Raw genomic sequence first — 72089 nt, 5'->3', positions numbered from 1 at the left:
ACTAAGGGACATTTTAACTGAACCCAATTAACAGTATAGGTACTGTCTTTTTTTGTTTGTTTATCATTCAGTAGATCCATATATTCAATTAATGTCTACTGAGAGTTGATTCTAGAGGTACAAAGATGAACATGACATATACCCTTAGCTAAAGGGCTTAAAAATAAATAGGAAGCAAATATCAGAGGTTATCAGTTCTGCCTATGGACAAATTGCAGGGTACTATGACAGCCCATAGGAGGGACTCCTAAGATGTTCTTAACATTCATGTGGAGGGAGAAAAACATGAATTAATTTTTTTAAGATTTATTTATTTCTTTCAGAGATAGAGAATGGGGGAAGGGCAGAGGAAGAGAGAAAATCTCAAGCAGACTCTGTGCTAAACGTGAGGACTGATGTGGGGCTCGATCCCAGGACCCTGAGATCATGACCTGAGCTGAAACCAAGAGTTGGACTCTTAACTGACTAAGCCACCCAGGCAGCCCCACAAACATGCATTAATTTTAAAAACGATTATGTGTTATGCAGGAAACTAAAGTAGAGAAGGAGCATAGGGAGGCTCTAGGTGGGTAACGGTAGGACAGTTTTAAACAGGAAGACCGAAAGTGAAAAAAATCCTTGAAAAGAAAAATAGTTAAATAAAGACCAAACACTGATGTTCAATATTAGTGTTCATATATCTGGAGAAATGCGAGTCTCATCAGAGAGAAAAGAGAGAACAAATGCAAAGGCCCTGGGGCAGAGTAATTCCTGATATGTTGGTGAAACATCAAGGAGGCTAGTGTGGTTGGAGGGATGTGAGTGAGAAAAAGAGTAATAGGAGATTAGATCAGAAAAACAATGGAAGTACAAGATCCTTTAAGGATTTGAAAGCTGTTGTACATTATTTGTTTACTTTTTCTCTGAAGTGAGATGAGGAATCATTAGAAGGCTGTGAGTGCAGGAGTAAAATAATTTGTGTTCCATTTTTAAAGTAAATTTTTTTCTACTGCATTGAATACAGATTATAGAGAGGTAAAGAAGGAAGATATGATACCAGTTAGACCAAAAGTTTGACTGATGAGACATGAAGTGCTGGGGTGGGGGTAGGGGTAGCAGAGATTAAGGGTTAATGATTTTGAGAGTGATAAAATGAAAATAAAACTCAAGAATCATTCTAATTTATACATTAGTGAAAAATTATTAAATACAACTGCAAATGATATAATGTAAAACATACCTTATCTTGCTTTATGTTTGGGCATTTCTATGGTCAATAAACTCAGTTAATATCAATGAAGATAAGGTCATTCATTTCCTTGCCTCTTGTACTCAATAAATTTAGTTACTACCATTGGCACAAACTGTAAGCTATTGAAAGTAACTGTCTCTCAAAAATTTGTTAATGATTAGATATTCATGTGAAAAAATGAGCTTTGACTCTTACCCCATGCCATACACTAATATTAACTTGACATGGATCATAGATACAAAAAGTCAAGTTAAAACAGTAAGACTTTAAGAAGAAAACATAAAAGAAAAGTCTTCACAACCTAGGGGTAAGTGAAAATTTCTTCAGTAAGACTCAAAAAGCAAAACCATTTAAAAATTGATAAATTGGAATTTTTCAAAATGAAAATGACTTGCTTTGCAAAAAAATATGAAAGCAACGTTAACTTCAGCAAAGAAGATATATAAATGACTAATAAGCACATAGAAAGATGTGTAATAACAATAATTGCCTGAAAAATGCAAACTAAAACCATAATGAGATATGATAGCTCGTGCAACTAATAGAATGGTTAAAAGACAAAAAATCCAGACAACCCAGCAATTATTGGCAATGATGTGGACCAACTGGGACTCTCCCTACACTGCTAGTAGGCATGTAAAATAAGATATCCACTTTGGGAAAACAGTTTTGAAGCTTCTTATGAATTTAAACATAAACTTGGCATAGAAAAATGAAATTATGTGTCCACTCAAAGAGTTGGTACATGAATTTTCACTTCACTTTATTCATTACACCTAAAACTTGGAAATAATCCAAGAATTCATCAACAGCTGAATAGATCAATTATGGTATATTCATACAAAGAAATACAATTCAGCCATAAATAGATAAGAACTACTAATACACAGAACAACATGGATGAATTCCCAAAACATTATGCTGAGTGAAAGAAGCCAAACACAAAGGACAGTATGCTGTAAGATTCCATGAACATGACTCTCTAAAACAGACAAATACAAGTTATACTGGCAGGGCAGGCTACACTTTACCTGGATTTGTGGTGTTGGGGAAGGGATTAGTTAGGAAGGACGCAGTAGTGTTACAAAATTAAGCAATCCATTAATCAATCAATTAAAAATAGAGGACTCTCAGTTAAATTTAAATTCAGATAAAACATAGATGTTTTTCACTATGTCTCAAATATTTCATGAAACATACTTATTTTTTGAAATTTAAATTTAACTTGGCATCCTGGCATCTGGCTGTGGTGATGGAAATGTTCTTATCCTGGCTGTTGTAGTGCTTATGTAGATGTATGCTTTGTCTGAATACATCTAAAATTACACTTTACTGTTTTTATTTTTTTTTTTAATTTTAAAGATTTTATTTATTTATTTGAGAGAGAGGGACAGTGATAGCGAGAGAGAGCATGAGCAGGGGCAGAAGGAGAAGCAGGCTCCCTGCTGAGCAGAGAGGCCCTATGTGGGGCTTAATCGCAGCACTCTGAGATCATGGCCTGATCCAAAGGTAGACGCTTAACCGACTGAGGCACCCAGGCACCCCCACTTTATTGTTTTTCAATTACACCTCACTAAATTAAAAAAAAAAAAACAACACTGTGCTGTTGCTAACAAGATTACTAGATAAAGGTAGATGAAATCATTCACCATAACCAAAAAACATTCTTCAAAATAAGATTATTACCATAGTATTAAATTTTGTGTCAGAAGTGGAAAATTCATAAGGCTTGAAGATTACTGAGGTTCAATCCTAGAATTTCTCTGTATAAAATTGACTGCAGAGCATAATTGCTTATTAAAGTTCAAATATTCTAATATTTCCACTTACCTGGTGAACTAGCTGTCCGGAGAATTCGTCCTATAATGCTGATATGTGTTTACATTTTAATGTATGGGTGCATCAGCAGAAAGAAAGGTGAATCTCCACAGAGTAGACTGCTGGCCTTGAATTTGGTTTATAAATTTATGAAGGGGAAAGAGATAACCTGGGGCCTGAGAAGGTTGGAAGCCTGGATAAGAAAGCCCCATATAAATTGAGGGGAGGAAGAAGGGATTCCAACAAGTAACATTCATAGTGAATCTACTAAGCAAAACTCTGATATACTAGGAATGTGTTTTGTTCTCATCCTTTGCTCTGGGAGGAGGAAAACAAAGAATCTGTCCCAGAATGTACCTAACTTCTAGTCTCCCGGCACAGGGAGGGTTGAGACCAGAATTCTACTCTCTTATTAGCCTTGAAAATCCAAAGCATCAGTTTAAAATGGTTCTGGAATGGTGCCTGGTAGAAGCAAAAGTGTAGGCTCTTTGGAAAAACACACCTAGACCTCAATTCAGACCTCGAAGATTCCCAGGATAAAAGTTTCAGGGGGTGCCTGGGTGGCTCAGTTGCTTAACTCTTGATTTCAGCTCAGGTCATGATCTCAGGGTTGTGAGATACAGCCGCGCTGTGGCTCTGTGCTCAGGATAGAGTCAGCTTGAGATTCTTTCTCTCCCTCCCCCGCCCCTCCCCCCACTCGTGCATACGCACCCACGGGTGCGCTCTCTCAAATAAATAAATAAATAAATAAATAAATAAATAAAATCTTTAAAAGTTTCAGAAAACACTATTCCTATTCAAAAATGTCAAAATTTATGAGCAAACAAATCACCTTGAGTAAAACTTCACAGAAAACAAACAGCCAGACTAACAAAGCCTATAGATACTGAGTTAACATATGTTGATATAAAAATAGCATGCTTCATATTTTAATCCAGAATCTACTGAAAGTTTGATTAAACAAGAAGAAAATATTTAATCAAAGAAAATAAAAAACATGGATAAATTTGTCCAGATAATATCCACTTTTATAAAATTAGGGTAATCAAGGCAATATTGATTCACGGATAGATAATAGAGAAATGGAAAAAAAGAAAAGGAACAAAGAACCAGACACATACGTTCTTGAAAAGCCAGTATGTTATGGAGATGGTTCTGTATATCAAAAGTGATCAATAAAATATTTGATAAATTGTGTTGGAAAAAATGTTTACATATAGAAAAAAAGTACTTGGCTTCACTCTTTGCACCATCAAAAAATTACTTCCTCAGAGATTAAAGTGTTAATCTGAAAGGTAGAAATACGAAGCCATTCAAAGGCAATATAAGAAAAGATCTTTATGATCTCAGAGTAGGTATAGATTTCTAAAGATGCTAAATAAAAAAAATTTTAACAAGAAAGACTTAAAAGTTTGAAAAAAGCCTAAATTAGGATATGCAAGCATTAATGAGAGGAAGATGCTTGTACCACAAAAAACTGGCAAAGGATTAGTATTTAGAATACACAAAATTCATAGCAACCAATAAAAAAATAAAAATAACCCAACAGAAAAAAAAATTCAGGAACAGAAACCACACAGAACAGAAAAACTATTACGTAAATCAATATATGAATCTCATTAATAATTGGGGACATAGAAATTAAAGAGGAAAAAAATTATGCCCGCCTGCTTGGTGAAAATTAAAATATCTAACTCAAGCACTGGTTAGAATGTTGAAAGCTTTAGGACTACTTATACATTATTAATGGGAGTATATAACTATGCTCTACTTGGGATATCATGTTAGAAAACAATTTAGAATTGTCTCGTAAAGCTGAAGGTAAGTATCTTTTATGGCCCAGAAATATTCTTATTTTTTCATCTCCTGGAGAAGCTCTAACACATGTGGCTCTGTGACAAATACATACAGTGTTAAAAGCAGAGCAGTTTTGAACAGCAAACAAGTGAATCAACCCAAATATTTTTAATAGCAAAATGTTTAAATGAGTGGTGACATAGTCATATAACGAAACACTGTAAAACAGTTAAGCTGAATGAATTCATGTCACTTATCAATCTAGATGAATGTCAAAAAACATAGGGTAAAATGAAATATACATTCATAAGACAACACGTATTTTTGCCATTTATAGTAAGTCAACACTACGTAAAAATGGATATTATATGCTTCGGAGTTTCATAAATGTAAGACAAACGTATAAAGACAAGTAAAGGCGCAGCGTATGTTGAGGCCCTTAAAGGTACTAATTAGGCTAGTTTTTGGAAGCTAGATGTTGGATAGAAGGATGTTTGGAAATTATTCTTTAGCTTGCATATAAATATTATATACACACACATATCCATATGCATGTAAATTATTATTTTATATACATATTTCTATAAATACCTGTTTTTAAAAGATTAAGGAAAATATTATAATGTCATTCTTTTTCACAAGAAGAGCCATTAAATAACATTCTTTACCAAGTACTCCCATCTGGTATAAATATGGAAATTTTTAGTTCTCTTTGTTTCTCTGCCACTGAGGCTCAACGTAACCTAGGCAAACTTTAAAATTTCTCTGTACTTGTGATTTACTTCTGCAAAATGTAACGTATATTTTGCATTCGCCTTGGAGGAATGCCATAGGGCCCAAAATGTAACTGCTTTAAAAACAAAGCTTACAGATTTTTATCTATTCACTTTAGGACTCCAACTACCCCAGGGAAAATCCTTAGATTGCTCATAACCCTTTACCAATGATTTTTCAAGGAAATAAATTTTTCCTTTTTCTGAGCATTCACTACCATCATTTAATAACAACATCTGGTATGCACTTTAGTTTTTCAAAGCTATTCCATATTTGTGATTTCATTTTATCCTCATAACACCCTTGTGAAACAGTGAGGAATTATTCATACCATTTTACTAAAAGTGAAGGTCACAGTGCTAGCAACATCCAAGGTTAGTGAGTTAATCATTTAGCTTCCACTCATTATTCTTTATATCATAACATACCCTGTAATTCAGTTTCTCAATGTTTTGAAAATATTTAACCAAAGTATTCTCATTTATTTAGTATATTTTTTAAAAGAGCAACTAGTTTCTAATTACTGACATTGTCAATTATATCGTTTTTAAAGGTTTTTAGAAAATACTCAAACTCATTCAGTAAGAGAAGTAATATCTCATTTGTGAAACCGACGGAGATCTACAAAGATTGAAATTTGCTTACAGCCACAAAATAATGTGAGACCCTAAAGGAAGTCATTGCATTTCTGTTATTCTATTTGTTTTTAGAAAAAGCTAGTTTTCTAGAGATAGAATTAAGTAATTGAGTATTTTAGGGAGCTGGAAATAGTATAAAAACCTAATGTGTGGGGCCCCTGGGTGGCTCAGTNACACAGGCATGCAGTCGCTTTCTCTCTAAAACAAATAAATAAATAAATAAATAAATAAATAAATAAATAAATCTATCTTAGAAAGAACTTACTGTGCAACTTCATTTATTGAATCCCCTTAATTACCAGCTTAAAGAGATAAGTGCTGCTTATATATTCCCTGAATATGTAGTCTCTAAGCAAGAGGAATTCTAGACTCATGCTTTTTTTTGACCTCCATTTACTTCCGGAAAAAATTAATTACCAAGACTTTTTTTCTCCTCATAAAATTGTCTAAAATCTGTCTTCCATCTCCTGTTTGACTTTTCAAGATCTTGTTATATATTCATAGTCGTCAGGGCTTTCCAGAGAAAGAGAGCCAACAGGATATGTGTAGGTGTGTGTGCATATATATATATGTATATATATATGCTCGAGAGAATTATTTTAAGGCATTACCTCAGGTGAATGTGGAAGTGTGGCAAACCCAAAATCTGATGGATTAGGCAGGCTGACTAGAAACTCAAGGAAGAGCTGCAGTCTGCTGGCAGAAGTCCTTGCTTGAGGAAGGTCACCCTTTGTTCATTTAAGGCCTTCAACTGATTGGATGAGGTCCTGCCATATTACAGACAGTAATCTGCTTTACTCAAAGTCCTCCTATTTAAATGTTAATCTCATCCAGAAAACAACTTCACATAAATATCCAGAATAATTATATCTGAGCACCATGCCCAGCGAGGTAGTCAGAGAAAATTAACCATCACAATTTTGAATACCCTAGATTCCAAATTGCCCTCTACATGTTCTCCATGCTTACAGTATAAACTCATTTTGTTGCAGGATTTCTTTTCCTTCTTGGTCACACCACTTAGAATTGAGAGATAGACCAGATGGAGAGTGGTGGGCAGCAAAACAGTTTATTGAGTGATAGTACTGAGTGATAGTTAAGTTTATTGAGCCACAGTACAAAGCTCCCAAAAACGGAGGGGACCCAAGAGGGTACCACGGGAATTTCTAAGTCTAGGGATTCTTATGGGCTTATTGGCGACTGTTTTAAGCCAATTAACTCTCCCTGTGCTTGCCACCCAATCAGGTTTTTGCCCATGTACTCATCTACCTATCAGGTAGGAAAGGGTGCAGGGCTCCTTCCAGGGTGGTGTGAAATCCTTTGAAGGGTGGTTTCCTCTTAAAGGGGGGCGGGGGGGTTGTCCCTCTCTGCCTTTCTTTCGACTATCCTACACTGATTTCAAATGCATACTTTACATTTTGATTAATCCATCTAAAATCCATTTGATGTCCATTTTTGGTAATTACTGTAGACTAAATGTGTCCCCCCAAATTCACATGTTAAAATTCTAACCCCCAAAGTGAGTGTATTAGAAAGCAGGACCTTGGGGGGGCAGATGCTTATGAGACTAGGTAGAGCCCTATGAGTAGGATTGGTGTTCTTTTTAAAGAGACCACAGAGAGCTCTCCTGCCCCTTCCACCATGTGAAGACAGTGAGAAGACAGCTGTGCATGAACCAGGAAGGGGGCTTCCATTACATACCTACTCTGCTGGTGTCTTGATCTTGGAATTCCCAGTCTCCAGAATTGTGAGAAATAAATTTATGTGGTTTATTACCCACCTTGTCTATTATATCAGTCCCAAAGGACTAAGGCAATAATATCCCATTAAGACAATTAAAAAAGCTCAAAACTTTGTTTTTTAAAATATTTGAAGACACTGAAGTGGTAAAATAGGTTGGTAATCTTAGGAAGATTTTGAAAAGGATGGAACTCTGCCTAAGGTGTTAAGAATGGCATTTGGGACAGTTTTTTGGAGGGGGCCAAACTCAGAGATAGATACTAAGAGGCAGTGAGGCTGAGTAGTCTTTGGTTAACACGGGTGAAGAAGAAAAGCAATACCATCCAGATTATACCCAGAATTAGAAGCACACAAGCAAATCTTTCACTTTGAGTTTGGACCTTTGAAAGGTTATGCACTGGAAATACTGGTGAATTGGACGTAGGTCCTCCCAGGGACTACGGCTGACCGATATCAACTCAAACCCTCCAAGTGTATTTAGCTTGTCGAAATGTTGTGGGGAGAGGGGCTTGGGTTATTTGTTGGAGTGGTTTTGTTAGCAACAACAGGCCAAGGTTACGGCTCCAGTCTCTGTCAACTGGCTGTTTGTACCATGGATTTCAGCTCAGTGAAATCCTCCTTTGGTGAGGCTCTTCTTGTACTTTTAAAAGTAAACACTGAGAGACAGGAGTCTCTCACTTTATAACATGTGTGCAAGTACTGCTAGACTCATTTTGTAGCTCATGCATATTTTAGCTTCATTCTTTATGTGTGTACTTTTTTGTTACTTGTGAAAAGATAGACATCTCTAAACATATTTATTTTTCTGCCACTTTTCCTATTCTTTATTTAAAGGCAAACGATATTTTCTTGATCACAAATATTTTGTAATGAAATATTTTCTCTTTCCTAGGGCTGTGTATGCTCTTGCATAATTATATTAATGGCAATATAAAATAAATATGTTTTAGGAAAATAGAAATTTTTTTGGTTCAAAAAGTTTTGGATATTGGTGATTTTCTTTTGGTGATTGGTGGAAAGCCATTGGAGAATCTTTAGTTTCTCTCTCTCTCTTTTTTTTTTTTTTTGTTATTTTGGTTTTTGTTTTGTTTTGTTTGAACTTCTGGCAAAAAGGTGAGATTTTTGTATACAGGATAATGAGTGAATGAAAATGTGTCCATAGAAATTAACAGTAAGTGGGGCCTTTGTGGGTTGAGAAGTTTTAATATAGAAGCGTAGCATTACAAATAAATCTGTTTAGTTTCAAAGGAGTTTGGGAGAAAACACACACACACACACACACACACACACACACACACACGGGATTGTGTCTAAAAAACTGCCTTCCAAAAGCAATCATAATTCTATAATTCTCTATAGAGGAAGATAACATCATTTTAGACCCCCAATTATTTTTACAAAAATGTCTGCACATTTAATAGTAAGAACACTATCATAAACAATGAAATACAAAGGGAAAATATAACAGAGACCAACCAGCATAAATTGTAAGCTACTGATCCAGAACCACAGAGCATCTGAGTTTTCTTGAAATAGACTATAAAATTGCTGTATTTACTTTGTTCCAGAAGATAAAATACATGATTAAAAACATTAACAGATAACTGAGGAATGTCAAAAATAATGCAATGGAAATTTTAGAACTGGCAAACACAATAACCAAATTTGAAAATATAACCGATGGGCTCAGAAGTAATTAGTTTTTAACTGATGAGGAGAGAATTAGTATTGTAAGACCAGTCAGAAAAAAAAAACAGCAGAATTTAGCACAGAGAGGCAAAAGAATAAAAATCAGAAGAGAAGTTAAGGAAACAAAGATGATGAGACACAGTGAAACAATCTAACAGAATTTAATCAATATAGCAGAGAATGGGGCAGAAGTTATATTTAAAGAAATGATTTACAATTTTACAATGCTATTGAAATACACCAATCTGTAGATTTGACAAACCCTAAAAACCTAAGCAGAATAAATGAAATTAAATCCACACCCAGGTCAATCACAGTAAAAGTGCTGAAAAGCAAATACAAAGAGAAAAACCTTAAAAATATACAAAGTGACTATCTTTTAAAAAAACAAACAAAAACAGGCAACAAATAGCCTAACAGCTGACTCCTCAGAAGAAACAATGGAAGTAAATAGAAATCCCTGATTAGTTTTATGATTTGTAAATATTCCTTCCCATTCAGTGGTTGTGTTTTCACTGTCTTGATGATGTGTTTTGAAGCTCAAAATGTTTTGATTATAATTAAGTCCAATTTACCTGTTTTTTCCTTTATTGCTTATGTTTAAGTGTTATATCTAATAAGGCTATGCATACATCTATGCATATATATGAAGATAAAGATCGGAAATTATTTTAAAAGTCACTAGCATTGGGGCACCTGGGTGGCTCAGCTGGTTAAGTGGTGTCTGCCTTCAGTTCAGGTCATGATCTCTCTCGCAAATAAATAAAATCTTTAAAAGAAGTCAATAGGATTACCTACACTTCTTAACCTTATTGCTAAATAACCTGTTTTTCTCAACATGTTAATTTTTCTATTTAATCATATATAGGTTGTTCTTGTTCTGATTTCCAATTCTGTCGACCTTTCTTAAGTCACCCAAGCAGCTGAAAAGTTGGCTTGCCACTTTAAAGATAAGTATGAAAATGTTTGCCAAAAGCAGAATTGACATCTCCTTATGACTTAAATCCAGACCTTGACTTTTAGTTATCAGCCTCATGCAAGATATTGAACAGTGGTGATCAAATGCGTTTGTCAGATCATTTTTTGATGAAGTATATCCCTTGACATCTTATTTTTTACTTAGGTAATTGAAACATTATGGTGCAATAAAGTCCTCAAGTCAGAATCACAAGTTGATGAAGACTGGGATAAGGGTGGAAATACAAGGAGACCGGGGAAGCCCAGGATTCCCAGCACAGAACAAGGAGAAATATGGCCTCGAATGGTTGTTATTGCCAGGAAATGAGAAACGTGTCCTCTGCTATGCCCGGCCCCTTCTGTTCCCACAGATATGTGTGTTCCTGCTCTTATTCAGAGAGAGAGGGGGTCATAGTAAGAGAATTCAAAATATTTGCCCAGTTAGCAATGATGACAGTCATTCTCTAAGCTTGTTACAGTGCTTTCAGTCCTGCTCAATATTTTTATTCTGTGGATCATGCATTACTTACTGAGAGGCCGTAAGATCTTTTTATTTTTTAGAATAGAAGTAATTACTCAGAAGAGTATTTACTTTGTAACTTAACAACACTCAGAACAAATCAGCACATTCATATTCCCTAGTAAGAAACAATAGAATACACCCCTTATATTTTTTTCTTTTTTTCTGCCTCTTAACTTACTGGATGGAAACAAAGTCCTATAGGCTATGGCTTGCTAGAAATACTGTGAAGAACATTCTTTATACTACTGACTTCGGCTTTTTGCTTTGGGGTAAATAGTCTTATAGACTATCAAATAAGTAGTATTTTAAAAGTGTCCATGTTTCATGCATTTTGGGATTACAGTCCAAATGGATCATTTATTAAAACATTTATAATAAGAGAATCTGGTAATGATTATGAAAAGCATTAAATCTGATAAAATTGCTCAAATAATTTTTAAACTGAAATTTTTGTTCAGCTCATTTTTGTTTATTTACTTGAGCCAAGATAATATGAGAAAACTTTAGAAAAGTAATCAATCTCAGGCGCCTGGTGGTTCAGTTGGTTGAGTATCCGACTCTTGATTTCCACTCAGGTCATGATCTTAAAGTCATAAGATCAAGCCCCTGGCGGGTTCTCCATTGGGCATGGAGCCTGCTTAAGATTCTCTCTCTTCCTCTCCCTCTCCCCCTCCCTCTTTTTCCTTCTTTCCCTCTCAAATAAATAAATAATAAATAAATAAAAAGAAAAGTAATCAATCTGTTTATATAGTCAAAAATAAAGGACAGGTTAAAATCTGTACATGAAGAATAAACAGACAAGATTTGCAACCTTTCTACATTATGTTTATGTGCAATTAAGTTGCCTAGCCTAAAGCAGCACTTAGAAATAGGAAATCTCGTACAAGAAACTGACAAATGTGGAGGAGGAAGGCTTTTTGTTGTTGCAATTGTTGGCAAAATCAGTTTTAGTTTCAAAAAAAAACAAAAAAACAAAAAACAGGGGCGCCTGGGTGGCACAGCGGTTAAGCGTCTGCCTTCAGCTCAGGGTGTGATCCCGGCGTTATGGGATCGAGCCCCATGTCAGGCTCCTCTGCTATGAGCCTGCTTCTTCCTCTCCCTCTCCCCCTGCTTGTGTTCCCTCTCTCGCTGGCTGTCTCTATCTCTGTCGAATAAATAATAAAATATTTAAAAAAAACAAAAACAAAAAAGAAAGAACCTAAGCAATCAATGTAGGAATCCACTGCCTTCACTGATTAGAAAAGGAATAGGACAAAAAGTCAATGACTAGGGTAATAAGCACTTTAATGTAACATTTTCATCACAATACTCAAAATTAATAATCCTGTGATATTATACTACCCATTTTCTAGACAGATATAATGAAAGACAACTCATTTTCCCAAGTTAATTCTGGGAATAAGCAATGGATTCTGATTGTATTCTCTTTAAAAATTATTACCTTACTGATCACTCTTGGAGATTTCTCTGGAGTGGAAGGTTATTTCCCTGTAGCTTCCTTAGTCCTCTAGAATCTTCAATTTGTCTGGATTTTGAAAATAATTCTTTTTAACCCTATGATAATTTTCAGACAGCAAGGTTTTTGCTACCAAAATACTTTAACAAATGATCCATTTGGGGAATGGGTTTGGGGAATGGACGAGTTACAGTCCAAATGGATCATTTGTTAAAGTATTTATACATATGGGAATGTCAGACCAAAATTTATCCCACCAATTTTATTTAAACTTCTCACCAATCATCTACTTTTCCAAATATTTAAGGAGGCTGTGGGATTTAAAACGTTTATCTTAATACACATTGTGAAAATTTTCAAGTGTTAAAAAATGAAATTTTCATGCCACAGTTATAGTGTATATCTGTTTACATACTATATGTATATCTGTGCTTTACCTATAAGACAGTAAATTCCGGGGACTCCAAAAAACCAATTTTTGCCCCTGTAAGGGTGTCATGGCTCCCACCGAGACAGCATGACCTTTATGATGGCCACTGTATTCCTAATATTGTTTATTTGTGTCTTCTTTCATTTTCATTTGAAAATCTTTCCTGAGGTTTTTCTGTTCTTTAATCTTTTTCAATTTCAGGCTCTTTTGATCCTAGTTTACCTTTCTATATTCTATTTCACTAATTTCTGCCTGTATTTATTAGTTTTTTTCCTTGTACTTTCTTTGATTTTATACTTGTGTTCTTTTTTTCTAAAGTAAGTGATTAAATACTTGGCTTTTTGAGAGTTTTTTTCTCCAATATAAGTATTTAAGTTCAGTTATATCCTGCAATCTTTTAGGTAATTTTTCAATTATAGCTAATAGTTAACTGAGCATTTACTATTTTTAATGATCTGTGGGAAGATTTTACATATTGTAGCTCATTTAATCCTCACACCAACACCTTTAAGTCAGTAGTGTTATTTTCTTCCTTTTTTTCACAGAAAGTAAATGACTAGGTTAAAGTCACGCAGTTAGCAAGTCCTGGAGGTAAAGATTCAACTCAGGCAGTCTGACTCCTGAATTCTTTAAAATAAATCTCTATCTCTAGAACATTCATTCTATTGGTTCTGTTTCTCTGGGAACTCTAACACAGATTCTTTTCTTGATCTAAATATATATTCATGTTTATAATTACATATACCATATATTTTACTTTTTCATTTATTCATTTTTACCTTTCATTTATTTATTAACTTAAACATACTCATTTTATAACCTGTATCTGATGATTTCATTATTGCAATTCCTAAGGGTCTAATTCTGTTGTTTGTTTGTGGGTTTTGTTGGTTTATTTACTCTCTCTTATTATGCCTTGTTTCCTAGTGAATCTTAGAGTTTAGACTGAGCTTCTGAGTTATCATAGACTTACGGGGTTCTGGTGAAGGGAAGTTCCTTTAAAAATTATTTGAATTGGCCCAGGGACCCACAAGAAATACCATTATGAGAACACTTTGAATTTTTTCCTTGATTTGAGGTTTCCTGTACCAGCAGGTGGAATAAATTGAACCTCAAATCCACATAAGACAAGTCTGATGTTACAACACTTATAGGAGGCTCTATTTTCCACCCAAGCTCAAGCCAAGGCAGACATGCTTATTTTACGATCTTTTCCCCAGAAGAAGTATTTTTCCCTATCTCACACTTCCACTAAAGGTACACCATTTTGATGGTCCATTTTATTTAAGGGATTCAATTCTAAATTCCCCAACTTGAGGTTAAAGCCCACTCTGTGGTCAAAGTGATGCCTTTAAAATACACTCCTAGTTTCTGAGGCGGCCAATTCCCTCTGGACTGCTATACCTTCAAATTCCCTCTCTTTTTAGCTTGTTCTTCATTTATTACCTCTGTGGGATTTTGCTTATATTTAAAAAATCCTAGCTATACTGAGACTCCTACATATCTTATTCAGTATTTCTACCTGGTTTGTATTTTGCAGAATATGTAGCCCTGAGATGATGATTTTCTTAGACTATTTAAAATTAATGTCCTTGGCAGAACAAAAAAAGTTATAGTCTTAATTGTTAACCTTATTGTCTTGAATCCTAAAATTAATTTTAAAATTTGTAAATCCTTTTTTATGCAATTATCTTAAACATAAAAATGAAATAAACATGGTTCTTTCACTTCACTTCTACATAACTTACATACTCTTTTAATTCATTAATAGAAGAAACACCTCCTTATGTTTCTGTAATTATTATTTTTATTAACTTAATTTTAATTCCAGCATAATCAACATACAGTGTTATATTTAGTTGCAGGTGTACAATGTAGTGATTCAACAATTCTATACATTACTCAGTGCTCATCATGGTGAGTGTGCTCTTCATCACCTCCACCTAGTTCACCCATCCCCCCACCCTCCTCCCTTCTGGTGACCAGCAGTTTGTTCTCTATAGTTAAGAGTCTGTTTCTTGGTTTGCCTCTTTTTTTTCTTTGCTCATCTGTTTTGTTTCTTAAATTCCAGATATGAGTGAAATCAAATGGTATTTGTCTTTCTCTGACTTATTTCCCTCAGAATGATCCTCTCTAGCTCCATCCATGCTGTTACAGATGGCAAGATTTCATTCTTTTTTATGGCTTAATAATATCCATTGTATGTATATACCACCTCTTCTTTATCCATTCATCTATCGATGGACACTTGGGCTGCTTCCATAATTTGGCTATTATAAATAATGCTGCAATAAATGTAGGGTTGCATGTACCCCTTTGAACTAGTGTTTTTGTATTTTGGGGGTAAAGATAAATTTACTGGATTGTAGGGTAATTCTATTTTTAACTTTTGGAGGAACCCCCATACTGTTTTCCCGAGTGGCTGCACCAGTTTGCATTCCCACCATGGGTGCATAAAGGTTCCTTTTTCGGCTGCATCCTCGTCAACACTAGTTTCTTGTATTTTTTATTTCAGCCATTCTGACAGGTGTGAGGTGGTACTCATTGTAGTTTTGATTTGCATTTCTCTGATGATGAGTAATGTTGAGCAACTTTTCATGTGTCTGTTGACCATCTGTATGTCTTTTGTAATTATTAAAAAACAATGGAAAATATGCATAACATTTAAACTTTTCATTTCTTGTTTAGAGTACGAAATTTTTGTAAACAATCTTGTGATTGATTTTCTTCAAAATATCATTTTCTTCAAAATACTATTTTCTTCAAAATATCAATTTAAGAACAAAGTAAAACATTGAAAATTATAGTGATATAGAATATGTATAAAGAAAGAAAAATACAGGACATGATTTTGAAATTATGCTATTATGTCAGTTTCTCTTTTATAAATAGTATGTGTGCTGAATTTTACATTTTCTTTTTTTTAAATTTAATTAATTAATTAATTTATTTGACAGAGAGAAAGACAGCCAGTGAGAGAGGGAACACAAGCAGGGGGAGTGGGAGAGGAAGAAGCAGGCTCTCAGCAGAGGAGCCTGATGTGGGGCTCGATCCCAAAACACTGGGATCATGCCCTGAGCCGAAGGCAGACGCTTAACGACTGAGCCACCCAGGCAGCCCTGAATTTTACATTTTCATCTTAGATCTTGTATGTTTAAGATGTCAAGTAAACAAATAAGGGTGAAATTCAGTGTCCACTTCATTCCCATAAAGCACAATTACCAGAAGTACAAGAATATGTTTTGGAGTATCTGTGTAAGGGATTTTAACAAGTAGCATCAAAAATGAACATGCCTTCAATAAACAGACACTGTGAATGAATCTGAAGGACATTACATGCTAGATGAAATAAGCCAGACATAGAAAGAAATACACTGCATGATCTCATTTATGTATGAAAGCTAAGTTGGCTCCATGGTCAGTGGGAGTCTGCTTGGGATTCTCTCTCTCCCCCTCATTCTGTTCCCCCCATACATACTTTCTCTCTCTCTCTTAAATAAACAAATAAATAAATAAATAAAGCCTTAAAAAAATCTAAACATTAAATTCATAGAAGCAGAGAGTAGAACAGTGGTTACCAGGGCAAGGTGGGTGAGGAAAATAGGGAGATGTTGGTCAAAGGGTAGAAAGTTGTAGTTATGTAGGATGAATAAATTCTAGAGATCTAAGGTACAGCATGGTGAGTAAACATCACGTTGGTACATCTTAAATATATACAATTTCTTAACCAATAACTACAAAATATGTATTTGGGGAATGGGATAAAGAATGACAGAGGCAATACACATGTTATGCAGACTCTTTTAGTCACACGGGCGCATGCACATATACACAAATAACTGCTGGCTAGAATATTCAGGAAGTCACACTACTATGAATAAGTGTGTATATACACTATGTAAGAAGAACACATCTTCTATTGAATTTTAGTCACCTACGTGCATTTCTGATACAATCAGTCACTCTTCAAAACAAATATTTATAAGGCAATTTAAACTGTCTTTGGGGATAAACTATTCACATTGCACATCAAAGAAAAATAAAGAACAAATCATTTGCATATATATTTGATTTTTTCCCAGCTAGAGACAGGACATTTACAGAGGGGAACGGAAGTGGAAGCAGAAAGAAGCTCTGATAATCTTGAATCATCTTCATCTCTTTTTAGCATGTGAAGATTTTCTTTGATGAGTCAGCGCTGGTGTGTGCATTTTAATTGTTTATATACTTGACCTATTATATCCACACATTCTTCCTCAGAATCAAATACCTACTTTATCAGAGATGTGCATAAATGTGATGGTAACATCCATACTAACTTGATTCTGGTGTGATGTTTCTGCATAATTTATTCTGAATTAAATATTCTGATCAGGACAGGATATATTGTAGTTTGGGGTTAATTTTCTAAGGTATCTACCTGACTGTTTCAATATGTAGGTTTAGGTCTTCTTTTATTTATGCAATCTTTTCATTGATTACAGTTTTACATATTTTTGTTTCATTACTTTGTTTTTCTTCTTCAGGTCATACAATTATACTGATGGTGAATTATCTTTGCCTGTCTTCCATTTCACATCTTCTTTCTCTTTCTTTCTCCTTTATTTTGCTATCACAAAAGTATTGTAATGTATAATCTCTTAGTACATGTGAATGAGTTCTTCTATGACAATTGCTAGGGCAATTTTAAATTGAGCTATTATAATTTTAAAATTTAATACCTATTACTAAAAATGACTATTACAATCCATATTACACAAATCACAGAAAAGATTATGTCCCTTTACTCTGGATCACACTTGCTGTCAAACTTCTCTTTTTCCCTGTGTTGAGAAGTATAACATGATACCTAATAACTGCATGAAATTGCATTATCTTAATTATCAGGTATATTAAATAGTTTATGATATGTTTATTGGCTATCTTTATTTCTCTGTGAATTCTTGTTCATTTGTCCATTTTTCTTTTTTTCTTATTGATTTGTGGGAGCTCTTTATATATTGTTGACATTAATCCTTTCTTTTATATATTATGTATCTATTACATACTTTTTCACTTTTAAAATTTAATTGTCTTTTGTGTTATGTAAGTTTTAAAAATGTGGTGTAGCTGCAATTATTCCTTCCTAGTGGCTTTTTGCTTTATCACTAAGTGGTCCTCCTTTCCCTACCCTAAATCACAAATACCTTTTCCTATACATTCTGCTAATATTTCATAGAATTTTTACATTTAGATATTTATCATATCAGCAGTTTATGTTTGTAAATTTGTGAGAAGAAACAAACCTTTTTTTAAAAATTCAAGTTAAGAGCCAAAATTTTTATGGGGAGAATAGTTTTATATCCAAGAAACTCTTTTTCAATGGAAGGCTGCTTTATTTATCAGATAATATAATATCAAAAGGAAAATATTTCTCATTTACCTGAAAATATTTTTTATAATCATGAATTTATAAAATGTACATAATATTCTGCATTTTATTTTAATACAATTGTAATACAAGTTTTTATGTGATTTTGCCTGCTAAATTTATTACCTAGTCTTTGGCAGAATTTACAGGGTTCGAGTATACAGAAAATGAGAAACAAGAGTTCAACTACACTTAGCAGTGACACAATGGAGATGAATGGACGTAACGACATATTATGTATGAACAAGGGAACATCTGGGGCCTTCTGCCTAAAGAACAGAAATCTTAGAAGATTAATAGCTATCTTCAAATACTTCAAATAATATCATATATGAAGAGAATAAATCAATGAATAAGAGCTAGAGAGAAATAACATTTAATTTAATGATATATGAAGCTATTTAATATGAAAACTGACAGAGAAGTGAGTATGTGGTCATGTGAGGAAGGTTGCTAAAGGAGGATGAGTGGTTATCTTTCAGACTACAGAAAGGGACTGGGATTGGACTGTCAGCTGAAGGTTGGACTCATATCTTTTACTTCTAAGATACTATTTAATTTTGTGTCATATCACTTGGAATTTTCATAGCTTCATGAAAATCAAATGATGGGAATATGAACTGAGAATTTTCTAATGAAAATGTAAATTTTATTGGAAATGTAATGAAAAGTATAGAGTGAATAATTGGGAAACAGTATGTGTTTTGTAATTTTTGTTGGTTGCCATAAACATACTTCTTATCACAGATAAGTGAAGGAAAGGAAAGTAGAAATGCATAACCAAGAGGCTAATGGCAATGAGGAGAGGGGGGAAAAAGACTGATATATCTGGAGCCTACAATATTCTGGGAGCTCACAACTCGTAAAACCTCTGTTTGCTGTTAACCTGTATGTTGGGTTTTCAGCACATTCCAAGACATCTAAGTCACTTATTTCCATGCTGTTTTAATCACTTTGATTTCTGCTTGCAAAGATCCTTAAATTTCTCTCAGCACAAGTCAAATGCTTTAAACAAAGTATTATTAAGCAAAACGTGTCTTAGGCTGTATCATAGCAATTGTTTTTCTAAGTTATATGCAAACAGTATAGAGTTGTATATTTTTTTCTAAGAGATTTGGATAAATGGAGGAGCTGGAATTTCCATCTGATAATGGAAGTGGAAGCCCTGAGAAAGTGTATTAATTTACCAGAAATAGTGTATTTCATACTAATTTACTTCATGACCCTGGTATATGAATTTGCAGGATACATCATTATTTGGGCAATTAATAAAGTTTATGTGGGGCTGACTATGATCACATAAATTATTTGCATGTCCAACATGGGAAGGTAGGAGCAGAACTAGATAACTAGCATGACGGGGGTGGGGGGGGGCAAAGAAGAATAAAACCAAAACCCTCCTACGGTGTTCAGGCGCAGCGAGAGTACATGGGCAAGGACCAGGGGATGGAAGGGCCTACGGAGGCACCTCGACAAATGCATATGGCTAATATTATCAGTGGAATTTTCTCATGAAGAAACAGAAAAACAGGAAGGTCATTCACTCGCCAGGGACAGAAACGGCTCTCTTAATTTCCTTTATTATCTCTTCTCGTGTAATTCAGCCCGCCTGATGTAGGACACAGGAAAACAGAAAGAAATATGCAGAAAGAAAACTGTGTTAAGTTCTTCATTAAGCGTCCCTAAAGGTTAAATAATAACAGCTTGCATTTTGACATTTTGGCAAAGGATTATATAGGAGTGCTCAAGAAAACTCCACTTAGCCTTGGTTAAAAGGAAAGGTGATAAAACGTCACCACTCGTGTTTCCTGAACAGCATCTACTTGAAATATTCCTTCCTCTCTCCTTTCCTCCCTCCCTCCATTTCTCCTCCTTTCCATCCTATACACCTTCTTTAGTTGTCATAATTTCCTCCCTGCTGATTTACTTCAATATAAAATATACCTAAAATAAACAAAAAAATACAAAAATACTAAAATGTAAATTCCAGACTCTGAATCAAACTATGGGTGGGTCCCTTTTCCAGAAGAAAAAGTTGTGCCCCTTCCCCTTCCTCCCTACCTTCTGGTTATTAGGACATTAGGACTGATTGAAGGGCAATGTGCTGAATGACAAAATAATCTCTGAGCATATCTTTTAACTAAATGCTCAGCATGGTACTCCTAGTACTGAATGCTTTAATTGGCTATTTTCTCCCTCTGGAGCCCAGAATAAAAATGGTAATCCAATTTTGCAGACACTGTTAGCACTGTTTGGCATTTTCCTAATAAAGCCACAATGCTCCTGGCCTTTCATCATAGCTTTCCAGTAGTTTCTCCAAACCATTCTACCCTAATTACTGTAGCCTGGAAGCATCACCTCCCACCCCCTGCAAGTTTTACTGAGCAATCAGCAATTTGCTGAGAGGAATGATGACCATGTCATATTTCTCAGACTTTCATGTAGTTGGGCTTCTTTTAAATCAATTCCACTTTCTGTTCAGCCTTTGAAGGATGGTAGTGGGGCTGCTATTTTCAATTTTCAGAGAGCAATCGGTAGCAATAGGTAGAAATGCCTCCTATGAAGAATTAATTATCATGTCTGTTAACCCGTGGATCAGAGCAGGATGAGAAACCGGGTGAGGAAGTGTCATGCAAGATGAGATGTTGTCTCCCCGCTTGTAATATGATTTCATGAGCATGGCTTTTCCTTATTTCTGTTTTAGTCTTCATTTAAATGAAAAAGAATTGCCTCAGAAAATGGAAGTATCTGATCACTGAGAGTACTGGCTGCAAGTCAAGCCACTGTTTTCTACATATTAACTGCCCATCTTTTCCCCAACAAAAGAGGGGAAAAGGAGGGCTGCATTGTCTTGAGATTCCTTTTTGAACTCCAAAGGGCCATGGTCAGGAGTCACAGTGAAATAGTTCTCTTCTTTTTGAGGAGAGATGTATTATTAACACTGTCCTCAATAAATAGGAGGCATGGAGAGTATAGAGAAGTTCGAGTCAGATAGGTATGAAGTGATCCATCAGAAGAGAATTCCAAACTGCGTACCCAGACGAGGAGGAAGGAAAGCTATTCCCACAGAAAAGGGTGAGGTACAGGGGGTGAGTTTTCTTCAACACTGACAAAATGCCAGCAATTCATACCTGTGGGGAAATAGAACAAAAGTACCATCACATGGAATCAATATTCCCCTGAAGAAACCCTGTTTGAAGAGAACATGAGGCTTTCCAATTTAATCACAGCGGGGGGCCTGGTGGCACAGTTGGTTAAGGATCCCACTCTTGCTTTCAGCTCAGACCCTGATCTCAGGTCATGAGATCAAGCCCCACATTGGGCTCTGGGCTCAGCATGGAGTCTGCTTAATATTCTCTTCCCCTCTCCCTGTGAACCCCCCCCTCAAATAAATAAGTAAATCTTAAAAAAAAAAAAAAGAATCTGATCTTTATTTTGGACACAACATCTTCATTTGTTCTTCAGAGGAATTCTTTGATGATACATTATTTGCATTTCGTGCACTGAATATTGGAAAGATTAAGACTTGTCCCCCAAATCACAGGGCCAGAAGGGAAAGCAGTGAAATGTGCTGGGCTCTGAGCCCTTTGCTCTGTCTACTGTAGCACACCATCTCAAATTAAGAAGTACTTACATGTAGAGACAAAAAGATGTTTAAATATTGTTACATAAGTTCTTTAAGCAGAGATATATAATCTTTGTTAAGCTGTCTCATCATTCATTTAACATATATTTATAGGGAGTACTATGTGCCTGGGGATATAATAATAAAATGTAGATAAAATATAGCTTTAAAAAAACTCACAGTATAGAAGGAAAAATACAGAGTGAACAGATAATCATTGTGATGAACTTTCTGAGGGAATGTTCCTCAGTGCTATGGAAGTGCATGGTGCTTCATCTAATTTATAGGTTTCTATAACATGGGAACATGAGGGTGAGATCACAGGGTCTGCTCATTTTCACAACTATATTTTTAAAAATTTTACTGAAAATATTAGCTAAAAAATTTGGCAGAAATTTGGAAGAAGGAGTTTAAACTATCACTCATTGCATTAGAAATTATCTGATACTGAAGCCCACCGTAGAACCCATTGAAAAACCACACAAACTGCATTAAAATGCAATCAATAGGGTATAAAATCAGTGTAATCAATACCTTTCAATATATAAAACAGAAACCACTTTGATGATTTATGGTAAAAGAAAAATGGTCTCATTTTTAATAGGAACAGACTGATTAAAAAAAGGTAATATGCTAAACAAGAAAAGCACAAGATTCATATGGAGAAATGTTTAACATCTCCCATTAAAAAGAAAAAGCAGAAACAAATGCAAATACAGATTATGTTCTGATAGAAGGCCTTAAAATATAAAGATGCCAATTTTCTGTGAGTTAATGTATAGTTCTAACATGATTTAAATAAGAGAACAGCACTTTCTTTTCTTTTTTGCAAATAATCAAGGTGCTTCTAAAGCTCAGTGGGAAAATAACAGAAATAGACAGGAAACTATGAAAATGAAGATCAGAGAGATGGGCTTAGTCATACCATTTATTAAAATAATTACAAAGTCTAAATAAATAAGACTTTATAGTCATGTCTCATGAACAGAGATGAAAACCAAAGGAACAAAATAGAAATGCCACAATTGGACCCAAGTGCATTTAGGAATCTGACCTATGAAGGGCAGCATATATAATCAGTGAAGAAAAAGTAGTTAATTCAATAAATGGTCTTAGGACAACTGGACAGTCATCTAGACATAGTCAGATTCATACCTTCCATCCTTCACCAGAATCAATTTCTAAGGGATTAAAGATGCAAATGTATAAAAATAAAACCATAAAATAATGCATTATTCCTAACCTTGGAGCAAGAATAGCATTTCTCATTTTTACTATAAATTCAGGAGCCATTAAAATGGATACATTCAAGTAACTTTAAAAAGGACATCTTCATGCCTTTAGATAAACAAAAGAAAAGCAAAATACATTAAAAAATAGCATAGGAGGAGGTTAAGATGGCGGAGGAGTAGGGGACCCCTTTTTCAGCCGGTCCCCTGAGTTGAGCTGGATAGGTACCAGACCAGCGGGAACATCCACGGAATCAGCCTGAGATGCAGGAAGATACATCTGGATCTCTACAAATGAACATCTCCAGTGGTGAGTATCGAGGTACGAAGCAGGGAGCCGTGAAACCGCGCACAGATATCGGAAGCTAAACAGAAGGGGGAGGGAGCCGCCGTGTCAGGGCGCCGGGAAGCGGTAGCCACCTGCAAGGGGGAGCGGACAGACCGCGGACCCGCACGCTTGAGACAGCAGGCTGAGAAGGGAGCTCCGGGAGCGCACGCGGGACGGCTGGCGGTTGGCGGGCCACCTGCACGGGGGAGCAGGCGGACTCGCGGACGGCACCCGCGAGACAACAGACTTAGAACGCGAGCTCCAGGAGCGCGCGCGCAGGGCGGCTGGCGGGCCACCTGCACCGGGGAGCGGGCGGACCGCGGACCCGCACTCTGGAAACGGCAGACTGAGTCCGTGAGCCGGGAGCGTGCACCACCAAGCATCTCACGGAGCTCCGGAGCTCCGGTGTGCTCACTGGATCGAGGCTGAGACCGGGAGCTCCGGGAGCGTCCGCGGGGCGGCTGGCGGCTGGAGGGCCACCTGCACGGGGGAGCAGGCGGACTCGCGGTCAGCACCCGTGAGACACCAGACTGAGACGGGGAGCTCCGGGAGCCCGCGCGGGGCGGCTGGCGGCTGGCGGGGTTGGAAACACAAAGGACAGAGACGTGCCGGCCCTGGAAGTGAGGGCTGGGACGCCGGGTGTGGGGCGCACAGCCCGGGATGCTGCAGGGTTGAGCAGCACCAACAGAAACAGAGTTAAAGTGGCCAGAACATCAGTGGAGAACGATCCGCGATCCCTCTGTTCTGAGACAGAGGCTGAATTTCAGCCGCTGCTGCTCTCTCAGAAGAGGCATAGCAAACCGCCAGGGAAAGCCGCCAGAGAACAAAAGCCCGGAAATACCGGCTCACAGGGTGCCCATCCCCATCCCCCCTCGCAAGGGACACAGAGACTCTACCCAAACAGGGTTTTCTGAGTACCGGCAGGCAGGCCCCTCCCCCAGAAGGCAGGCTGAAAAATCAAGAAGCCCACAACCCGGAGCGCCTGAGTGGCGCAGTCACCAAGCACCTGTCTTCGGATTAGGGTGTGATCACAACGCTCCGTAAGGAGTCCTTCATCGGGCTTCTCCACCGGGAACCTGCTTCTTCCTCTCCCACTCCTCTGCTTGGGTTCCCTTTCTTGCTGACTGTCTCTCTCTCTCTCAAATAAATAAATAAACTCTTTAAGGAAGAAGCCCACATCCCTAAGATCTCTATAAAACAAGGGCGCACGGCCTGGGTCCCAGTCAACACTTGGGCTCTGGACAACCCTGCAATCTCTCTTCATCAGAATGACGAGAAGGAGAAGTCCCCCCCAGCAAAGAAAAGATAATGAGTCTGTGGCCTCTGCCACAGAATTGGCCTCGGCCACAGAATTAATACATATGGATGTATCCCAATTATCAGAAATGGAATTCAGAGCAACAATGGTCAAGATGATGAGTAAACTTGAAAAAAGCATCAGAGAAAGCGTTGCTGAGAATATAGAATCCCTAAGGGCAGAAATGAGAGCGAATCTGACAGAAATTAAAAACTCAGTGGGCCAAATACAGTCAAAACTAGAGGCTCTGACGGCCAGGGTCACCGAGGCAGAGGAACGCGTTAGCGAATTGGAGGATGGGTTAGTAGAAGAAAAAACGAAAATAGAAGCTGGTCTTAAAAAAATCCACGCCCACGAATGTAGATTACGGGAGATTACTGACTCTATGAAACGATCCAATGTCAGAATCATCGGCATCCCTGAAGGGGTGGAGAAAAACAGAGGTCTAGAAGAGATATTTGAACAAATTGTAGCTGAAAACTTCCCTAATCTAGCAAGGGAAACAAGCATTCGTGTCCAAGAGGCAGAGAGGACCCCATCCAAGCTCAACCAGGACAAACCTACGCCACGGCATGTCATAGTGCAATTCGCAAATATTAGATCCAAGGATACAGTATTGAAAGCGGCCAGGGCAAAGAAATTTCTCACGTACCAAGGCAAAGGTATCAGGATTACGTCAGACCTGTCTACAGAGACCTGGAATGAGAGAAAGGCTTGGGGGGGCATTTTTAAAGCTCTTTCAGAGAAAAACATGCAGCCAAGGATCCTTTATCCAGCAAAGCTGTCATTCAGAATTGATGGAGAAATAAAGACGTTCCAAAATCGCCAATCATTAACCAATTTCGTAACCACGAAACCAGCCCTACAGGAGATATTAAGGGGGGCTCTATAAAGGTAAAAAGGCCCCAAGAGTGATACAGAGCAGCAAGTCACAACCGATACAAAGACTTTAAAGAGAAATGGCATCATTAAAATCATATCTGTCAATAATCTCTATCAATCTAAATGGCTTAAACTCTCCCATAAAACGCCACAGGGTTGCAGATTGGATAAAAAGACATGACCCATCCATTTGCTGTCTACAAGAGACTCATTTTGAACCCAAAGATGCATTCAGACTTAGAGTAAGGGGATGGAGTACCATCTTCCACGCAAATGGACCTCAAAAGAAAGCTGGAGTAGCAATTCTCATATCAGATAGACTGGATTTTAAACTAGAGGCCATAGAGAGAGATACAGAAGGGCACTATATTATTCTTAAAGGAAGTATTCAACAAGTGGATATGACAATTATTAATATATATGCCCCCAACAGGGGAGCAGCAAGATACACAAGCCAACTCTTAACCAAAATAAAGAGACATATAGATAAGAACACAGTAATAGTAGGGGACCTCAACACCCCACTATCAGAAATAGACAGAACACCCTGGCAAAAACTAAGCAAAGAATCAAAGGCTTTGAATGCCATACTCGACGAGTTGGACCTCATAGATATATATAGAACACTACACCCCAGAACCAAAGAATACTCATTCTATTCAAATGCCCATGGAACATTCTCAAGAATAGATCATGCTCTGGGACACAAAACAGGTCTCAGCCAATACCAAAAGATTGAAATTATCCCCTGCATATTCTCAGACCACAACGCTCTGAAATTGGAACTCAACCACAAGGAAAAACCTGGAAGAAACTCAAACACTTGGAGGCTAAGAACCATCCTGCTCAAGAATGACTCGATAAACCAGGAAATCAAAAAACAAATTAAACAATTTATGGAGACCAACGAGAATGAATACACAACGGTCCAAAACCTATGGGATACTGCAAAGGCAGTCCTAAGGGGGAAATACATAGCCATCCAAGCCTCACTCAAAAGAATAGAAAAATCTAAAATGCAGTTTCTATATTCTCACCTCAAGAAACTGGAACAGCAACAGAGGGACAGGCCTAACCCACTGACAAGGAAGGAGTTGACCAAGATTAGAGCAGAAATCAATGAATTAGAGACCAGAACCACAGTAGAGCAGATCAACAGGACTAGAAGCTGGTTCTTTGAGAGAATCCATAAAATTGATAGACCACTGGCAAAACTTGTCCAAAAACAAAGAGAAAGGACTGAGATTATTAAAATTATGACTGAAAAGGGAGAGGTCACGACCAGCACCATTGAAATTGCAAGGATTATTAGAAACTTTTATCAACAGCTATATGCCAAAAAACTAAACAATCTGGAAGAGATGGAGGCCTTCCTGGAAACCTATAAACTACCAAGACTGAAACAGGAAGAAATAGATTTCTTAAATAGGCCAATTAACTATGAAGAAATTGAGTCAGTGATAAACAACCTTCCAAATAATAAAACTCCAGGCCCAGACGGTTTTCCTGGGGAATTCTACCAAACATTCAAAGAAGAAATAATACCTATTCTCCTAAAGCTATTTCAAAAAATAGAAACAGAAGGAAAGCTACCAAACTCATTCTATGAGGCTAATATTACCTTGATCCCCAAACCAGGCAAAGACCCCCTCAAAAAGGAGAATTACAGACCGATTTCTCTAATGAATATGGATGCCAAAATCCTCAACAAGATCCTTGCTAATAGAATCCAACAGTACATTAAAAGGATTATCCATCATGACCAAGTGGGATTCATACCTGGGATGCAAGCATGGTTCAACACTCGCAAATCAATCAATGTGATACATCATATCAACAAGAAAAGACTCAAGAACCATATGATCCTCTCAATTGATGCAGAAAAAGCATTTGACAAAATACAGCATCCTTTCCTGATTAAAACCCTTCAGAGTGTAGGAATAGAGGGTACATTTCTCAATCTCATAAAAGCCATCTATGAAAAGCCTACTGCAAGCATTATTCTCAATGGGGAAAAGCTGGAAGCCTTTCCCTTAAGATCAGGAACACGACAAGGATGCCCACTCTCGCCACTATTATTCAACATAGTACTAGAAGTCCTTGCAACAGCAATCAGAAGACAAAAAGGGATCAAAGGTATCCAAATCGGCAAAGAAGAAGTCAAACTGTCTCTCTTTGCAGATGACATGATACTCTATATGGAAAACCCAAAGGAATCCACTCCCAAACTATTAGAAGTTATAGAACAATTCAGTAAGGTGGCAGGATACAAAATCAATGCCCAGAAATCAGTTGCATTTCTATACACGAATAACGAGACTGAAGAAAGAGAAATTAGGGAATCCATCCCATTTACAATAACACCAAAAACCATGCGTTACCTTGGAATTAACTTAACCAGAGACGTAAAGGACCTATATGCTAGAAACTATAGATCACTTTTGAAAGATATTGAGGAAGACATAAAAAGATGGAAAAATATTCCATGCTCATGGATTGGAAGAATTAACATAGTTAAAATGTCCATACTACCCAGAGCAATCTACACTTTCAATGCTATCCCGATCAAAATACCGAGGACATTTTTCAAAGAACTGGAACAAATAGTCCTTAAATTTGTATGGAACCAGAAAAGGCCCCGAATCTCCAAGGAACTGTTGAAAAGGAAAAACAAAGCTGGGGGCATCACAATGCCGGATTTCGAGCTGTACTACAAAGCTGTGATCACAAAGACAGCATGGTACTGGCACAAAAACAGACACATCGACCAATGGAACAGAATAGAGAACCCAGAAATGGACCCTCGGCTCTTTGGGCAACTAATCTTTGATAAAGCAGGAAAAAACATCCGGTGGAAAAAAGACAGTCTCTTCAATAAATGGTGCTGGGAAAATTGGACAGCTACATGCAAAAGAATGAAACTTGACCACTCTCTCACACCATACACAAAAATAAACTCCAAATGGATGAAAGACCTCAATGTGAGACAGGAATCCATCAAAATTCTAGAGGAGAACATAGGCAACAACTTCTATGACATCGGCCAGAGCAACCTTTTTCACGACACATCTCCAAAGGCAAGAGAAATAAAAGATAAAATGAACTTATGGGACTTTATCAGGATAAAGAGCTTCTGCACAGCCAAGGAAACAGTCAAAAAAACTAAGAGACAGCCCACGGAATGGGAGAATATATTTGCAAAGGACACCACAGATAAAGGACTGGTATCCAAGATCTACAAAGAACTTCTCAAACTCAATACACGAGAAACAAATAAACAAATCATAAAATGGGCAGAAGATATGAACAGACACTTTTCCAATGAAGACATACAAATGGCTAACAGACACATGAAAAAATGTTCAAAATCATTAGCCATCAGGGAAATTCAAATCAAAACCACACTGAGATACCACCTTACGCCAGTTAGAATGGCAAAGATAGACAAGGCAAGAAACAACAATTGTTGGAGAGGATGTGGAGAAAGGGGATCCCTCCTACATTGTTGGTGGGAATGCAAGTTGGTACAGCCACTCTGGAAAACAGTGTGGAGGTCCCTTAAAAAGTTAAAAATTGAACTACCCTATGACCCAGCCATTGCACTACTGGGTGTTTACCCCAAAGATACAGACGTAGTAAAGAGAAGGGCCATATGCACCCCAATGTTCATAGCTGCATTGTCCACAATAGCCAAATCATGGAAGGAGCCGAGATGCCCTTCAACAGATGACTGGATTAAGAAGCTGTGGTCCATATATACAATGGAATATTACTCAGCTATCAGAAAGAACGAATTCTCAACATTTGCTGCAACATGGACGGCACTGGAGGAGATAATGCTAAGTGAAATAAGTCAAGCAGAGAAAGACAATTATCATATGATTTCTCTCATCTATGGAACATAAGAACTAGGATGATCGGTAGGGGAAGAAAGGGATAAAGAAAAGGGGGGTAATCAGAAGGGGGAATGAAACATGAGAGACTATGGACTATGAGAAACAAACTGAAGACTTAAGAGGGGGTGGGGGAATGGGATAGACTGGTGATGGGTAGTAAGGAGGGCACGTATTGCATGGTGCACTGGGTGTTATACGCAACTAATGAAGCATCAAACTTTACATTGGAATCTGGGGATGTACTGTATGGTGATTAACATAATATAATAAAATAAATAAAATAGCATAAGCAGGGGTGCCTGGGTGGCTCAGTCATTAAGCGTCTGCCTTCAGCTCAGGGCGTTATCCCAGAGTCCTGGGATCGAGCCCCACATCAGGCTCCTCCTCTGGGAGCCTGTTTCTTCCTCTCCCACTCCCCCTGCTTGTGTTTCCTCTCTCACTGGCTGTCTCTCTGGCAAATGAATAAATAAAATCTTTAAAAAAAAATAACATAAGCAAAAAAAAAAATAAACTGATATATTTTGAATTCATATTACGTATGAACGGGTAATTTTTTGACAGATAATCTTGAAAGCTTTAAGAAAAAGATCAGACTCACAATAGAAAAAGAAGCAAAGAATATGAATAGAGAGTTCAGTTAAAAAAAAAAAGGAAATACAGATAAGTCTAAAAATTAATCCAGGTAATAGCAATTCCATCCTTCCACTTGCTCAGGCCAGAAAACTTGGAAGAGTAATTTACGCCATTATTTCCCTTACATTGCATATCTAAAACTTCAGGAAGTCTTGTTTGCTCTATCGTCAAAATATACCCAGAAGCTGATAGCCCAGGTCTACCACTACCAGGCTGGGCCAAGCTGCCATCATGTCTATAGGATTCCTGCACTAGTCCTCTACCTGGCCTTTCTGTTTCCATCCTTGCTCTGGATGGTCAATTCTAATAGCAATTAGAGGTATCCTTTTAAAATATGTGTCAGTTCAAATTCATGTCTTTCTTTTGCTCAAATTTCTCAACAGCTTTCCATTTCTTCCCGAATGAAAGCCAAAATCCTTTAACTTGTATACAAAGCCCTGTGCACTGTGGCTTTTCATTATCTCTCTGACAACTTCAACCACTCTTCCCCTCTCCATTTCTGCTCCAGTAACACTGAACTCCTTCGTATTCCTCCACGATGCTAGATATTCTCCCTCCTTGAGAACTTAGCTCTGGTTGTTTCTTCTACCTGGAACTCATTTTCCCCAGATATCTGGTTAGGCCACTCCCTCTTCTTCAAGTTTTTTCCCAGATGTAATTCTACCAATGAAATCTTATATTGACTCTCATTCCCCCTTCACTTTGTTCTACTTATATTTCTTCATCATTATCACCATCCAATATACTATATGTTGTATAATCACATACCTATATGATTTTTTTCTGTTCAGTACAAATTTTATATTCCCATTACTTAGAATAAGGCTGGCACTTACTAAAGACTCAATAAAGAGCTGCTCAACGAATAAATTTAATTCTACTCCTAATCTTACAGAGAAAGGTAAATTAAAATTCCAATCAGATGCCACTTTCTCATAATAAATTGGCAAAAATCAGAAGTTGGGAAGATGCTCTGGAAACATGCTTTCATAAATTACTGGTGGGAGTATAAAATGGTACAAACCATATGGAGGGAAACTCGGTAATATCTCTAAAAATACACTGGTACATGTCCTTTGGCATAGCAAGTCTAATTCCAGTTATGCAAAGAGGAAATGACATATGTTCATGTTAGTCACTGTCATGTTGCTGTTAAAGAATAGAAAAGACTAAATATTAATTAATAAAGAACTGATTAAACAAATTATGCTACATTAATACACTAGAATACTATATGGCTGGAAAAAATTATGAGTAGTTCTCTGTGCGTGGATCTGAAACGCTTTCCAAAGCGTCTTGCTAAATTTTAAAGAAGGAAAAAGCAGTGGATGCAGTAATCTAGCATTTGTGTAGTAAGGGAAACTAAGCAAATATATATTTACATTTATTTGTATCCAACAACTGTGGAAAGATACAGGAGAGATTAACTAGTGTTTGAAGAATGGAAGTAGTACGAAAAGTGGAGAACCAAGGTGAACAAAAGGTATTTCTCTTTATATTTTGATCTTTTTAAAAAAGTTACTAAGTTCAGTTAGCCAACATATAGTACATCATTAGTTTCTGATGTAGTGTTCAATGATTCATTAGTTGTGTATATAACACCCAGTGCTCATCACAACACGCGCCCTCAATACCCATCACCTTTTTTTGAGTTTTGGACCATGTTAAAAGATGATATATTTAAAATACTGAATATATAAATGGTTTTAAAATTACTATAAGATAGTATAGACTATAAACCACAAAGAAGGAATAGATAAAAGGATTAACTCTTCAGTCACATTCTACAGAGTAATGTAAAACCGTAGACGGTCTGGCTTATGAACAATGACAGTCTGGGAAGTCTAAGATCACAAGCACCAGTTTTCTTCAGAACTTAAAAATCTGTTAAACTTTTGAGAATAGATTGCAGACAATCAATATGTAAATGGATGAACTCAGCCTTATGGAAAAACACCCACCTAAGTAATTATTTCTTCGAAATAGGCGGTCCTAATCAAGAAATGAGGGTGTAGTTTCTATCAAAATATGACTACATTAGCATGTTTAAAATTGTGACTAAGACAATGTTATTAATAAATTAAAAGGAAAAGGATAGCCACTGAAGGTAGATGGTTGATTAGAAACAGAAATGCCAGAGTCAGAAAGAGAAGCTGGTAGTCTATTCTTCAATGTCTCATGGTGGAGGTCCTATGGACAATGCTCATTAGCTTGTGGTCTGCTTAGCATATGTACTCACTGCGGAGATGGATGCAACAGACTATTAAAATCTAATGTCAAAAATCCATAGAAAGTATCCCACTTCACTGCCTTACTTTAATTAAGAACAACTTTCTAATTATTATCATATGCAGCTTTCAGAAAGTGAATAAAAGGATAAGGCTCATTTGAGCATTCTATTCTTTTTTTTTCCCCAGTGGAAATCAATACCTGCACATTTTGTTTTCTTGATATTTTGATGAATGTAAATCCATTTCCCTGTCTTAGATTATCTTAGGGATACTAACAAATGCTACAAAGTCCATGAAACTGAAGGCGAGGTGCAAAACTGATGTCATATCATGAAAGTGCGGCCAGAAGGCACTGTCTGGATGACCAGCCAGTGACATTACTGGTGTCACCTTCTATTATTATACCCCTCCTTCTCCAACAATAAAACCAAAGGTAATTTGCTAGAGGAACACAGGATTGGAAGAATGAGGTGACTGAATTAACGTCCAGTATGTCCCAGTTGTTCCTAATGTTATTAGGATGAAAATGTGAAAAGATTTTTGTTTCCCAGAATAGGTAGCCATCAAGGTATAATCCAAAAAAAGGGAACAGATTATCTCTTACTCCATTAATATAGAACAATCATGAAATGCACTGTCAATTAATTACCAAGTAGGGCACCTTTCATAAAAAACTGAATAAAACTGAATTCCCTCCTTCTCAATTACTGTGCAAATAAAAATTGATAAGAGCCTCCATGTCTCTTTCTGTTAATTATCACTCATGCAAAGGGAGTATTCCATTAGGAAAAAACAACACTTCCCACACAGTATCACTTTTTTTTTTTTTTCAAAGTATGGGTATAGTGACTAATAGCTTTGTCTTAAGTATGAAATTCTCACTGTTTGTTCTCGAGGAACACAAGCTAAAATATCAGGATTGGGTTCCAGTGCTATGGTGGGTAAGAAAAATGTTAGAGATCATCTAATCAGTCTCCTTCTGCAGAATCCAGGTTGAAGTCCAGTCCATGGACAGAGGTTGCTACCTTATGGAGGTAGAGAACTTATAAGAACATAGTTCTAGAAGTTCCTCATCCCTAATGATTCAAATGATTTTATGGGTTTTATTTTATTTCTATTAAACCATTTTCTTTCAAACACTTGCCTATGAGAATTTTTCTTTTTTGCCTCACATGATGAATTTTTAAGAGACTCAAGTATTTATTGAATACTAGAATGGAGTAGAGTAAAAGCTCCAGGAGACCTCTGTTCCAAGTTCTGTCTGTCCCTTAAAGCTACTTGATCTTCTGGGCCATTTGAGCTTTTCTTCCTCCCAAACTGTGACCTACTGACTATTGCATACATTTTGGTTTCTTTCTTTCCATCATTCTTATGCTACTTAATTACTCACTGTTGCAGACAAAAGATGCTACCTTACATATTATGTTGAGAATTAAATGAGGTAATAGTTACAAACATATAAGGAGGTGCTCCTTATTTTCTGTAACAGTTAAGCACTTCACAAATACCACCTCATACAGTACTCAAAATCAGCTTCTACAACCCTGTATTGTAGAGGAAAATATCAGCAATCACTTTTGACAGTTAGCAAAAGGCAAGCTCACATTTAGAGCTCATTTCTATTTGTTTGTTTGTTCATTTGTTTTTGGGGGGTTTAAAAGAAATTTTTTTTTAACTCCAAGACATATTTCTCCAAGAAGCAAACAAGATTGTTGACTGGCTCTCCTTTTTCCTATTGATTCTTTTCATATAACCCCTTTCCAGCCTTTCTGCGATGGGTGCTCTGGGGATGAGTTCCAGATACCTTAGTAGCAACCTCTGTCCATGGACTGGACTTCAACCTGGATTCTGCAAAAGGAGACTGATTAGATGATCTCTAACATTTTTCTTACCCACCATAGCACTGGAACCCAATCCTAATATCTTAGCTTGGGTTCCCCAAGAACAAACAGTGAGAATGATTACAATGTAGGAAGTTTATCAGGGAGCGTTTGTCTTAGTTTAGGCTGCTATAGTAGGATTCATAGACTGGGCAGCTTACGAATAATAGACAGGCTGGGAAGTCCAAGATCACAATGCCAGCAGATTTGATGTTTGGAGAGAGCCCACTTCTTGGTTCATAGATAGTCATCCTTTCCCTGTGTTCTAACAGAGGGTAAGGACTCCAGATTGTTTTCTGGAGTCTCTTTTTTAAGGGCACTAGTCCCATTCATGAAGGCTCTACCCTTGTGAACTAATCTCACCTCCCACAGGCCCCACCTCCTAATACCATCACACTGGGGATTAGGATTTCAACATATGAATTTGGGTGGGGACACAAACATTCAGTCCATAATGGTGTCCTTGGTGACAAAAAGGAAATGAAGAAAGCAGGATTCATTTCAGAGGGAACCTCAACTATGATGCAGTAGCAAAAGCCTCAGCCCATTCCACAGTGAACCCTGGCCCTTGACTGGCCTTTCTGAGTTTTCCCAATGTGAGGAAAGAGGCTGGGTCCTTGTATCCCCACATCAGAAGTCATTAGATGTAGGCTACCTGGGAAGAGGTGTAAGTTTGACAAGATATATCCCTTTATCCTGAGGCAAAGCCTGGGGAGGAACTCAGCTGTAAGCCACCAACAGGAATCACATCCTAGGGGATAGGGAGAATGAAAGCCTCTGTCCCAAAGAGAGAATCTTGATGGCACCCAAGAGCATTCACTACATCTGATCTCTCTTCTCCACTGGGTTCCTGACTAGATTTTATCTGTGTCTCTGCCCAGAGTCATAGTCTAGTTGGATCCTTTATTTCTCTAATTGATTCAAGTCCAGCAAATTGGTGATGTCTTTTTTGGAAGGAAGCCCATGAGGTCTATCCATAAGCTGGTCATACACATCGGGTTTTTCAGGATACTTCACCCAAATATGAATATATTAACAAGAGTTGATTAGCTATTCTGAAATTGACTGGAAAAAGCTCATTCATTATACAATTTTAAAATAGTCAATGTTGAGCTCTCTGTCTCATGCCTTCACTGAGCTTTGGCCCAGTCCACATTTCTATAGATTTTGTGGATTTCAGCTTTGGTATGTTACTTGTAAACTGGTCTGTCACTTTCTGGGACTCACACATTCACTTTGCCATGGAGATCGAGAAGTATTAAAATCTCCAGAAGTTGTGATGATGGACATGTATAATTTGACATTTTTATCAATCTTTGTTACTACTTACTCTAATATGTTGAAAGATTAAAAAAAGCTTTTAAACACAGGCTACAAGAACACAAAGCTCTACAAAAGTCATCTTGAATGATTGACCATAGGCTCGAAAACACTGGCAAGATCATCATGCCCATGCAAGGCAGTAGAAGCTGACATGGGGGTCAGGATTCAACTAGCAAGTATTTCTTTATTTGCCTTCTTTTCTAACTCACACTTAAGTTCTTTTTTGGCCATTTCTTTTCCTTGAAAAATCTCACTTCCCTCTTGTAAATATGAAATTTGGCAGAGTATTTCAAACATGAACGTTGACATTTGAGAGAAAGGTTTAATTGGCGGGGTGCTATTAACGCTGATGGGAGAGTTGTAGAGGGAGAGGGGTTGGTTAAGAAGGATAAGATGATTCATGAACTGTAAATAGCTGTGAAGAATGTGACCATAAGGCTTAGTAGAAGGGCTGAGGCATTGTTTTTCAACATATTTTTGGCTTTAATAATTAGGTCTTGTGAGGAGAAAATTGCTGGGGAGGAAAGTCAGAGGGTAGGGACTTAAGGACAAAGCCAGTGGAAAGAAAATGGCAAGAGCTGGCAGAGATCACTTAAGTGTGAACTCACTCTTCTAAGACTAAAAGAAAAAAAGACAAAGGCAAAGAACAGAGAGAAAAACGTACTGAAGTAGGGAACAGTGACAATGGAAAACATAAGTGTTATGTGCAATAATATAAAAAAGGGAGAAGGTCAACTCAACTTTTGAGGCTGTGAGACGATTAAAAATGAATGTGGGAGGGGTGCCTGGGTAGCTCAGTTGGTTGGGCATCCAACTCTTAGTTTCGGCTCTGGTTGTGATCTTGGGGTTATGGGATCGAGCCCCACATCTGGCTCCATACTCAGCATGGAGTCTGCTTGAGATTCTCTCCCTCTGCCCATCTCCCTGCTTTCTCTCTCTATTTCTCTCTCTTTCAAAATGAATAAATACATCTTTTAAAAAATGAATGTGGGAATAAGAAGAGTGAATGGATTTTGTTTTTTCAAAATGGAAATGCAATCTTTTGCTATACAAAAATACCATGATAAAAAATTGTATTTTGACTCAGTAAATCTCAATGAATTATAAGAAACCTAAGTCCTGTGGTTCTGAAGTATAAATGTGGTCATCTGAGAATTGAGTCTTTAGTTTGAATCTTAAGCACTGTGCCCCTGCTATCACTTTCTCCTTCCAATCCTTCCCCCAGTATTTGTGAATTCCTGTAGCTTTCAGTAACATTTTTCCCTCCATGCTGGTACCTTTTCCAACAATAGGTGACCAGAATCTTATTCATGTTGATCAACAAATCCTACATCTCCTGGAATATAATTCAAAATACAGAGATATACTCGTGGGGCTTCCTAATTTGCAGGATAAATGATGGGCAGCATTTGCAGTCCAAATACCTCAATCTCTTCATGTCAGTGCTATCTTTCCAGAACTCCTACAAATCTATGTAACACAGGTAAAAGTCAATCATTAATAACACATGCTGAAAATCTGTTAAATATCTGATCTATCTGGATTTTTTTTTCACAATAATTAGTGAATTATAAATCTACCTCTCCTTTTCCCTCTCAAAAAAGCAAGCCATTTGTTTCATTAACGTTTAGAAAACAAATCCATTTTACCAGTGTGTTAAAAAGCCAGCTTTATTAAGCATTAAATGATCACATATATTTAGGTCTATTTTGATAACTGATAATTTCTTCCAGTTATCATTTAGTATATTTTCTCTTCAATACCCAATTGTTTTAAGTACTATATTTTAACTTGACAAGACATTCTCTCCCTCATTATCCCTCTTTCCAGAATTTCCCAGGTTCTTTTTATTCTTCTTTTTTTAAAGGCTATTGATCATCTACTTAGCAAGCTGTTTATATTTTTTAAAGATTTTATTTATGGGGCGTCTGGGTGGCTCAGTTGGTTAAGTGTATCCCTTCAGCTCCAGTCATGATCTCAGGGTCCTGGGATTGAGCCCCATGTCAGGCTCCCTGCTCAGAAGGGAGTCTGCTTCTCCTCCCCAACTTGTGCTCACTCTCTCTCTCTCTCAAATAAATAAAATCTTTAAAAAAATAAAGTAAAATAATAAACATTTAATTTATTTATTTGAGAGAGAGAGAGAGAGAGCATGAGCGGGGAGGGGCATAGGGAGAAGCAGACTCCCCGTTGAGCAGGGAGCCCAATGCGGGGCTCAATCCCAGGACCCCGGGATCATGTCCTGAGCTGAAGGCAGATGCTCAATCTACTGAGCCATCCAAGCGTCCCTTCCCAGGCTCTTCTAACATATTTATATTTCTAGGTGAACTTTAAACTTAGTTTGCAAATCAGCAAAAAACAACTTCCTGAAATAATATTTAACTGAGAGATCATTAAAATTATAGTTTTTTTATGGATAATATGTTTAGAATTTTTGCCTTCCTTAAATTAGTTTAAATGACGACCAGTAAAGTTTTGTAGAGTTTTAATAAGTGTTATACATTTCTTGGGAAGATGTAGATTTCTATTTCTTATATTACTATTAATTATTTTATTATATTTTCTCATTGGCTATTATTACAATATTAAAAATCATGTACTCTGTAGATTCATTCAGTAATTGGCTAAATTATCAAATTATATTTTTTCCTAATACTTACTTATTTAATTCATTTGGAGTGTTGTTAAAAAATATTCAGACAAAATTTGAAAGTTGTCCCTCCTCTTTTTTTAATAGGTAGATATTATAAATTTTGTCTTGTCTAACTGAGTTCAGTAAGAAGGTGTATATAATCTTCATGTTCCTGAATTTAATAATAATGCTTCTAATGTTTACCACTGAAATCATATTATGCATTTTTCTGATCTCTCATTAAGGATTGTGATTTGATGAAATATTTGGGGGCTATATAGTGAGATATTTATTAAATTTTCCCACTTATAAGTTAATTAAATATTAGTACCTTCCTAAATTATAGATTTTCCTTAAATACTTGAAAAAAATACTACTTATAAATGACACGGATTTATTTAAATACCTACCAAAATAAATGTAGAATTTTTACAACCACATATGCAAAATATTGACCTTCCTTAGCCAATACAAAAATTTGCTGTATTTATGTTATGCTAATGGAAGTTTTGTTTCCACTGTGGTTGAGTAAACTACTAACAGCCTGACTGTCCTATAGACAACAACTATAAGCTCTGGGAAACACACACACACACACACACACACACACACACACACATACCCCTTCTTGAAGTCTCTGAACAGTAAACAAAAGCAGAGAGATTCTGGATGACAGCCACAATTTAGAAGAAGAGACCAGCAAGGTGTGAGTTTTCTATATTTTTAGCTTTTAATCGGAGTCCAGCTGCAGTCAGGATGTTACAAACAGCATCTAAAACACTGGTACCCAGGATCTTTCTGACCTGATGGACTAGAAGTCAAGGATGAGGGTAACCACATACATTGGAAAGTAAAGAGGGAATCACAGAAATGGAATAATAGCAAAGGGAGTCCTAAATTCTGTGTATACATTCTACCTAAGTCTCTGACAGCTCCGACCATGCATGTGTGGGGCAGGTAGCAAACAGCCATGCTAAAGGGGGAAAAATGAGATTTGAATTGCAACCCAAAAGATAAAGACTACAAATTCTAGTCCAATAAAACTAGTGCACACTAAAACAAAAATATCAACACTCTGTAATAATATAAAGTAATCCTGAGTTTCCATGATACTACATTCACAGAGTTCAGGACACAAAAATAAAAATACACTTGACATAAATAAAACAGGAGAAGGAAATACATTTTCAAGAAAAAATATACTTAACAGAGGCCAACTCTGAGATGATCCAGATATTGGAATTAACAGAAAAAGACTTTAGACTTATTAGCTATTAAAAACACTCTGAATGTGGTAAAGGGTAACATGCTCATAGTAAATCTCACAAAGAACTAGAAACTATTAAAAAATAATTAAATACAAAATCAAGAACCAAAAAATACAATATCTGAAATTAAAAATTCACTGGATGTGGTTACCAGCAGAATAGAGATGGCAGTCAATAAATTTGATCAATAATATTTTCCAATCTTAAGAACATTTAAAGAAAAAAATTAATGTATAGAAACTTAAGGACCTGTGGGATATAAAAATGCTAAATATACTTGTAAATGGAGAGGTAAATGGAGGAAAAAAAGCATTTGAAAAAATAATGACTGAAAAATTTCACAATTACGTGAAACAAGAAAATCCTACCATTTGTGAAAGCATGTACACATCTTGAGGACATTGTGCTAAGTGAAATAAGTCAGACACACGAAGATAAGAATGAGGTGACTGAGTTAACTCTCTCAGTATGTCCCAGTTTTTAAAATGTTATTTCATTTAATTTAATACTGTATTTATAATACTGAAATTCTGTTGAAATTCCCTGCCTATTTGATCTTCATGTCCTTGTTGCCCAGGGAGACCAAAGAAAGGCAAATGATGGTAATCCAGTATCTCTCCAGCATTGAAGAGACTTTTGTCTCTAACTCATAACTCTCAACTATTAAAATTAACACCAAATAAATAAACTCTCATAAAAAAAAAACTGATGAGAAATGAGCACTGTCTAGTTACTCTATCCTCACAGCTATTTTAATATTATCTCAAAGGATAGATCATATTCTTTGGAATTTCTGCTCCCCTGTCCAAAGTTTGATAATTTGTTGAATCTTACTCAAAAATAAAATAAAAAAGTTATTTCTTTATCATTTCCTCTGATATTATCAGTCAGGATTTTCTACCTAGACATTGAATTGGTTTTCTTCAAATGGAAAGTTGTTTTTAAGACTTTATAATCAATAGCATCTTTTAACATGTTTAAGCAAGAGCATGATTCTTTCTCCTTGCATGGGATGTATGCATCATATGAGAACTACTGATTAAATATTATATGGTTTCAAAACATGGTGAATGCCATCGACTGAACAAGTTTAATTAGAACGTGATGTTGAAATAGCTGAAATATCAGTAGGCATTTGATTTAGTACCTCCATAAGGAGCAGCAAATGTAATCTGTCAAAATGCGCTCATGTGTACACCAACAAACTGTACAGACAGAAATATCCAGTACTGCAAAAATGATAGAGCCTGACTGTAATAGACATGTTTTGTTCAAAAGTTTTATGAAAGGGGGCGCCTGGGTGGCTCAGTCGTTAAGCGTCTGCTTTCAGCTCAGGGCATGATCCCAGAGTCCTGGGATCGAGCCCCACATCAGGCTCCTCCGCGGGGAGCCTGCTTCTTCCTCTCCCACTCCCCCTGCTTGTGTTCCCTCTCTCGCTGGCTGTCTTTCTCTCTGTCAAATAAATGGATGAAATCTTTAAAAAAAAAAAAAGTTTTATGAAGGAAGCTGGTGACCCTAGAGTTTATCCCGAAATCAACACTGAACCATTGAACGTGTCATGCAGAACAAGAGGTCTTTGTGGAAGAACAAACAAAAGCAAATGGTAGGAAATATATATGTTAATTTTTTAAAAACCCTAATAAGAAAACTATATTTTCCTATCAAAGAAAATGTAACTACCTTATATGTATGAAATTTTTACTTCAAACCAAATCTTTTCTATAGAAAGGAGGGAAAAAAAAACTTCAATAAGGCTATTTGATCACAGAAGTAGTGCCATCTTTCATGGTCCCCAGTGATCTCTGGGAAAATGACATTAGTAAGAGCAATGAAAATTACCATAACTGCCATTTGTGCCAAAATAAAACCAGTAGCAAAACTTACTTCCACAGGAGGGTCTATTGCTTGGTATTAGGTCACCTTGCATATTTGTCCTTTGAGAACCACAGCTGAAGTGATACTTTTGGAATCTGACTACACTTTGCCACGCTATTTAAACAGAATATAGTTCAATGTGGCAATGAGTTACGCAGTTTTGGGTCCATTCTTGGAAATATTAATATACAATCTGATAGGCAAACCTATCTATAATGCCATTTTCCCCTTAAATATTTCTTCTTTTGAAGCAAAGATATTCAGGTAATAATTTTAAGCAATTACCAGGTAAGTTACATCATCAGGAGATTTTCCCAAATCTTAACCATTGCCCTCAGAACTTGGTATCTCTTAACACTATTGTTTTCAAAATATGCTCTGAGATTCCTCAGTGATTTTAATAAAGTCCTTCACTGCTGACATTGAGGAGACTTGAGGACTTGTGAGTGGGAGGGAAGGCCTCCAACTTTCACCTCCATATTTTTTGAGTAGAAAAGCTGGCAAACTTTACATTGGTCCTCCTCTACTTAAGATTTCTTTTGAAGAAACAGAACTTCTGCCTTAAAAAAAGAAAAAAAAATACTTTTTCTCCTTTATGAAGCTACTGGGTTTTTTGTTGTTGTTGTTGTTTGTTTTGTTTTGCACTGGAATCATTGACCTAGTGTGCTTTATTTAAATAACTCATTTAATTTCATGTATTCTCTGGGGAGTCAGTAAAAATGGAGTGAAATGTTTCTTTTATTATTTTTCTTTTCCACAATATTATGAAATTCATCTTCTCCAGACCTGTCACTACTACTTACAGATGCTAACATTCTTTTCAGAAAGAAAGGGCAGACAGGATAAAAGAGGTGCTTGGTCTGAAGAGAAGTTCATTGTGGCTGGCTGCAACTCCAATTTAATAAGACTGCTTTTGCTATTTGAATGAAGGACAGAGCCTTTACATCTAGAGCCCCTGTCCTAGTAATGTAAATGGCAATATCTCCAAGAGGTAAAGATGATTCTCGAGTGACATTAGGTACAGTGTGTAGGATGTGAGTGGCAAAAAAAAAAAAAAAAAGAAGATGATCAAATTCAGAGAATGGATCCTTGAGGAACAAAATGTGAACTCAAGATCAGAGTCAAAGAGAAGATGGAGTTTTATAAGCATTTAGCAAAAGGGGAAGTTGGCAGCTTGGTAAAAGATGGCTCCAATAAATGAGAGTCCTGCCACGTGGGGGTGGGGGAGGCAATATCTGAGGCTTCTTATTAAAGTGTTGCAGTTCCAATACAATTTGGGTTATATGCTTGGCAAGCTATCCAGGACTCTTAAAATTTAAAGAGAAGAACACTGAATGCCATCCAAAATATCANATATATATATATATATATATATATATATATATATATTTGGCATCTGTTCTTCTCTCAAGTAATAACTTTGAAGAAAACATAATTCTGTGATAAGCATAATGTGCCAGAGTGAAGCAGAGACTGTCCTTGGAAACTGAGTTTAGGCATCCAGAGAGGATCTTCAGCTTTATAAGGACCTAAACCACACAAAATAGACTGTGATTTCCTTTTCAGAATAGATCCAATTTTACTGTTGATTTGAGAAGTTTCAGGATTCCTGTATCAGTTGACCCCTGCATGTCTGTACTGGTTTATGTGGACTGTGTGTGTGCATACATGCAAACAAACGTACATGCATAAATGCATCATATTCTAAAACAGTGACCTGGATCTTTTCAAAGATCAAACTGAAACCTAGATGCATTGCTGGTAATGTACATGTTATTGTATAGTTATTGCTATGGAGTACACAGATACCTCCTAGGACAGTTAGAACCAGTTTTCCATTCTTCCATTTTGAAGATTATCCTAGGTCAGCCTTCATATAATAATCTCTCCTAGAAAATCTGTCTCTTCTTCCACATACCTTCTCTACCCTACCTATTAGGATTTCCTGAATTTTCTGGATTCTCTGGAAACACATTCACACAAATACATACATTTCCCTGGTGGTCCTATAGTGAAAGCCATGGTGCTCGGCACAGGTTTGGCACATTGTCAAGGTTTTGACTGACAGCTGGCACTCCAAGCTAGCTGTGCTTCCCAGGCAGTGTTGCACAGAAGGGTTCATGGCTATGGAACTGATACTATAAAATAATTTTTCCAAGTATGCCTGTAGTGCTGTAGGATGATACATATTGCACTTGACTTGGCTAAATCATGCCTCTGAAAGTAGTTCTTCTGCAATATTTATTTTTGTTTGTTTGTGTTATTGCTGGGGGTGGAGAGGGAATGAAGAGGGAGGGATATGTCTTGTAACAATATTCTAGGAACCCATCATTTCTCTAAGGGTACAGCCCTTAGGCATATAATTTTTCCCCAAAGGATAGTTCAAAACGTAATGTTTTTATTTTATCTTTCTGTATCAAAAAGGTCCTCTGAACTAACAAAGAGAAAAATCTTGTCAAATGATGCATAGATTGCATCTAATTTATCAAATTCTTTCATAACCCACTTTGGGGTAGGGAAATCACAAAGGCCTAAGTACTGGGAAAAAAATGGGTCTGTAGGTACAGGAAATAATAGTTTTTAATGATACCTTTTTTTTTTTTTTGGTATTGGTCTTTAAAGCATACAACATTTTCAATCATCTAGGAAACTTAAATATGTCAATAAAGTCTTTGGTTTCTCATGGAAATCATTTTGCTAATATCTGTAGACCTACCAAAAGCCTCATTTGGAAGCACAAATGGCCTTTTTAATAAATCAGGGTCTAGGGAATATTATTATTTTCCTACATGTAACTTAGGGTCTTCCTTTTGGGGGCTAAGAAATCAGTTTTTGCTTTTTAAGATGTTGTAGTTCCAATCTCTTTGTTAACTTTCTATATGAGTATAGCCACGTAAGACATATTTATGTTTCTCATATGCATAGAACTTGTTCAGAAAGAATGAAGCAATTTGCCTGAGTCGTTTCAGGCAGGTTCATATTATCCATTCTCCTTAATGGCTTCACAGAATGTTAGTTACCTTTCCCTACATTGTCTCATAGTGTGAAATACAACATTGCCCACACCTATTTTAATCCTATAGGTATTCTTTCTCAAAATCAGTCATGATCTGGCATCAAATGAGGGAGGCTGACTTTTTTAAGGTATCAGTTGGGTAGTATGGGAAAGACAGAAAAAAAAATGACTTGTCAAGTCGAGCACAGGGTCCTGCGTGATCAAGTTATCTCATTTCCCGTGGTCTCCACATTAGCAGCACCCTGTCTGCCATGTTAGTAATTCATCACCAGCGCCTCCCCATCTCCTAGGGCTGGATCAGTGTTGACTAAATATATAAATAAATGAATAAAAATCTATTAGGTATGTATGTATCCTTCAGAGAAAGCACTGTGAGCAGTTTAAAGGACATAAATACCATGATTCTTAAACTCAGCCACCCATTGGCATAGGGCACAGGGTGGGTAAAGGGCTGGCATTCCTTCTTTTGACATTGAGAATGAACACTTTAAGGTTTAAGGGGAGAGATGATACTGTGTATAGAGTTACTACTACAAATCATCTCTTTTGTATTTTCAATACTTTGTCCTTTCCAACATCCTTCCAGTTGCCCAAGCTAAAAACCTTAGAATGAACTGTGATTCCTCTTTTTTTCCCCCTACCTACACTTGATTCATAAACAAATTCTACTGGATCCAATTTCAAAATATATCTAGCCTCTTAACGCAAGATATTCTTTTGGCACCCTAATCTGAACAATCATTCTTTCTTTCCTAGATTATTGCAAGAGACTTCTGATTTAATGCTATTACCCTTGTTGTACTCCGGTCTGATCTCACCCAGCGACGAGTGATCCATTTAAGAGGTAAGTCAGATCATATCAATCCAATGTCTTCCTATTAGACTCAGAGTAAAAGCCCAGATCCTTCTACGCAGACTGCAAGGTCTTCCACTATCTCCCTCACCTCCTCTCTGCTCACATTGCTCACGCTTGTGCACACTGATCCATCCACGCTGGCCACCATTATGGTCTTCAAACACCCCAGGCATGCTCCTACTTTACAGGCTTTATTCCCTTTCCCTCTCCATATAGACAGCCCTTCACACAGACACCTGCTTGGCTTTCTCTTCCACCTCCTTCCACTCAAATCTCACTTTCTCTCTGGGGGTTATACTATCTACTCTATTCAATATTGAAATGGCTTCCCTCACCCCCTCTTCCTCCACAATTCTGAATCTCTTTACCCTGCCTGCTCTCTAGTTTCTATAGTACTTATCATTCTCACGTATAATATATAATTCATACTTTAATGTTTATTGCTTCTTTTCTGACTCCCCCATAAGAAGGTTATCTCTTCTAGAGCAAGGATCTTTGTCTATTTTGCTCATTGGGTATTCTAACAATTCAGAATAATACTGGGCACCTAGTACACACTCAATGAATAGTTGTTGAATAAGTGAATGGCAGGGATTTATCTATCCCTATTCACCTCTACTACAGAAGAAACACCTAAGTGTTTCTAAGTGGCAAGGGACTTAGTACAGGATGAACATGACTGGTATTCTATCATTTTAGGCATACAAATCACCTTCAAATACACAGCGGCAAGTTAAGCAGCACATACTATGGAGAACTCGGTGCATGCTTTACATTTATCTCGATCGTGGGTATATACAAAAGAATCATAGATATAATTCTCTACCTTCAGCATAACCTCTTGGTTGTAACTGGTTAATGAACAAACCTAATTTACTTAATTAGAAAAATTACAACTCTTCATAAGGCTTTATGACATTATTCACAAACTTGAGTATGCCCTAAAATCACCTGGAGGGCATGTTATAACAGTGAATGCTGAGTTCCATCTCTCAGAGTTTCTGATTCAGTAGGTCAAAATTGGACCAGAGAATCTCCATTTCCAACAGGTTCCCTGGTGATGCTAGCACTGCTACACCACACTTTGAGAATCATGCTCTATGATCATGGTCCATAACCCTGGATGCACACTAAAGTCATCTGAATTTTTATTAATTAAAAAAATATGTATTGATGACTAGGCATTGAACCCATAGATGTATATTTAATTACCATGGGGTAAAGCCCCATCAATTTGATGATAACGTCCATCCACAGAAGCATCAATGTTCTAGAACTATCCAGAATTAAAGTTTTCATATTCAACCTATAGATCACGGAAACAGTGTTCAAGGTCAACAGGCCCTTTGCAGTGAGCAGTGCATTATATCAGTCAATTGATCTTGTTTCCTTCTAGTGCAATTTTTAGGCTTTGAGAAAACATTCCTTCTACCATAATTTTTGGACTTGACTTTGAGAAAATAAACTAGGGCAGTATCTTCTCTTCAGTTCCCATCACTATTCTAACTTATAATAGACAAGACAAGAAAGGAAAATGCAAATTTACAAATCCAGGTATATTCCCTTCGGGATTCAGTGACCTTTTGAACAAATGTTGGTTTTGTTCTTTCCTTTTTATTAATGATTTCAGATAATAACTCCAGGAAGACCAGCATCTCCCTCTTGATTTTCTACACCCTTAGCCCATAATTTTAGTTTTGAATGTTCCTCACAAGGACAAGGATTGGAGAGCCTACTGTGACCACTTCCCAGATGCTATAGTTCCACTGCAACCCAAAGACTGTCAATGTTGAGAACTGATGGAACCCTGCCCCCCACATTTGCATTCAGTGGCTCACAGATAAGTTTACCAGCCTAGGTACCAGTAGATAGTACTAAAGGATGGCATGGTACTCTGTGCTCTGAAGATTACAGTTCTTCTTGATTACACCGACATGGTCAAACATTTTACTGCAATTGACCTGCTCTGTCAATGTGGTTGGGTCAGTAGGGCTTCCACACCTAAATAGCATGCTGTGCTAGAATGAGCTCTCATTCAAGAACATATAGGGCTTGCTGTCACCTTTCAGGAAACAGTTTAGTTTGAGGTTCTTTTCCTGCAGGAAATATCCATCTGGAACATTTCAATCTATGACAGAAGCTCTAATAAGGTGGATCCTAAAAGAGAAAGAAATCTGGATTCCTTTTTCTCAAGATGCTCATTGGCCCCACACATATTTTTTACCTACACTCCAGCTATCACCTCTGTATACAAGGGAAATTTCAGAATAAGAGCTATGGGTAGCCCCCAAAGTTGCTGTCATGTTCCTTTTCATGGGGCAATGAGCCCTACTAAAATATGCTCCATTGGCATTACTAAGTGTGGTCATTCAAATCATTATTTTCCTAGTAATAAAAATCTACTCTAGGTTGATAAAATATCTATACCATATAGTCATAAAAGGGCTGGCATTTTTTTAAAAAAAATTCTTCTTTAAAGGGAATTTACTTTTTGAGCTAGAACTTTCTTCTCCAAACATCCCAAGGAAAGAGACTATGTTTTATTCATTTGATTTTTACATTCACCCTCCTAGTCTAGCATACCATGTGGAAAGCACTGATTGAATGTTAAATTGAATTAAATTCCTCCCATTCATTCTATTTCTACTTACACAAAATATGTCTCTCTGGTGTTTCTATCTTTCTCGTTGGAGATACATAAAATAAATATAATAACTCTTGAACACGAAAATTATTCAAATGTTTGATGACAGCTATTTTGTTCCTACCCTTTTGGTGTTCTTTATTCCAAACTAGACATCTTTAACTCCTTTAACTGTTTTCATATGTTAGAGAATCAACAATCCTTACCGCCTCACTACTTGGTCTTAGATCAGAGATTCTTAAGCTAAAGTCCATGAACACATAGGAAATTCATAGATGAGTTTCAGGAATGCTATAAACCTTCTGAAATTGTATATAAAATTCTGTGTATATGTTTTTTTTTTTTTTTCCTGGAGAGATATCTATAGCTTCTTTGAGAGTCCTAATGAGATAATATCTGTGATCTCCCAAAGATTAAGAATCACTGATGGAAAAGTTATCCAGTTTGTCATTGTTGACCTTGAATTGTGGTTCCCAAACTTGCATATAATGCTGCAGTACAACCAGAGAGAGCACAGAGGAGTTGGTATTTCTCTTGTCAAGACAATATTTTTCTATCAGTGCAACTCAAGCTTCCAGGCACTTCTTCTAATTGTCATTTGATACTCTTAGTTAACATAAAATTTATTGGTAAATAAAACTACTAACTCTCTTCCCGGCATACACGTGGACACACACACACACATTCGGACACAGAAAACTACACATAATCATTTTCAAGTTGGTTTTCACTGCTACTTTTATATATCATTTAGTGTAAAATACATTCTACATTTATATCTGTCAAAATTCATCATGCTGACTTGGCTTTTCATACTTACAGACATTTGCTTGCATCTTATTTCTTACATTAATTAACCTTTCTGGTTTTTAGTCATTTATAAATTTGATAACCATGTCTTCTCTCTCATCTTCCAAGTTGTTGATAAAACTGTTAACAACCCTGTACCAGTCCATAAAAGACATCTTTTCCCATTGCTATGAATCCATTAAATTCACACTCTTTGGGACTTTTTCAGTGGAGTATATTGCTGTGCCAATAAATACCTTTCTGGTACTTTAGAAGAGATACCATGAAAGATTTTGGTAATGCCTAAATAAAGTTAAGGGCTTTCTCTATCAACAACATGTAATTTGCTAATCCTGTCACCATAGGAAATAAGGTTAGTTTGGACAAAAGCTTACTAAACACAGTATAATCAGTTGACATCCAGTTACTGCCTTTTCCTTTTCAAATTTTTGCTTGGTAATTCTAGAACAGGTATATCTTAATTTTTATTTAACTAGAATTTCAAATTAGTGTACTTTTAATAAATTTTATGAAGATTAAGACTTTAGGAATGGGGTTTAGAAACAGAATCTTACAAAGCCCATTATTTATACACAAGATTAATTATGAAAGAATACAAAAAACTGTTACCTTTGAGTTTCTAAAAGTCATTGTCCTTTTTCATAACTGTTCCCAGTCATGATTTTGAACTAAGAAACACTGTATAGTATATCCTACATAATAACATTTGGCAAGAGATTAATAGAAACATTTTTGTTAAATAAGTATAATTTATAGAATATTGTATTTAAATTTTTATTTTATAGTAAATAAGATATTTGGTTTGGCATATGTAATTCTTCACATGTGTGGGATGCAGATTAATAAGCCAGGACAGCAAAAGATTCAAATTGCTGCTGAAGAACTCTATATAGAACATCTTTCTTGCCCACCTAGTCACATTTACCTTCCATACAGGAAGAAAGAAAATATAGAAGAAAGACAACATCCACCAATATACTGACAGAGTTGGAAGACCACGCAAATATTTTGTAAAGAAAAGTCATACTTGGCCCCTTGGTTATATATATATATAGCTTCTGAAATATATGTTTCCAAGAAAGTATAGTACTTCCCAGAATTAAACAAAAATCTAATGAAGCCATAATTTTCATATACCACACGATGCATGTGTGTGTGCTTGGTGATGCCTATCTCCCCCAAATGACACAGAACTACTATATGTGAATATATCAATAATGCTTATATCAAAATGAAACCTCTGCCTGGAAAAGTACATACTATCTTCCTAAAAATAATGACCTAAGAAGCACATTCCTTCTAATATTTAAAATCTTATGGGAATATGCTCAACCTTCAAGTTTCTTGTTCAGTGAAATTTGTGCTGTAATAGGGGAAGTGGGGAATTGGAAAGATAATTTGTGTGTGTGTGCGTGAGAGAAGACACTAGTGTATTCCTATCATAAAAGCTGGGAAACGAATTTTGTGTATTTGTGACTGGGTAAAGAAAGAGGTCCTATATTGGTGCTCAAAAAAAAAAAAAAGGAAGAATTCTTATTTTAATGATGAAACAATACAGATTAACTATAATATAGTAGTTACAGAAACTACTAGCAATTTTCCTTCATTATTGCAAGGTTTCAGAATATATGCAAAGTGCCCAATGCATATTAACTTTTAGGTCAGCATGATCATGTAATTTTCTCCATGGTAAGTATAATCTTGGGATATAATAACATGGGATTTCCATTTCCCATAATCAGGCTCATGGAAACTAGAATCTTTGTGGGATGCCCAATTATTCCACTGCTAGAAGGTCAAGAAGGACACTGATGCTTCCAAAACATAAAAACAACCATGAATTATTAGAATTTCATAGAAAACATAGAATTTCATAGAAATTATGATCGCTTCTGAAGTTTGTCTCATTTATTCAGAATGTTGAACAATGTATTAATAAGCTATGGATTCTAAACCATCTTCTCCCATTTACAGTATTTAGTCTGAAAATATTCCAGCATAAGTGAAATAAACTTTCTGATAGAGTATTGGAAACAGTTCCAAATATGATATTTTGAATTAAGTAGAATTAATAGTATTTAAAATAAGTAAATATTTGTATTTTTATTGACTAAATTGCATAGATATATTTGCTTAAGTTTTCTTTTTCTGGATCTTCATTTATTAATCTTTTAAACAAAAAAAATCTTAAGGATTCATCTTCTTTATTAATCTTTTAAATGGAAATTTTTACCTCAGAGAAGATTTTATTTATTCATTCATTCATTCAGGGGAAGAAAGAGATGGAGAGAGAGGGCAGGGGGAGGGGAAGAAGGAAAGGGTGAGAGAGAATCTTAAGCAGGCTCCCTGGCCAGTGTGGAGCCCAATGTGGGGCTCAATCTTACAACCCTGAGATCATGACCTGAGTGGGACAAGAGTCAGACACTTAACCCATTGAGCCACCCAGGTGCCCCCTCTCAGAGCAGATTTTAAAAACATATAAACATTCCACCTATCTTAACAGAGCTACTCCCTGAGTTATCAGCATCTTTTCATTAGAAATCTATATATTTGAGCAAAGGCAGGAATAGTTACAGAGTGAAAGCTACTGGTGATGTTTTCCCCCCTACTTTTAACACAAATTTTTAAAGTTTGAGGGGTCTCAGGATTTAAGTGGAGTTGAGCAAATCTCTCATTCTGAATGAAATTAAATGACCATTGGCTTTTTAAATTTTTTAATTCTTTTATTTCCCAGTCAGCATGCCAACACCAGTAAAGAGCTCTCTCTCAAATCATGTCTCTGGGTAACTTTCAAAATCAAAGAAGACGGTGAAACAGATTAAATATCTCTAAAGTCATTTGTCTTCAAATATTACAAATAAAGATTTTAAAAAGTCCATCTATGCTACTGAATTTTAATTGCAGCTTTTATGAGAACATCTCTCCCACTCTTCCTTATTGAAAATGGACCGTTTTGACTTTGGCAGTTAAATTAGTTTTCTTTTCTTTTCATTTTTTTGACTTCACCTTAAGAAGTGTTTCCATGGAAAAATGCTTTCCATCTTCCAAATAGCCAACTTAGGAACAAATCTATGCTTCACAACCTGGTTTTTAAGTGGGGAACTTATTATATTAAAAATGTCTACCTTTTAGTGACATGCTGGTGTCATTATTTATAGTAATAATAAGTTCTAACTGCCACTTTTCAATGCTAGGTTTAATTACAGATCTTAGAAGGCACCATAGAGATAATTTATTCTAATAGTTACAAGTACTTAAAAATATATTTCTAGGTCCATTATCTCTTAAAAAAAAAGTCCACTAAACCCAGTCTAGAAATACATAATAGCGGTGTTTACTGTTGAATGGGAGTGAGGATGGGGGTGAGGGACAGCTAGAGAGACATTTGCCTACTCACTTTCCATTCTGATCCCTAGGGTCCTCTGAGGTATATCTGTGGAAGCTTTGACTGAACGTGTCAGATCTAGTCTATCCACTTCATTTAAAGATATAAAATAGATTCAGAAAGGGGAAATAACTCGCAGAAGTCAACACCCAGTCAGTGGAAATAAAGATATCAGTCTGATCTAATGAATTACTTAACTATCTTGCTTTGAATAGTGTTGGCTTATACAAGTGTGGCTTGCTATATCTAATACATGAGCCCCTTTTCACTATTCTCTCTGCAAAACTGGTAAAAATTGGTATTAAGTGGATTTCAATGTATAAAAATACCTGGCCACACAAAAGGTATCATTGAATATTTCCACTTTAAGTCCTAATAGCTTTGATTAGCTTTCCCATGAAAATAATCGGCTCTTCACTAGACTCATCGTAAGGATTCACCTGGGAAAAACTTCTCTTCTAAAAACAAAGGAATCCTAGGGCACCTGGACGGTGTGATACCTGGGTTGTGAGATTGAGCCTCATATTGGGCTCCACACTCAGCGGGAGTCTGCTTGAGATTCTCTCTCCCTCTCCCTCTGCCCCTCCTGCTCGTGCTCTCTCTCGCTTTCAAATAAATAAATAAATAAATCTTAAAAACAAGGGAATGCTATCTTTGTGTTGACTGTGAAACAGAACTGTTCTGAAGATTTCAAGGCCTACTGTCCAGTTGGTTGTTGGATAGGAACAAAAGGAAAGTGAGGACAGGGAGAGGTTCTAATTGCTGTGAAATTTTTTTCCATTACAATTTTGGGCTTTCTCTAATAAGTATTCTTATTTTGTTGTTGTTTTTCCTGTTTTTCAAAGTGGAGTGAATCCTAGCTGCCTGCTTGCTTACATTGGTGTTTTGAGCTATGATTTTCAGTTTTATCGAAATGGAGAGCATGAGAAAATCCTCAGGAAATGCCTTTCTGCCAGTTTAGCATTAGCTGTAACAAATGGACTCACAGAATCTTCTCAGTCTTCAGTTTTCTCATTATGTACCCTGGTTGCTAAGGAAAACATACTTGTTTTTAACATAACCAACAGGGACATTATCAGAAATATCTTTTAAAAATGCAGTTTTTCAAGGAAAAAATACATTGATGCCACCAGTTCTTCAAAAATTATGCCATACATATCAGTAATCCCCATTTGTGAACTTTATAGTCTATATATTAGATAATGGCAGTTTATAAACAGAAATGAGTTTTAATAGTTTCTGAGTGAAGTCATAGTCATTTATCAGGCCAAGTCAATAACCCCTATTTAGTTTATGATATCTCTAAAATATTATATATTTACAATGAACAACCAGAGGGAATATTATGACTTCAAATGAATAATGCTTCCATATTGAATTTTTTTTTTAAAGATTTTATTTATTTATTCGACAGAGATAGAGACAGCCAGTGAGAGAGGGAACACAAGCAGGGGGAGTAGGAGAGGAAGAAGCAGGGTCATAGCAGAGGAGCCTGATGTGGGGCTCGATCCCACAACGCCGGGATCACGCCCTGAGCTGAAGGCAGACGCTCAACCACTGTGCCACCCAGGCGCCCCTCCATATTGAATTTTAATGACATACTACTTTTGATAGAAGTAACATTAGCAGATAGAAAATTACAACAAATTTATCAACATTTTCAAAGTGATCTTTTTAGGTATTTCTTAAATTGGAATAACTTTAAAATTCCTTTTAAAGAAAAATGACTTTGAGCTATTTTTATAATAATATTTAAACTGTATAGGTATAAATAATGTGTATAGGACATAAAGCTCTTATACATCTCACGCATCTTTAAAAAAAAAACAAAACAAAACCAAAAAGTAAAATTCAAGCATTAAAAGTGATTTTTTTCTCACACTATATAAATACGGCAAGAACTTTTGAGTTGAGATGTTAACAACATACCTACTCTGTGGAGATTTAATGATACATTTTTCCCTTTTCTGAACGTCTGCAAATCTTTGGTTGGTTGACACAAATTAACATTCATTTAATGGGAAAGAATAATTTATATATAAAATCTACACTGCTTCTTTTCTGATCCACAGCAACAATGATTAGAATACCATAGCACTTCTATGTAGTACCAAAGAATCATAGGCATACCTCAGAGATACTGTAGATTTAGTTCCAGACCACTGCAATAAAGCAAATGTCACAATAAAGCAAGTCAAAAGAATTTTTGATGGTTTCCCAGTGCATACACAAGTTATGTACCCTATTACTATAGTATATTAAGTGAGCAATAGCATTATGTCTAAAAAACACTGTACATACCTTAATTTAAAAAACTTCATTGCTATAAAATGCTAACCATCATCTGAGCTTTCAGTGAGTCACAGTCACTGATCACAGGTCACTATAACAAATATAATAATACTTAAAAAGTTTTAAATACTATGAGAATCACCAAACACGGAGACAGGAAGTGAGCAAATGCTGTTGGAAAAATGGTACCAATAGACTTGCTCCAGGCAGGGTTGCCACAAACCTTCGATTTGTAAGAAATGCAGGGTCTGGGGAAGTGCAATGAAGCAAAGCACAATAAAATGAGGTATGCCAGCATACCCACAAATGAACATGTGTTTGAATAAGCACCTATCGGTTCATAGCAAAGAAGTTGTCATCTGTGAAAAATGCTTAAATTAGCCTTTTTAAGTTTTGTGATTAAGAATACAGAATTGAAACATTATTGTAGAAAGCTTGTAAAATCCAAATAATACATTTTGGCTCCTCTCAGGTTTGACATGCTCTAGTCTACTCTTGCTGAAATCTTGAATCTCTATGGTTTTTTAATAACTGTATTGTGATAAAATTTATGTCCAACAAACTGTGCCCATTTAAAGAATACATTTCCATGAGTTTTAAGAGATGTATCTGCCTGAGAAACCACCAACACAAGATACAAAAAATTGTTTCCATTAACTCCAGAAGTGTCCTTACGCCCCTCTGCAGTCCATCCCACCCCCACCCCCCCGCCATGTCCCAGATAACTACTGGTCTGCTTTCTATCACTATGGATCAGTTTGCATTTTAGAGTTTTATTTAGGTGGAACTATTCAATATGTACTATTTTGTGTCTGACTTCTCACTAAGAATGACTTTGAGTTTCATCTATGTTGTGTGCATGATCAGTTTTGTTTTGTTTTTTTTTTTTAGATTTTATGTATTTATTTATTTAAGAGAGAGAGAGAGAGCAAGAGAGAGTAGGAGCATGGGGTGGGGAGAGGGAGAAGCAGACTCCCTGAAAAGCAGGGAGCCTGACAGGGGGGCTGGATCCCAGGACCCTGGGTTCATGACCTGAGCCGAAGTCAGACACTCAACTGACTGAGCCACCAAGGCACCCGAGTTTGTTCCTTTCTCTTTGCTGTGGAGCTTGAATCTGTGATTTTATCTCTGCTGTATATCTAATAACACTAGAGCTTAAGAATCTCTACTTTTGGGGCGCCTGGGTGGCACAGCGGTTAAGCATCTGCCTTTGGCTCAGGGCGTGATCCCGGCATTATGGGATCGAGCCCCACATCAGGCTCTTCCGCTATGAGCCTGCTTCTTCCTCTCCCACTCCCCCTGCTTGTGTTCCCTCTCTCGCTGGCTGCCTCTATCTCTGTCGAACAAATAAATAAAATCTTAAAAAAAAAAAAAAAAAGAATCTCTACTTTTGATGGGTGGTTCCTTGGCAGATGACCTAAAGACACATGGTTCTGAAGCGGTGAAAAAGGACCAACAACGGTTTCATCTGTTTCATAGGTAGCGGGAGCAGTGAGCGGACCCCAGAGAGCCCAAAGCAGCCCAATAACCCTACTATGGGGTGGCCAGGGGCAGTTACCATCATACCCCAGGAAGAGGCGCCCCTACTGCAGCTGGCCCCGGTCACCTTCCTCGCAACCCTGAGCAGCGAGGACAAGACCCACCAGCCGCCACAGCCCCTGCCATAAGCACTGCAGACACCAAGCCCGGCACCCATGGGCAGCAGTGGAGGGAGTGGCAGCCAGGTGGCCTCACATCGCTGGCGCCTGCCTGGGGTGACAAGAAGGTCATCACAAGGAAGGTTTTGAGAAGAGTCAAATGGTTCAGTGTAAGAAACGGATGCGGTTTCATCAACAGGAATGACATCAAGGAAGTGTATTTGTACACCAGACGGCCATAAAAAAGAAGAGGCCCAGGATGTTCTTTGGAAGCGTAGGAGATGGGGAGATGGTGGAGTTTGATGGTGTTGAAGGAGAAGAGGGTGTGGAGGCAGCTTCTGTGACAGGCCCCAGTGGAGCTCCAGTGCAGGGCAGTAAATATGCAGCCCACCATAACCATTACAAATGCTCTCCACATGACAGGGGTCCTCCACGCAACTGCCCGCACAACTACTAGAAGAGTGAGAGCAGGGAAAAGGAGGAGGGCTGGGAAAGGGCTCCAGAAGCCCATGTCCCACAGCGCCGCCCTCCGGCAGGTGAGGGTTCCCACCTCACTATAGGCAGAGGCCCTACAGACTCGGACTGCAGTCCCCCAATCCTCCTGTGCAGGGAGAGGTGATGGCAGGAGCTGACAATGGGGGTGCAGGGGAACAAGATAGACCAGTGAGACAATATGCATCGGTGTTCAGATCACAATTTCAAAGGGGCCCTCCTAGCCAACGACAGCCTAGGGAGGACGGCAATGACGAAGATAAAGAAAATCAAGATGAGACCCAAGGTCAGTAGCCGCTTCAATGCGTAGGTACCGCTGCAACTTCAATTACCTGCACAGATGCCTGGAAAACCCTAAAGTACAAGAGAGCTAGGAGACAAAAGCAGCAAGCAGATCCACCAGCTGAGAATTCATCAGCTACCAGGCTGAGCAGGGTGGGGCTGATTAATGCTGTTTTACCATCTCTACCATCATCTGGTTTAGTCATCCAACACGAAGAAATGAATATGAAATTCCAGCAACAAGAAATGAATAAAAGATTGGAGATGAAGACCGTAAGTGCGTGCTTTTTGCCCATTGACCAGATAAGCAGAACTATCTGCATTATCTATGTAGCATGGGGTTTTTATTATTTTTACCTAAAGAGATCTCTTTTTGGTAATGACAAATATGTTTTTTTCAATACACCCTCAGAGGGTTTTTAACTGTTTCATATCTAGTTAAGTTGAGATTTTTTTAAGATCCACATTTTTCATTTGTAATGAGAGTTTACAACTTGATATTTAAAAAAAAAGTCAACAACAGCAAGCACCTATTAATAAAGTTCTTAAATTGTCAAACAGAAAAAAAGGATCAATAACTGCTGTGTTAAGAGAGAGAGGTCTACAGAAACCTCTCATTTTAATCTTGCTAAGTCATCAGATATTATGGGAGATTATTCCCATCTCAATTCTGTCTTTAAGAAAGCACATTTCTTTTGTTACTGTAGATGTCTTTCTTACTAAGAATTCAGACTAAGATCAGAACAGTGAAGTTTTCTTTTCAGTTGAGTTATAAAAAATAAAGTCTCCCCAGAAATATTTTTCTTTTTTTTTTAACGTTTTTTTATTATATTATGTTAGTCACCATACAGTACATCCCCGGATTCCGATGTAAATTTCGATGCTCCATTAGTTGCGTATAGCACCCAGTGTACCATGCAATACGTGCCCTCCTTACCACCCATCACCAGTCTATCCCATTCCCCCACCCCCCTCCCCTCTGAAGTCCTCAGTTTGTTTGTTTCTCATAGTCCATAGTCTCTCATGTTTCATTCCCCCTTCTGATTACCCCCCTTCTTTATCCCTTTCTTCCCCTACCGATCATCCTAGTTCTTATGTTCCATAGATGAGAGAAATCATATGATAATTGTCTTTCTCTGCTTGACTTATTTCACTTAGCATTATCTCCTCCAGTGCCGCCCATGTTGCAGCAAATGTTGAGAACTCGTTCTTTCTGATAGCTGAGTAATATTCCATTGTATATATGGACCACAGCTTCTTAATCCAGTCATCTGTTGAGGGGCATCTCGGCTCCTTCCATGATTTAGCTATTGTGGACAATGCAGCTATGAACATTGGGGTGCATATGGCCCTTCTCTTCACTATGTCTTTTTTATTATTGATCAGTTAAGATCTCTAATCACTTAGTGAAATTACTCTCAGATGAAGACACACACGTCTATTTCAAACTGGAGGTTAAAGCCTTAATCTCGTCATATATGTAGTCCTTATAGTGATGCTTCCACAGCCCATTTAGTGTCCCTCCACTTGGGACTAGTCACAGAAAAATTGTAACACCTTAGGTTCCATGAAATAAGTGAAGATGTGAGTGCTGGTATGCACAGAGTGGTCAAACAACCACATTTGCTTTTCAAAAAATATTGGTTGAGTTCTAATTTCAGCTCAGTATAAATCTATTTTCTCTCCTAATTTTTGCAAAAAGGTGGATGTAAAATCATCATATTTTATTTTATTTACCAGGTATGGAACTATAAACATGAAATTATCCAATGAACAATTTCCACTAATTCATGGTTTTTAAAAATTTTCATAGATAAAATAACTTTCCAAAATAATCCCTCCTTTTGTTTCTTACTGTATCAAATGGGAAAATGGAAGTCACACTAATTTAATTTAATCCCAGAATTCTTAATTTGGCAAGAAAAACAGACAAGTTAATAAAGATCTAAAACCTTCATCTTGAGTGGAAGTCATCTCTAAATTTCCCACAAATAAAAATGCCTTTTTTGGTGGACAATTTTAAAGAAGCATTGATTTTCTTTCTTTTCTTTTCTTTTCTTTTCTTTTCTTTTCTTTTGTTTCCTTTTTTTTTTTTTTTTTTTTTTTTTTTTTTTTTTTTTTTTTTTTTTTTTTTTTTTTTTTTTTTGCAAAACACAGAACTCTAAAACCTCAGGGTGATGAATGGATAAATCAGAAAGCCCTGGGGAAAAACAGGAATGCATACTTCTGACTGAGTGTTCATATGAAACTTCCTACTTTTAATTCTATATCTGAGTCTATCTGGGGGATCCATCTCTATGACAGGTTGATACCACTTTATTATGACAGTTTGACATGATGGTACTCAGGAGCAGAGAAATGGAGAAGTTGACCAAACACCATGACAAATCTCTCCTTCCAAAATTTAGGAATTATATATTCTCTTGATCTCAGACCCCCAGGCAGCAAAAATTCATGATGAAATGTTTTGAATGAAAAATTCTACTTCTGTAATCAGAAGGCAACAAGGCAACAAACATGAAGCCCTACCTTTTACAATTAGAATTGGTTCTAACTGCTCTGCATATTAGGGTGCAAAAGTCTTTATGAAATTGGCTTTCAATTCTCTACATGTAGTTCATCCCCTGGTACTCAAATTCTAGCCCTCAGAATATAGGGTTCTTTTTTAAATAATAGAACGTATGTACCAATTTCTGCCTATGAGAAATAGCCCTTTCTGCTCATTTAATTGTTCTTAAAAGGAAAATATAAGACAGAGATACAAACCCTCAATATTATTTGTGATGAAATCCTCTCATTTAAATGTATTTAAAACCAGGTTCTAAATGTTTCTAATCTTAATATAGGAACTGTGCTGCACAAGGAATCAGAGTAGAAAGTCAAGAGTTAGCATTTTTAATCCTAGCCTTCCTTGACTGAAGGTGGTACATAAATTGACCAGAGGAAAATTGTCCTTAGTTAGGACAGTCCCAGGTCTAGCAACGTCTTTTGCTTTATATTCTATTTTCAAAAGCTACAGACATAGTTTGGCTCCTATTCTTCTTAACCTTTAGCTACTTCTAACCTTTAAAGAGGTACCTTGACTTTAGGCTGTTATATGTAATGTTTGAAGTGTTCACTACAAATCCAAGATTCCTTTTCGTCTCTCAAGGAATCTTCTGTGTTTCCACAGTAACAAAGCTTAACAATCTCTGGGGCGGGTGGGGGGGTGCTCTAAAATATCTTTCTGCATTTCAAACATTGAGTTGGGTGAGGTGATAGAGTATAATCATTAAGCATGTGAACTCTGCAGCCAAAATACATAAATCTAAATTCCAACTCCACAGACAGTTACTTACTCTGTCAATGCCCTAATCTTTTCATCTGTAAAATGTAGGTGGTATAAGTGTCTAGCATATGGAGTTTAAACGAGGTGATACCTAGGTATTTCTCACATATTATGTTCAATACATACTAGTTATTATTATTATAAAACATTTTGCATTTGCTTCATTTTAAATCTTCTAGAGAATCTATGATTTTAGGTTTTATCACCCTGACCACTTATAAAACATTCACTTATAACAAATATGGCTATCCCCAGAGTTCTCAACTTTTCCTATAAAAATAGATATGGTTGGAAACAACTTAAGAAGTAATAGAAAGCCTCTTCTAATACTTGAAGAGACTTCAGTTTTCTGTAAAGCACCATATGCTATAATTATTTTTGTGACCTGAATGTGACAAATCTGTTAAAAATAGTACAAGTTATGTTAAAAATATCTTTTTATTTCTGTGAGCTGGAGTCTTAGGAAAGCGTGCTCTCATTTCAAATAATTACTTCATATTGGTCATTCTGAATTCCACTTAGGAACATAAAATGAAGACTTTTTTGAAAAAATGCACTGTGTACTGATTGTAATGAAAAATTTTTTTTTCTATTGAGAAAGTTCCCCATTTCACACAATAATTCTTTATTATTATGTAGAAAGTGGTGCTCTAAAGTAGAACTAAAAGATAATGCATTGCATCATTTACAAAAAAAAAAATCAGAAGAGGAGGGCACAGCCACTTCAAGTCATCAGTATTCCTTTCCATACACTATAATCATGAAGTTTTGTATTTTAGTTTTCCATCTATCACTTTAAGCACATAAAAGCTGCCCTTTCTTATCAAATTCATACTGATGGAAAGAGAAGTCATGTCAGAAGCTTAAAGATAAAACACAGCATTTTAAAGGAAGAGGCAATGTTATTTTGGCTGGACTTATATTTTTTTGATGTGAATTAAAAATTGAAATCATCCAACATTTGATATTTAGAGAGAGGGCAGTTAGTACAGAATAATAAGAATCAGTTGCTGTATATATATTTGTCTAAGTACATAATTTTCCAAACCAATATTTCAGATTTAGTAACTTTCAGCTGAATATTTAAAGTCAATTTGGTTGATTTTCCTCTTGGTTGTAAAATATTTCATAATAGACCTATATAGTTTCTGATAAAATATCAACCTATTATATCATAAGTATTTAGTCAGCATCTGACAGATGATAAACAATTTATCAGGCTTCAAGAAATAAAAAAATGCATGAAACACACAATTCCCTCTCAGAGAGCTCAATCTTTTTGCATCTGAACTTTTATTACAAAACAAGAAACTTTAAGGTTCTTTATCGAGGTTAATTTTATAGTTGTAATCCTGTTTCCTGATTACATACCTGCTGTAATTAGTTTCACCTGTCTGACCCCTACCAGAGGCATCATTGTGTGGTCATCTTGGGAGCAGACTGTTCTTTGGTCTCCCCAGACATGCTCAAAAATTGATCAATGTAGCATTTTATATTTCTCTTGATGACTTCAACATTTTTATATCTACTTGATTATACTCACCACCAAGCCTTCATTCCCTTTATTTTCCAGAAATATTTTATGAAAGAAATCAGTAAATAAGATATATATTACAAAAATATGACACAATTAAAACTGTGTTTGGTTAAGGATAAAGTAATTAACCCAGCAACCAAGGTTATGCTAATGGTTGGACTAGTTGGACTAGTGACATAGAGCATGTGGAATGATCAGACAAGACATTTGCAAAACTCAGAACAAGAGATAATAACTCCTTTTGCATTTCTGTTGTTCTCCAATCATGGAAGAAATTATGATCTCAAGTAAAATAGCAATGATAATAATAAACCAATTTGAGTGATCTTAGAAGACTATCAATTCTTTAGGATGATTTATGAGTAGGCTTTTATAGGAATTCACTATTGGTTTTCTACTGACTGGTTTATGATTGGAGAAGACATACACCTAGGATCTAAAATTTAGAAGATCAAAATATAAAATGTTGAGTGTAGATGAATTTATCAATCTTGTTGTCAACTGGTAAACTTTTCCTTCTTATTACCATGGATGTTTAATTTATAAATATCCAAATATCCAAAGCAGTTTTTAATTACAATATTTTTACAAATGGAAAAATAACTATATTTTCCAGGAATCATTTCAGAGAAACAAAAGTGAAATTTCGCTTGTAAGTATTAATATAAAGAACAGAAATTCCACTGTTATATAGGCAAATTTCCTATACTAACCTGAAAAAGTTTACAAATAAATTGTGTAAAATATGCTCACTCTTACTTTTATGCTTGTCACTGTTTTCCTTATATTCTCTTTTCAATTAATAGTATTCTTTTAAAAAGTGGCTATAATAGGGGGGCCTGGGTGGCTCAGTCAGTTAAGCTCTGATTTCAGTGCAGGTCATGATCTCAGGGTCCTAGGATGTAGCCTGGCTCTGGTTCTGCACTCATCAGGGAGTCTGCTTCTCCCTCTCTCTCTCTCTTTGCCTCCCCCCCCCCACCTGCTTGTGCCGTCTCTCTCAAATAAGTAAATAAAATCTTTAAAAAAATAAAATAAAAACAAAAAGTGGCTATAATAATGAAATATATGTATGTGGTTTTTCTCTGCCTCAAATAGCTTCCTTTAAAATTGTCTGAATAATAGTTCAGTGAATTTGTGAAATCACATTGTCTTGCTGTCTAATAAATTATAGAAATGTAAATAATAATACTTGTCCATCAAAAATCAATATTTAGATGTGAAAGTTCCCACCATTTCTTACAAATTTGATTTTTCTTCCAACCTTCAGTAATTCTGAATGTATTTTACTTTAGATGGTGGTGAAACATGTCAGTTTCCTAAGATAACAGTGGATCTCCAGAAGATAATGAAATTACCAAATATCAAAACACTCAGTGGTTCAAAAAAAATTCATTAACTATACCTCTGCTTTTCCCAAAAAAACATAAGATATATAAAAACAAAATGATTTAAAAATTCTTGGTGATATACTGGGGCAGCTATGTAGCTCAGTCAGTTACGTGGCCAACTCCTGGACTCAACTCAGGTCATGATCTCAGGGTAGTGCGATCAAGCCCCACATCAGGCTCCGTGCTCAGTACCGAATCTGCTTAAGATTCTCTCTCATCCGCCCCTCAGTCCCTCCCCTGGCTCAAGCTCTCTCTCTCTCAAATAAATAAATAAATAAATAAATAAATAAATAAATAAAATCTTTAAAAAAAAAAGATGCTTGGTGATATAATCCTTTCTGGTTTTGGTCTTCACTCTGAGGAGGAACTTTTGTTCTATTGCTTGAATAGCATCTCAGAGTTGACCCCATGACAAAGGACAGAGTTATAACTGGAATACCAGGTCTCATTTAACTGAAGTATTTTCTTTTGTACTCTCGATTTTTCCACTGTAATGCAAATGTCAAGTGTTTTGTTGGTTGTTTTCCCCCAAAACTCAGTGGCTTTAGAGTTGGGAGAGTAATTACAGCCACAATAGTGCATTATAACAGGATTTGAGATTACTCAATTTTACCAAGAAATAAACCAGTCATTGGAGATCCTGCTGGCTCATTTAGATGACCTCACTTGAAAACTAAAATAAAGCCCTTTAGTAACGGACATGTCGTTGTGGATGTGTTCCTAAGAACATGTTTTTAGGGGGACTACTATTCCAGAATGAAGTTGGCTCTCCTCATTTTTTATGAGCAGTAAAATGCTTTTCCTAAAGTTGAGCAAAATTTTGAAGAGGTGATTTGTACAAAAACAAAGTATGTCTGAAGTCTCAAGTAAGTGTCACAAAGTGATGTCAACCAAGAAATTACATTTCCCATTTTCTTTTCCTAATAATAGCTATATTTATAGAGAAGTTAGTATGCTCCAGTTACAAAATAGAAAGAGAACATGAAAAAATTAATGATATCATTCACAAAAACTGAAAACAAGTCAGAAAAGAAGGATTCATTAAAATAATGCCTATATTTATCAACCCTTCTATTAAGCTGATATATATTAATTATTTAAAATCATTTTTTTAAAGGCACTGGCTTGAAAGTAAAAGGACCTGAAAGTTCTTCAATTAATCTAAAAACCATGACATTTTTGCAAAGGACAATTAAATCTATGGGCTTCAATATCTTTTTTAGGGACAATAGGGATATAACATGAACTTCAATAGAAGTAGTCAAAGAGAACTTCCACATGTACCTCTAAGATCACATTTACCAACATACCTATATCTCTGTTATTATGGACAAAATACTCATATTCCTATACATTATATTTAACCCTCTCTTGTCTACCGTTTCCCCTCCCTCTTCTTCATTATCATTTTTTTATTTTTGCTGGATCATTTTGATTAGTATAAAAATCTAATACAATATATGCCATATTAAATTCTGCTGCAGTTAATGCCCCATTTCTTTGCATCCTTATGCAATAAAACACCTTGAAAATACCATCTCCACTTGTTATCCTTCATTTACACTTTTAGCCAGTATAATTAGACCTTCTCCCATACTACTCCAACAAGCAGCTATTGTCAAGGTCAACAGTGACATTGCTAAATCCAATGGCTTTACTTCTCAAGACAGTCGATCATTTATTCCATCATGAACTCTTTCCTCACTTGATTTTCAAGACATCAATTTCTCTCAATTCTCCTCTTACCTCCATTATTTCTACTTTCTTTCCCAATAACCTCTAAATATAGGAAAGACCCAGGATTTAGGTCTCAGACTTCTCCTTTACCTGCACTTACTCTATAGCAGACCCCATTCACTCTCATAGTAAATATTATTTATATGCTTAGGATTCCCCATTTCATATCTCTGAACTGACTATTCCTCTGAATTCTAGACTTTCATATACAACAAATGAGTCAACATCGGTAGTTTGATATCTAATATTCATGTCAAACTTAACATGAATAAAACTAATCTTTTGATTCCTTACCTCTCCCAACAACTCTTCCTCATCCACCCTACCTCATTTGGAGTATTCTGTTTCCTCTATTTCTTTCATACACCATATCCAATCTATCAGCAAATTCTATTGGCTTGAGCTTCAAAATAGATCTGGAATTTCACCCTCAGAATTTCTACAGCTACAAGCAAATTCCAAGCCATCATTGTCTCTTATCTGGATTACTGCAATAATATGTAACTGGTATCCCTGTTTTTGTCCTTGCTCCCTACTCTGCCTCTGTAAATAAAATCATGTCACTCATATAAAAATCCTCTAATGAATTCGCTTCTCAGGGTAAATACCAAAGTCCAAACAACGTCTTATGACTCTACATGTTCTGGCCTCCCCCAGGTACCTTCCTGATAACTCATCCGTTCTCCCTCTCCCCTGTCCTAAACTCTACTCTGTCATACACACCAAGTATTCTTGGAGGGCTGAAAAACTCTAAGCACATTTTTGGCTTAGTTGTTTGCACTAGGTCTTTCCTTTGCCTGAAATTCTGGGCTTTCGATAAGCTTGCAGTTCAGTTCTTCACACCTTTCAGGTCTCCACTCAAATGCTGTATTTGCAGTATACCCTTCACACACACACAAACCCCAAACTTCCTATTCTCTTGACCCATTTTATTGTATCTGTCAGAGTTTTACTATTTCCTTACCTGTTTGTTTACTGAATGTTTCCTCTTGCAAAAATAAAAGGTCACTGAGGGCAAGGACTGCCTTCACTGCTGTATGTAACCCAGAACCTCTAAGAATTTCTGACATGCAGAAGGCATTCTGTAAATCTCTTGAATGGCTGGGGGGAAATCTCCATGTTTTCTTTCCACCTTAAAACTTAACCCATGATATGTTTCCTAATACTTTTACCATTAGCTTCGAATTCTCTACAAAATTGTCTACCTACCTTCTTCTAATTTCTCACTTTGGGACTGATAACTGATCATTATAGGGAAGATTTTATATCTAATCACTAAAAAAAATTTCAGAATTCAGTCTTAAAAGAAAAAAAAGGTAAAGAAATATCTGATGGATATACAAATTTTTTAAAATTCTAAATTAAATATTTTAAGTTCAAATGAAATCAAACTACTTCTAAATTAAAATAACTCCAGTGTAAGTCAAACTTATAGAAATAGAAAGGAGCGTGGTAGTTGCCAGGGGCTTGTGGATGGGGGAAACAGGGAGATAATGGTCAAAGGGTAGAATCTTTAGCTACAAGGTGAACAAATTCTGATGATCTAATTTATATCATGGTGAATATTGTTAATAATACTCTATTGCATATTTTAAATATGCTAAGAGTAGATCTTAATCCTTCTCACTAAACAATATTATGTGAGGTGATGGTAATGGGCATGGTAATTAACTTGATTGTGGTAATCATTTCACAGTGTGGGTATATATCAAATTCATCAATCTGTATACTTTAAATATATATAAATTTTGTCAATTATACCTCAACAAATCTGGGGAAAAAATAACTGCAGTATAATGTATTTCAACTGAACAATTTTTAGAATGATCCTATGTTACAGAACGTTTTCTTTCTAGAACAAGCTAAAGAAATGCACAAATCTAGACCATAATTTTGATTTGGTTACCATCTAGTCAAAACTTTCGATGGTTTCCACTGAGTGTAGCATCAAGTCCACGTTTCTTACATTGGTGTCTAACATTTTCTTTAACCTGGGAAGTTAATTTTAAGCTACCTTTTAGGTCAACTTCACTTCTACCTCATAATCCAAGCTCCTGCCACAGCCCCGTTACCCACACATTATGATAGTTCACATCTCATTGCTGCTCTGCTCATCTGATACTATCAGGTATGGTTATGTTTTGGAATCATACAAGTAAGTTTGTATAAAGTTAAGTTTTCCTGAATTCCCAAGTAAAGCTCATAGAAGTCTCTCAACCACGGTACTACAAATAGTTTTGTATCTAAAACTTAACAACTGTGATCTTAGCTAAGGAATGTCACTTCAGCAGTTTGCTCACCTGTAAAATGAATATCTACTTTATCGTTCTGCTACTATTTTTAAAAATAGAAAATGCCTAATAAAATGCCTGAAACAAGTAGACAAAAAGGGCTGCATACTTATTTTACTTCCTTCTCCCAGCCATTCAACCCTATTGTCTATACCAAAGCTCTATCTCTATCATACAACTTGTAATTTATCTGTTTTGATTAGTTTAATCTTAGTTCTTGAAGTTATTTTTTTCTACATTATACATACACTCTCCTTGGGTACTAATCTACTACTGTTTATAAGTTTTATTTTATTTTTTTTTAAGTAGGCTCCATGCCTAGCATGGAGCCCAAAATGGGGCTTGAAACTCACGACCCTGAGATCAAGATCTGAGCTGAGATCAAGAGCTGGATGCTCAACTGACTGAGCCACCCAGGTGCCCCTGTTTTTAAGTTTTGAACATGTGACTTGAAGTTTCAATATTATTATAAGGCATTGTAAAGAATAAGATAGATTCCTATGAGCCTGGTCTATCAAAAGGTGAATTTATTGTGAAATCTTTTAAATATATGAGTTCGATATAACCAGTGATATAAATCATTGTTTAATTTTCTGGTTAACATTACTAAAAATGATTTTGGGGTGTCATGATGGGATGGTAATAACTTTAGTGCGGTTAGTTTCTGATATTATTCACAGAAACATTAAATAGCATGCATAAGATTATTTTCTTTAAACAGTATATTTTAAAATAGCAGAACCCTACTTCAGAATTACTGCACCTTTTCTTTAAATCAAAGATGCTTAAACTTTTTCATTAGCTGATCTAGATAAATAATTTATAAGTCAAGTTGAAGTCAGAGCTCTATGTTGAAGTTAGATTTTCTCTGAAGAAGTAAAAAACAACAATTTGGAGAAGGTTAACTCTGATTAGGTAAAAAGATTTCTTCCAAGTGATGCTATTTCTGTCACATTATCCAAAACTGCACATTTTCTTCTGGCTTTATAGATTGTGCTTTTAGTCCCTGTTGGGGCGTTTTGTCCATTAAGTACTTTTCCTTCAAGGTACTGAGGAGTTGTTCCTTTTAAACACAATACAGCAAATAATTTGTTATCAAATGTCCTGGTTGTTTCCTATTTTTTTTAAGTACTAGATTTTTTTTATATCAATTGAATTTGCAATCACAACTATTCATTCAGGAGAAAAGGAACCTGCAGATTGAAAAATAGACCAATTTAAAGGAAAGTTCATTTTGACATTTAAACCTCAAGTAAGAATTAAACTTTGTCAATAGTATCAAATAAGAAATAAAAATTTTTGTTTTTAGGGGAAAAAAAGTAATGTTGGTAGGCTACAATTAATTTTAAATGAGATAAAATTTGTACTCTTTTTCATTTTATCTTTATTTTCTATAATATTATTTTAAATATATATTCTTGCAACTTGTCTGAATGTTACATTGCCAAGACAAACTAAATTGTGTCTCAAGTTTGGAAGAAATATTATTTTGAGTACACTGAATATTCTGAAGAATTTTTATCCATTTTACTATTTTAACATATAAATGTTCTGCCAAAATTCTTTTCTACAAGTTTTAATTTTCTTGAGAAATTCCCATACATATTCCCAAATCTATTGTATAATTAAAAAAAAGCCTTTGGGAAAACTTAGAAAAATGCTGAAATGATTAATAAAACTAATAAGTCATCAGCATCAGTACCAGGTCTATAAGTATATTTCTAAGGTTAAAATACCTTTAGATGGATAGATATAAACAGAGCTAAAGATACAGATACAGATATATCTACTATCTATCTATATATTTACCTATTATCTATGTATCTACCATCCTCTACAATGATTCCAGACATCTTTATAAGAAAGAGCTACATTTTTAAAAATTAAATTTAATAGGACAGGAAATGGCACACCATCTTGATCTGAACAAATAAGCTTAGTCATAAAAAGGCGTGTTAATATTTGGTATATAAACACTTGCCTCAACCAAGAAATCTTTCAGTAAGGAACATGCTTAAAACTGTATTCCACTTTCATTAAATCCCATTTTAGAAAAATAATGTTATCTTCCTTCTTGAGAGATGCTGAGGAAGTCTTTTCTGAGGGACAGAACTAAGGGAAATGTATTTCCTTCCAACAGTTCTGCCTCTGACCTTCTCCTTATTGCTCTTTATTACCAGGATATACTTAGTAAAATATTCTCCCTGTCTTAAAACTGAGATTGTACTGAGACTATATCCATAGGAGGAACTTCTAAAGTAAGACTGGGGAAGCCAAGGGGGTGTCTGACAGATCCATCCCAAGGCTCCTGAGGGGGCTCTGTACTCTATAACTCTATTTCATATTACATCTCCTCTGCCAGGCCTCTCTACTTTCTGACAGTAGTTCATAGTAACGAAAGAGCCTGTTAAGGTTTTAAATTCAGAGCCAAGTTCTCTAGAAACAATGAATATAATCATTCCACAATAGACAGAAATAGATAAATATTTTTCTTGAATTTTCCCACCAAATATTCTAATGTGACTGTTTAATTTCATATATTCTTCAAACTGACCTTCTTAAAAAAAAAAAAAAACAACCCACCACTGTGGATAGTTTCCACTGCATCCCACTGGGCTAGAATTGGAGAATCAATCAAAATAGTATACCTTCGACTTTCTAAAACCTTCTAGAAACTGTATATCCCAATAAAATTCCAGTCATATCTTTTCCATAAGACTTTGTCCCATGGAAAGGATTTCACAGCAGGACTCAGAATTTACCCAATATTCTTTTTAACACAGGTTAATTTTTCTTTTCTTTATCTATTGAGGGTATTATTTATTATTGGATGAAAATCTTAATTGTAAAATCTTTTTTTAACAAAGGGATTCTAATATGATTTAAATTAATTGATTTTATTATTGATTCTTTTCTGTAATTAAGAAAGGTAATAGTTTATGCCATTGTCTATGCTAGTCAATTTAAAAGAAATATGCTCTCTTACTAGATTGTTATCCACTGAAAGAAATCAGTGTTTCTAAAGAAAAATATAGCCAGTGAAATAAGAAAGGCTAGGCTGAAAGCCCCAATCTTCTATATATTTAAAGAATATATTATTGGGAACATAAATGGGAAATAAAAGAGTACAAAAACATATGATAGTGGTTTATATAAACCCTAAACTTGTGATTTACATATAGTCATTGACAGAACAGAATGAAATTTGAAAAACTTATATAAATTGATAGATTTAGAGAATCTGACTATATTATTATCTATTGCTGAGTAACAAATACTCTGAAACTGAGTAGCTTAAAGCAAAAAACCATTTATTTTCTCAGTCTCTGTGGATCATGAATTACAGCATTTATCTGGATGCCTCTGGCTCAGAGTGTCTCAATAATGCTGAATTCAAGGTGTTAGCCAGGGCTGCAGTCATCACAATGCTTCACTGTGAGCCCTTGATCTATCTGTCCTGGACTTCACCCAGTCTGTTGACAGACCACAGGTCCTTACTGGCTATTGGCTGGAAACATCAGTTCCTTGCCATGTGATTCTCTCTGTAGGGCAGCTCACAACATGCCAGCTAGTTTCTCAAAGAACAAGTAAGCTGGAACGTGAGAGACAGAAGCCCAAGGGGGGGTGGTGGGAACAGTAATTGTAACCTAATTAGAAAGGTGACTTCCCATTACTGTTGTCCATTGTTTGTTAGAAGCCAGCCATTAGGTAAAGCCCACACTCAACAGAAGGCATCAATACCAAAAGGCAGAGATCACTGGAGACCATCTTGGAGCTACCTACCACACTGTCTATATGAAAATAAAGGTGTTATTATGAAGCAAATTAAGTGTTAACAGAGGCTTAATTATCTCAAATTTAAAGTTGCTATAAACATTGCTTGGTTGTATTAGGTAATACGAGCACTTCAACAGTGATATATTTAGCTACTTCCTTCTCATTATCCAAGAAAGAAAATCTGATGCATGAATTGGGAAAAGTACTGTCAGCTGCTGATTGATAAAATTAGGCAATTAGAATAAAAGCTAAAAATGAAAGAATGACTATATTTGACTTCCTCAAAATCTGGTGCCAATCCACCCCTTTTAGAGAGAAGCTAGCAAGGAGGCCTGATTTCTTTGATCCTAATCCCCTGTATTTGTTATGTTATTTACCTATTCTCTTGAAGGGACTGAAACTAATGTATATGTATCCTCTTTGTGTATTAGATCCAGTTAGGGGCACTGGATGTTCTTGTAAAATATTTTTGAGTCATGCTTAGTGATTAATAACTTAATGTAGCTTCAAAAAAATAAGGGTGTGATTATTATCAAACACATACTCTACAATTTAAAATCTCTTTAAACTGAAGAGAACCCCTCCCCCATACACGCACACCCCACCCACATGCTGAAAGTAGAAGACACTAATAGCTGAGATGATCTCAACATAACCTACTTCCCCAAGCAAGTAATGAAAAACAACAGATTTAATAGAGGAACTACCTATGTGTTTTTATTATCATCAAGCTAAAGAAATGAAAGAAAGCGTCATTACTGATACCTTTGTTCACACGGGGAAGGAAGATGTAGATACCTGATGAATGGAAAGGAGACCATCTCAGTCACTTATGTTTGAAAATTTAATAAAGATGTCCTCTGAATGACCACAGAAATATTGCATTCAAGAAATGAACACTAGAATCTGAAATTTAAAAATTCATTTCATGGGATGCCTGGGTGGCTCAGTCAGTTAAGCATCTGCCTTTGGCTCAAGTAATGATCCCAGGACTGACTGGGATCGAGTCCCACATTGGGGTCCTTGCTCAGTGGGGAGCCTGCTTCTCCCTCTGCCTG

At 36.2% G+C, this 72089-nt stretch overlaps 1 pseudogene; it reads left to right on the top strand.

Annotated features, from left to right (window-relative positions):
* The first annotated feature begins 21426 nt into the window (after positions 1–21426).
* LOC100475058 lies at positions 21427–57140 on the top strand (annotated as a pseudogene).
* The last annotated feature ends 14949 nt before the right edge of the window (positions 57141–72089 follow it).

This window comes from Ailuropoda melanoleuca, chromosome 4 (assembly GCF_002007445.2).
Source record: "Ailuropoda melanoleuca isolate Jingjing chromosome 4, ASM200744v2, whole genome shotgun sequence".
NCBI lineage: Eukaryota > Metazoa > Chordata > Mammalia > Carnivora > Ursidae > Ailuropoda > Ailuropoda melanoleuca.
Note: the sequence above shows the minus strand (reverse complement) of the source record. Positions and strands in the feature narration are given on the sequence as shown.